We start from the raw sequence: 72,089 nt of genomic DNA on the forward strand, positions 1-72,089 counted from the left end.
AATTATATTAACCCAAGGTCTGGTGTTAAGATGGAATATATCGGTGCGCCTATTCTGGTACCTCCCCTACAAAAGGTTAAAATTTTCAAAAAAATATATTTTTTGCACAGAAAGAAAAACGATAATCTGATTTTTCTCCAACTTTGCAAAGCCTAATATGTGCGTCAGTGCTATTTCAGGTGTGAAAATGGACAATATCAGTCCACTCCATCGAGTACCTCCCCAAGGGTCAAAATTTTGAATAACTCTTATAAAATGTGATGTAAGAGTCCGATTGTCTTCAAATTTCACACGTTCCAATATTTTTATAAACCCAAGATTTGGTGATAAAATGGAATATATCGGTCTCCTCCTGCTAGTACCTTCCCTACAAAAGATCAAAATTTTTAATATCCATAAAGCTCATAAAACGCGAAATTAACATCAGATTCCACTTAGACTTGGCACGTCTGAGTATTTCTATCAACACATGATCTGTTATAAAGAAGGTACAGATCGTTCCATTCCTTCGGGTACTTTCTCATATTAATCATAACACAAGTAAAAATATATTTAAATAATCGAACATAGGCTGAGGGTATACATCCGTCGGCAAAGCCGACCGGTATTTTTTTTACTTGTTTTATGAAATAATCTACGCATTTCCCTTCCCTAGAGACCTATCTCGCTGGATCTTTATTGACAAATATTACCTTTTTTTTAGAAAAATTATTTTCAAAGCTTTTTCTTGAACTCTTTCCGATCACAGTATTTGACCACTTAAGAAATGTGTATACCCTCCACAATAGTATGGAAGGCATATAAAGATTGTCATTCCGTTTGTAACACCTCAAATAATACATTTTAGACTCCACAAAGTAAATATTTTATTGATCAGCATAATATTCTTTATCGATTTAGCGATGTCTGTCCGCCTGTCTGTCTTCGCCTGTGGAAAGCATTGTAGCTTCCCCACGAAATTAAGTAGGTTGACAAAATTCTACTCAAATGTTCAAAAATGCTTTAGTTCTGAATATGGTATAGAATATGGGCTATGAAGATCTTCGCTTTGGTATATCCCCCATATAACTATACCGACAGACAAAAGGTATTTTGGGTGTTTAGTATACAATTCAAACCGATTTTGCTGTAAGTTGGCAGAATATGTTCCCATTATCTAAGAAATATCCTTGCATAGAGTTGTCAATATTGGAAACAAATTTTAGTACAGTCCCATTATAACTGTACCTCCAGATATTTGGTATTTTGATGATTTTTTTGTCACACTTTTCACCAGACATAGCTAAAATTAGGAATTCAAAGTTTGTAATAGGTACTACATTCTAAGGCAGAAAATTGCTTAGGCAGGCCAACGTCTTTGTATAGCCCCCAAATAACGGTACCTCTCTTTATTCGTTATTTTGACGATTTTAGCCACATTATTCACGAAAATCGTTTCAAATTTCGTACCTGAAGATCCTAATGGGTACTACAGCTTATGACAGGATATTGCATAGGCAGGTCCAGGTCTTCGCAAAACCCCCATATAGTAAATCTTCCCTATATTCGGTATTTCAATGATTTTAGCGAAACGTTGGTTTTTTACTAGCTTTTGTTAAAAAAATGACTTCATAGGTTTTTATTCTTAAAATATATCCGATTTATAATTTGAACCACTTCGATCATAACTCTGAATGTTTGACCACATAAGTAATTTTTTTTTTATTTAATTGTTGCGTGTTTAATCACATAATGTGTAATAAATTTAAAAGTTTGAACCAAATAGTGAATTAGGTTCGCTTTATGCATGATTTATAATTATCAAAAGAAGTGAAATACTTACCCAATACTCATTCTGATTTCTATATTTATACGTGTGGAATTTGAAGAAAATCGTTAAATAAACTTAAATTTGATTATTATGGCATTTTTCTTTACTTTGGTCAAAACTTCCGGTGATAGGTCTTTACATTCTTGACGGATATTGTCTTTAAGAGCTGAAGGAATCTTAGTCTTTTCGACATAAATCCGCGACTTAAAAAAGTCCCACAAAAAAGTCTGGAGCGGTCAGATCTGGCGATCTTGCTGGCCAGTGCAATTGCCAAACGGGCGATTAGGTACCAGGGAAATGAATCCTTCAGCATAACGACTGTGGAACGTGCAGTGTGTGCTGTTGCACTTCATGTTGGAACCACACGTTTTCCAAGCCCAACTCATCAAGTTGCGGCTTTCATTTTTTTTCCACCAAATGGTTAATGCCAGCCTGAATGACTTGGATTTTGACACATACAACTGAATTCAACCAAGAAGCAAGTACTTTAAATTTGTTTGAAATCGGTTGAAGTATGGCTATAGCTCCCATACATATGTTACATCCGAGTTGGTGTTTATTATTATATTTGTGACCAGACATCAGATGCAGTTCAGAAATACCTTTGCCAAATTTTGTAAAAATCGGTTAAGATTTGTATATACAGGGTTGCCCATATTCGACGGACCCATCTGGCAACGCCATAACTTTTGACAGAGATGTCACATCGCTTAATGACATACCGCGTTTGAAGCGTCAGTCCAAGCAGATTCTTACCATGAACCAATACACGCCACGCGAGCGCTCTGAAATTTACATTCAACAGAAGAAGTCAATTGTGAAAACTCAACGTGCTTTTAAAACATTAAAAAATGTGAGAAGTGCGCCTTCTAAGAACACCATTAAGCGTTTATACGGAAAATTTTCGACTGGTAAGGCTCTTTCTAATCCGAAGAGGCCATATAAAAGTCGACCAAGGCGATCGGCCGAGAATATCGCTGCCGTACGAGCCAGTGTTGAGAGGTCCCCAAGAACATCCCAAAAACGCCGTTCTCAGCAGTTGGGCATGGCTCGGTCCACTTTACAACGGATTATTCGCATTGATTTGCATTTTTCCCGTACAAAATTCGATTGACGCAAAGAATGTTGCCTGCGGACAAGCCTCGTCGATTGGAATGGGCCCAAAGAGTCATCGAAATGGCCGAAAAAAAAACATGGGTCCGTCGAATATGGGCAACCCTGTAGCTTCCATATATATTTTTATGCGATCTCAGGGTTATTATGCACCAAATATATTATATCAACCCAAATAGGATGAATTTTTGCACATTCAATCGAATTTTTCCATTTGGAGAGGCTCGGTTCCCATATATCCATTGCTCGGATATATATTTTTTAGTACAATCCTTCTCGAAGTCATATGCTGCACTCTATAGCTATGTTAGTTGATACGAGAGGTACAAATGCCTTTGAAAATAAATTCAGAGTTGGATGTATCTCCCATATAAAAGTTCCCTCCAAATTCCTAATATAAACGTGTATTTGTTATGAGTAGCTCTAGTAAAAATGCATGTGGTTTAGAAAATCATATAGTCGACCTCACCCGATGATTGACCTTTTTCTACTGGTTTCTAAGCCGCTTGTTATAATTTGCATGCCGTCAAAATATGCTAATATTTTGATGATCATATTTTTGTTTTGTTTTTTGATTGGAAAGTCAAATTTTAGGTAAATGTGAGCATGCTGTATCCTTAGCATTCTTGCTGAAAAAATGTCGTCGGATGGAAGGAAGGACATAATGGACTGGGATTTGATTCTGGTCTGTGAAAGCATATTAGCATCTATTTAGTGTATGGATATCAAAAATGTACTCTCGGCTGAGTTTCCAGGCAAAAATTACAGATTTTGAAATTTGTAAAATAAGTGGAAATTAAAAGTTGCTCTTGACGAGATTCTTGATCTGTTCACAATGTGTTCTGAACGTTTTGTCTTCGGGGGAGTTTTTTGAATATTTTTTTTTTTAGTTTTATTAAATCGACTAATATAAGAATTTTCTTAAATTTTTGAGAGTTCGCTCTATAACGTGGTATAAACCTTATAATTGCATTTTAAGTAAAATTTGCTAGTAAATAAATAAAAAAAATAGTAAGGAAAGGTCAAAAGTCGGAAGGTATATCGTACCCAACACCGCTATGCGTATTTAGTAGAGCTTCCGTTACAAAAAAGTTCATATTGAGAATTCATGTGAATAAGATCATGCCAACTATGAACAAAATAACATTGTTGTATAGTGCATGCTATGACTTCGATAAGAATTAAATTTAAAAATATTTTTTGGAGCAATAGATATTCAGAACCGAGTTTCACAAGAGGGTAAAATTCGGTTGAATATAAAGAAATATATTCAATTTGAGCTGATTTTACATATGAGGTGAACAATAACCGTAAAATCGGATAAAGATGTATATCGAAGGTATATAAAGATATGAACCCATCTCGATAAAATACAACAGGGTATTTTCGAGCTGTATCTGATGTCCCGTATCAAATACCATTGTTGTGGAGTGCATATTACGCATGTGTGGAAATTTAACACCAAATCGGATGAAACATGTATTTGGGAGCTATAGCTATATCTAAACCGATTTCCACCAAATTTGAAGTACTTGTTTCCAGGATGATTTCATTCGGAATTGCCAAGATTCAGTTAGTTTGGGCTGATATTAGGTATTTAGTGAACAATAAACCTGATATTGGATAAGTATATGTATGGGGGCTATATCCAAATCAACATTTTAGACACTTATTTCTAAGCTGTATTTGATATCTGGTACAAAAAATCATTGTTGCGTTGTTCATATTACACATGTGAGGAACTTAAAACCCCAAACCGGTCGAAACATATATATGGGAGTTATAACTACATGGTTGCCCATATTCGACGGACCTTTGGGGCCTTTGGGCCCATTCCAATCGACGAGGCTTGTCCGCAGGCAACATTCTTTGCGTCAATTGAATTTTGTACGGGAACAAATGCAAATCAATGCGAATAATCCGTTGTAAGGTGGACCGAGCCATGCCCAACTGCTGAGAACGGCGTTTTTGGGATGTTCTTGGGGACCTCTCAACACTGGCTCTTACGGCAGCAATATTCTCGGCCGATCGCCTTGGTCGACTTTTATATGGCCTCTTGGGATTAGAAAGAGCCTTACCAGTCGAAAATTTTTCGTATAAACGCTTAATGGTGTTCTTAGAAGGCGCACTTCTCACATTTTTTAATGTTTTAAAAGCACGTTGAGTTTTCACAATTACTTCTTCTGTTGAATGTAAATTTCAACTATTTTAGAGCGCTCGCGTGGCGTGTATTGGTTCATGGTAAAAATCTGCTTGGACTGACGCTTCAAACGCGGTTTGTCATTAAGCGATGTAACATATCTGTCAAAAGTTATGGCGTTGCCAGATGGGTCCGTCGAATATGGGCAACCCTGTATATCTGAACCGATTTTCACCAAATTTGATGTAATTGTTTCAAAACTGTATTCCTTCGGATATTCCAAAATTCAGGTAACTTGGACCAATATTGGACACAATTAACCCGAAATCGGTCGAATATATGTATGGAAGCTATATCAAAATTTAAACAGATTCTTACCAGTTCCAAAAGGGTTCGTCCTTGGGCCAAACAATTATTGTTTGGAAAATTTCAATTTAATCGAATAGAAAACGCGGCCTCTATTTTTTTCACAAAATTACAACCGAAATCGGTTGAAGATATATTTGGGATCTATAGCTAAATATTATTATAAATATTTTTGAAAAACTCCATCTCAATCGGTTAATAAACGCGACCTGCATTTTGTTCACACAAATACATTGGCAGACGGATAGACATATATACATACATACGTCGACTCAGAAAGTAATTCCGTGAAGATCCTCAAAAATATCTAAGGATCTATCTCGCTTCCTTCTCAATGTTACACTATGTGGTGTAGAGTATAAACACTTTAAAAAAAATTCTGAAAAGTATATTTTTTATTTTTTGTCATGATTTCATAAAACTTTAAAGCATCTCTAAAAAATATTTAAAGTATATTATATTATTAATAACTTTGCTATGAACAAAACCTTAACAAATATGCTGCTTTCCTATTTCAATTTAGTAAAATACTTATTTTTATGATCCCCACAGGAATATTTATTTTAAAAATTGTCACATTATTACCATAAAATATTTTTATAAAGAACTTTAAAATACATAAAAAATAAAAATATTTATTTTCATCTTAAATTAAGTTTTTTTTTATTTTGATATTTTATTTCGAATAATGTGTCCATTGTTCCACCTTCTTTTGTCATTTTATTTCCGTCATATTGAGACATGAAAACATTATTGGCCACAGACCACCGGACACAAAAACTACATTTACACCCGAAATGTAAAACACTTTATTTTATATACCTTGGTAATGTCAACTCCATTTATTTTGAAACGAAAGAAAAACACATCATCTGATGTGACAGATGGTTCATTTATTTACTGCTCTCTTGAAAATGGATTTTCATTTCCAACAACACAGCCTATTATGCATAGCCTTTAGAAAGGACTTAATGACACTCATATATAATAACAACAAACATAACAACCTCCTCTTAAAAAAAGAAAATATTTTCATTTTACTTGATTGAAAAAGAAATTCAGTTTGTATGCCTAGTACTCGGTAGGTAGGACAGTGGAACATGAGTAAAACGAACACAGATATGATTCGAATTCAAGTCAAGTTTGCAATCACTTTTTTCAAAATTTAATACCTACACATTATCTAATGAAATCGCACATGACTACTGTCGTATTGATCTCCACTTATACTCCCTGTTGGTCTAGTAGTGTTTAACTGTAATTTTCTCCTTCCCTCTCCCTCAGCTTTTTTCTTCAATTCTCAAATCCCAAAAAGTGTTTTTGGTGTTTGTCCAAATAGCCTCGGTACACACACAAAGCCGACATCATTCAATAGAGACCATTAAAGGCAATAAAACATTTTGTTTATTCGGACATTTAGCTGCCAAGTTTGTCAAAGACCCTAAGATGTTAAGTTTTTTTTCTTCTTTTTTGTGTCAATGTTTTTCGTTTGCTATTCATTTCATTTCATTCATTCATGTGTCAGAAAATAACATTTCAATTGCCTTCATTGGGCGCCCTTGATATCCATAATCTTATATAATGCCAATTGGAGTTTTTTTCTTCTATTCGTTCGAAAAGTTTTTTAGATGTCACAAACACTAAGTGTTTATGTTGCGAAAAATATCAAAGACATAGATATTTTTCCAAGAAAAGAGAAGCAATAAACTCCTAAGTAATTTTCAAAAGGAATATTTTTGAAACGGTTTATTTTTGATAGACACTAAAATAGTAGACTTCCGCATCAATGGGATTACCCTTAGGAGAGAGAGAGAGAGAGAGAGAGAAAAAGAAATTCAGAGCTCAGATCCAGTGCTCACCTATCAGCCTCAGTCCTTAGGCCTTGCAGAGCCTAAAGTAGAGTATATGTTTTATCACCTCCTCTATAGAACTTCATCCTGCTATGAACTGTTGTAACGACAACCAAATTACTTCCAAGAATTCATAATTGGAGAGTACGAATTTATTATATTCCGACCCCTATGATTCGAAATCTGACCTAGGACCTTTAGATGTAGTCCTCCCTGTCCGACTCTCTCACTGGCGAACGATCCAAACGAAGTATATCAAATGTACAAAATTGCAAAAATCCATCAAATATGGGTTGTTATTACATATATACTACCCAATAAAACCTCAAAATAGGGTCAAGATATAGGATGTAAGCTATATCCGATCTCTGAACCGATCTCAATAGAATTTGGCAGAGGTTTTTCTGAGCTATATGAGACATCTTGTACCAAATATCATTTTTTGGAGTGCATATTGCGTATGTGAAGGACTGAAACACGAAATCGGAAACATATATAAGGAAAACATATATATGAGAGTTATAGGTATATCGGCTTCTAGGCCGAATTCGGTCGGAGATGCCAAAATCCACTCCATTTGGGATGATATTAAACATTTGCTGCTCAAAACCCTGAAATCGGATTAAGGTTATATATGTGAGTTATATACAAATCTGAATCGATCTTGATAAAATTTGGTAAATATATTTCCGAGCTCTTTAAGATATCTGGTACCAAATATCATTGTTGTCGAATGCATGTTACGAATGTGAGGAACTTAAACACCAAATCGGATGAAACATATATATGGGAGCTATAGTTATATCTAAGCAGATTTTTACCAATTTAATGTACTTGCTGACTGAATTCGTACGGATATGCCAAAATTCAAGTCATTTGGATTGATATTGGCTATTTGGTGCACAATTAACACGAAATCGGTTGACGGTATATGTGGGAGCTATATCGAAACCGATCTTGACAAAATTTGACACACTTATTTCAAATCTGTATCTGATAGCTGGTACCAAAGATCATTGTTGTGGAATACATATTACGCTTCTGAGGGACTTTAAACCCCAAATCGGATAAAACATATATGTGGGAGCGAGCTATGGGTATATCTGAACCGATTTTCACCAAATTTAATGTACTTGCTTCTAGGCGGAATTCAGTCGGAGGTCCCAAAATACACTCCATTTAGGCTGATATTATCCCATTTGGAAAGAATTTGCACATTTTCAAAAAAAAAAAATCTGCTAAAAGACGAAGACGTGGACCTACACAGGCAACTTTGTCATAAGCTATTAAAATATTCAAATACGTACCGTGGAAAAAAAATCTGTTTCTAATGTAGCTAATATCATCAAATATAGGGAAGTACCATGGGGGTTATAAAACGTGGACATGCACAGATAATTTTCTGTCATAGGCTGTAGTATCCATTGCAAATTTCAAATACAAAATTTGAAATAATTTCGGTAAATAATATCGCTAAAATACCGAATATCGAGGGGTACCGTTATATAGGGGCTATACGAAGACGTGGACCTACACAGACAATTTTCTGTCATAGGATGTAGCATCTATTACGAACTTCAAATGCCAAATTTGAAACAATTCCGGTAAATAATGTCGTTAAAAACATCAAAATACCGAATATCGGGAGGTACCGTTGCATGGGGGCTATACGAAGACGTGGACCTACATGGCCCATTTTCAATACCAAAAGTCCTGCAGACATAATACACATTTGAGTAAAATTTTATCAACCTACTTTATTTCGTTCGCAAGCTAGAGTGATTTCCACAGACGGACATACAGACGGACTTTTATAAATCGACATAGAATTTTATGCTGATCAAGAATATATATATACTTTGTGGGGTCTAAAATGTATATTTCAAGGTGTTACAAACGGAATGACAAACATAATGTACCCTCCATGCTATGTTGGAGGGTAGAAAAAATAACAAAAATATATTGAAATATCATCATATCGATGCTATACCAAGACCTGAACCTGCATGGTCACATTACCTATTACGAACTTCAAATACAAAATTTCAAACAATTTTATGGAATATTGCACCTAAAATCGTCAAAATACCAATTATGTGGAGGTACTGATATATGGGGCCAGTGCGAAGACCAGGACCTGCATAGACAATTTCCTGTTATCAAAATACTGAGTATTAGGATTTCTGTTATATGGAGGCTATACGAAGATTTGGACCTGTACAGACATTTCTCTTCCTGGGAGTAAAGTGCTTGAAAAGAACTTCTAGTATGAATTTTTAAACAATTCCATTGAAAAATGTAGCTAAAATCATAAAAATATCGAATATATATGGGGGACATACGATATCGTAGACCTATATAGACAATACTCTTCCAGGTGGTAAAGTACTCAGAACGAACTCCTTTTGTGTATTTTCCGACAATTTCATTGAAAAATTGGCTACAATCATTAAAATACCGAATATCGGGGGTACCGTTATATGGAGGCAAAACTATATCGCGGACCGATATAGCCCATGTTCGGACTTGACCTGCCTGCAGACAAAATATTGATATGGGCAAAATTTTAGCTTCCTATCTTTATTCGTATGATTGCAACAGACGGACGGATGGACACGGCTATATTGTCTTAGAAGTATATTTTTTATGTCTAAACTTATTATTTCGATGAGATGAAAACTGTCCATATAGACCCAAGTTAAGCTATAGCCCCCTATGACAGTACCTGCGATATTCGGTGTTTCGAAAATATGTGTTACATTTTTTCATCGGAATTGTATCCAATTTGGTATTTGGAGCTGTAAAGAATACTCTGACTTTAAAATGTCCACGACTTCGTGATATAGAATAATAATAGGGTCAGTTATAATAAAAACGATTCTGAATAAATGTATGCTGGCTTGGCGTGCCAAATGGAGTGAAGAATTGAACTTAACCTCCATGGTATAGTGGTCTACTTCTTATACTCTACCCCACAGTGTGGTCAGGGTATCATGTTTTGTGCATTTGTTAGTAACATAGAGAAGGAAGTGAGGAAGGATTGATGATCTGCATAGAATCATATTCTGAGTCGATTTATGAATTTTTCTGAGTAGAATGAAGGTCGCATTTATTATCTGATTGAGAATGAAATTTTCAAACAATATTTGTTAGGCACAAGGACAAACTCTTTGGTGAGAATCGGTTATAGTTCCCATATATATCAGTATCCGACTTTAGGTTTATTGTGCACCAAATGGCTAATATCAGCCCAAATGGACTGAATTTGGCACTTCCGAAGAAATTCTTCCCACAAGCAAGTACTTCGAATTTTGGTGAAAACCGATTCAGATATAGCTAGACCTCCCACACATATATTTCATCCGACTTGCTGTTAAAATCCCTCACTTGCGTAATATGCACTCCACAACAAGGACATTTAATAACGGTCATCAGATACTGCTCCAAAATACCTCTGCCATATTTTATCGAAATAGCTTCAGATTTTTATATACCTTCGATCCGATTTTAAGGTCATCGTCCACCAAATATGTAGTATCAGCCCAAATTGGAGGGAGAGGTTTTCATATGCAACCAAATTTTTCCATTTGGTACAACTCGGTCCGATAAATCTATTGCCCCAAAAAATAGTTTTTAATTAGTTATTAATATAATCTTTATCGAAGTCAAGTCAGTCAGTGCATGATGCGCTATACAGCAATATCTCTGTTAATTTTGTTGAAAATCTATTTGGAATTGGAAATGGTTCTCAAATTGTGACTACTCTAAAGTCATGGTACGCATTTAAATAAGGGTCATATTGGTATGATCTACTTCAAATAAATTCCCAATATAATTATTTTGTTATGGAAGCTTTATTGAAAAGGGTAGGGTATCATATAGTCGGCCCCATGCCACTTCTGATCTTCTTACTTACTGTTTTTAAGCTGTGACTTTTTCTGCCCATTCAGCCCATTGATGATTTTAGTGTGTAAAACGAAATAAAATATTTTGCATCGAAGTAAATGAGAATTTTTTCCATACCTATTTGAACATAGCCATTCTTTAGTGTATAAATATATGTATGGAAGTTTGTGGAGGAAAAAGTAAAGTTTACCACGTTCAACTAACTTCTTTACTATAAAGTTAATATTTCAACTTCCTCGAAGAGACGACCATTGCTTCCCATAGAGTAACTATTATTGCGAGATGGCAGCAGCAATAGTTTGCACATATCTTAATATTCCTTAAGAGGGCGTTAACAAGCTGTATTCCTTCTTCTTGGAAATATTTTATGTTCTGCTTTCAAGAATAAGTTTTTGGTTTTGGTCGCTGTTCTTACGTTTCATGATTTATAGTTTTAATTTTATGTAAACACGAGCTTTAAATTGCGTTTTGTTTCTCAGGCGCTCTCTCGCTGGTCGGTAAACGTCGTTTCTATAGCAAGCGATTGGGCAAAAAGTTACAAGTGTGCCGTAAATAATTAAAGAGCAATATAATGCAATGGACACTTAAATGCCAACACTATAACTATGATGATGGTGGTTGTGGTGGTGGTAATCTTTAAATATATAAGTTGGAGAAGAAGAATTTTTTGCAGTTTGACTTTAAAAAAAAGAAGCCTTAATAATTGTTTTTATGGTAACAGCTTGAAAATATGCAATTGTGACCGATACTTCTTTCTATACCCTCAGCCATATGGGTACAGAGGGCATATATCATTTGATACGGCCAAAACTTGCCTCATCAAAATGACGAGCTTCGACCCTAGGTCTCTTTGGACCAAATTGGTTTCAGGATATTTGGAGTCGATCTAGCGATATCCGTCCGTCCGACCATCTGTCTGTCTGGCTTGTGTCTGGAGTTTTCGATTTGGTTCAAACTTGGTTCATCGTAATACTTTTGTCAAACTTATATCGAGTTCGGAGATGGGCAATATCGGTCCTCTACTTCTGGCACCTCCCCCAGAAAAGGTAGACATTTTCAAAAATATATTTTCTGCACAGAAATAGAAAGTATAATCCGATTTTGCTCCAACTTTGCAAATCTTAATATTTGAGTTTCATTCCATCAAGTACCTCCCCCACAAAGAGTCAAAATTTTGAATAATTGTAGCTCTTATAAAATGTGATGTAAGCGTCTAATTTTTTTTAAAATATCACTCCTTCTGGTACCTCTCCCACTAAGGGTCAACATATTGCATAACCAAAACGATCATAAAATCTGAAATATGCATCCGGTTCTGGTATAGATCGGACCATTCTTCTGGCCCCCACAAAGTGTCCAAATTTTGAATAACCAAAGCGATAATAAAATCCGAAATAAGCATCGGGTTCTCTTCAAATAGAACGCAACCCATTATTTCTACTAACAAAAGATCTACTGTAAAGATAGGATACATCGGCGCACTCCTTTTGGTACCTTCCCCACAAACGGTCAAAATTTTGAATATTCAAGAAACTTAAAAAAGGCGAAATTAATATCCGATTCCATTCAAACTAACCACATCCCAATATTTCTTTCAAGACAAGATCTGTTATTAAGACACACATTGGTAAGGGTATTATGTCTTTGTGCATTTTTTGTAACATGGAGAAGGAAGCGAAATAGACCCATAGTTACTCTTGAAGATCTTCATAGAATCACTTTCTGAGTCGATTTATGCATGCCAGTCCATCCGTCTGTCCATGTATTTTTGTGAACAAACGGAAAGTCGCATATTTTATCCTGTTGAGATGACATTTTCCAAACAATATTTGCTTGGCCCCAGGACGAATTCTATTGAAATTGGTAAGAGTCTGTTCAAATTTAGATATAGCTCCCATATATATCTTCAACCGATTTCGGATTAATTGTGCACCAAATGGCCAATATAAGTCCAAATTACCTGTATCTTGGCACATCCAACCAAATTCAGTTTAGAAGCAAGTATATAAAGTTTGGAGAAAATCGGTTCAGATATAGCTACAGCTCCCATATATATGATTTGGGGTTTTAAGTCCATCACATGCGTAATATGCATTCGAAAACAATTAAATTTTTGGTACCGGACATCAGATACCGCTCGAACATACCTCTGTCAAAGGATATAGCTCCCATGAATATCTTTGTCCGATATTATTATTATTGTGCATCAAATGGCTAATATCTACCCAAATGGATTGAATTTTGGAATTTACGGCTGAATTCTTCCTATAAACCAGTACTTCAACTTGGTGTAAATCTGTTCAGATAAAGCTATAGCTCCCATATATATGTTTTATTCGATTGGGGGTTAAAGTCCCTCACATGCATGATATGCATCCGACAACAATGATATTTGGTACCAGCTTATAAAACTCGAAAATATCGAGAACGGCTAAGATTTGGATACAGCTCCTATATATATCCCTATTCGGATTTCAGGTTTATTGAGCAAATAATGGCTAATATCTGCCCAAATGGAGACGTATGTTTCCATTTTGTGGAACTTGCCTTCGCGAAGTGATATCATGCACTCTATAGCAATGTTATTTGGTATAAAAGATTAAAATGTCTCCGTAAAATTTAGTGAAAATCGATTCAGAATTGGATATGCCTCCACCATATTAGTTACCTTTGAAACCAAACTATAACTGCACTAAATCCAAATGTTGATAGTTGGTATGATCTACTTCAAATAAATTCATTTGTTACGGAAGCTCTACTAAATATGCATATTGTTGTAGGGTATCATATAGTCGGTCCCGCCCGACTTTTGACTTTTCCTTACTGGTTTTATCTGTATTAGATTAAATGATCCGCTCTCCACATGTTCCAAAATTTGTAGATATCTCATATAAACTTTAGGAAGTAGAAGATATAGTCAAAATATGGCACGTTGTAATACTTATATCAGACTTAGGTCAAACACGAATTGGACAATATTGGCCAACTGCTTCGGAATCTTCCCCGTAAAGGGTCAAAAGTTAGAATAATCATAACTCAACGATCGGGGTATACACCTGTCGGAAAAATCGACTGATGCTATTTAACTTGTTCTTAAATAATATACTTGTATTTAATGAAAACTCTCTGATATTAAAATTTCTTGGTCAACATAATTTTTTAAATCTATGTACAAAACAAAAATTCGCAATATTTTGTTTTGTTGTTGAAATTTATTCGGCAGCCAAATAAAGAAGAAAATAATTAATAACAAAACAGAACTGCCTCAAGACTACCATCAACAAAGGCCAGCTAACAAAGAAGTGGCAGTTGTAGTAGTTGATAACAAATTCATTTTTCTCTCGAGTCACATTTTGAACAGGTGGTTACGTCTAACTTTTTTTGTTTCACTCCTCCCCAAAACAAAACAAAACAAAACAACAACAACAACAAAATATTGTGGTTTTGCTTTGGGGAAAACGCATAATTTCCATGACTGACATCTGTTTTTGAAAACAGTTGGCAAAGACAGGACTGCCTTGGCCAGTATTAAAATTTGTTAGCTTGCAATGCTAGATATGGGGGAGGAGGTAGGGGGAAGTAGTTGAGGGGCGGGAATTGTTATTGGTGTTGTTTGTTTATATCCTAAGGATGAAATAAATTTCAATTTTGTGACAATGGGCGTGCGTGCCAAAGATGAAGTGCTGCAAGTCCTGTCCACCAGAGTATTTCTATGGAAAATGAATATTTTTATACATTTGTGTGTGTGTGTGAGTGTGAGCGCGTGTGCGTGCGTGCGTGTGTTTAACTTGGCTACCGGACGAATGTTCATTTGTCATACTAAAAGAAAGTTAATCAACGTGTCACGAAACACTTAAAATGTCAACTGATGTGTTGTTGTTGTTGTTGCTGCTGCTGCTGCTGCTTCTGCTTTTGTTATGGCCATTGTTAGTGGGGGGAAATATAAATTTCCGCATAAAGTAGTAGTATTTACTGTTATTATGCGTGGGTATGTAGGCAATTTATTGATAAGTAAAGAACAAATACCGTAAAAACTAGTTAAACACTTCAACCCTCCTCATATGAATTCCTTAGAGATGGGAAGAGGTTTATCTATCGAAAACATTTTTTTTTTATCAAAAAGTGCAAGTTTCGATATTTTTATTTGGGATCGAGGTTTATTTTTATAAGTTTGATTTGATTTATTTTTATAAGTTTGATTTGGCCAACAATTATGTAACACCTCGAAATATTGGTCCCCGACATAGGAAACTCTATATAGGGTCAGAATAGCAGCCTATTGTTTTTGGGGTTAAAATTGACCAAAAACTTAAAAATTTCCTTCTGTTGCTCTACAGAAGTCTACCACATTGGAAGGTCAACAAAAAAATTTTACGGGTAAAAAAACTATAACTTGTATGTCAAAAAATTTCCACTAAATCGCGAATATTTTTTAACCCGAACTAAATCACAAATCAGTCGGATTTCTCAAGCAAAAATAGATTTGTGTTAACCGATGGGACTGGAATCCTGAATTTTGGAATTATTTTTAACAAGTAAGAAAAGGCTATAGTCGTGCGGGGCCGACTACGTTATACCCTACAACACTACAATATGTTAGAAGCCCCCTTATGTCCAAATCCATTTTGGAAGATTTCGCTTTTGAAATTAGGATTTTGACCAACATTTATGCATGCCGTCGGGCTGCTAGTTGTTGTAGTCCATTTTACAGATAAATATAATCCAATGGTCATCCAAAATGCTAGAATTCTACCCTGTCCTTAACTCTCTTCACAGGCGTGTCGATTGGCTTCAATTGTGTGATCGGAAAAACATTTCTGTTTTTGGTTGATTTGAACCCCTAAATATTTTGCAATCATCTCAAAAAACAAGAAGCCCCTCTGTATCTCCAAATTTAGACTCATCTATATGATTTGCTTGTGTACGATATTTGGCCATATTCGTCAACGAAATCAGCATAAAAAGCCAGAAATTCGCCTTTTGAGTATTCCGGATATCGCCTGTAAGTAATTCTTTTATATTTTTCACACAAAATTAGTCGTCCATTCTATAACGCTGTCCTAAACTCTAACTTCATGCGAGATTTCGTGTCCTTTGGTTTCTATTTGTGACCTTTATAACGGCTGCAAAATCAGGAAAATTTTTTGTTGTTGGTCCATTTCAACCCCCTAATATATTGCGGACATCTTTGAAAACAATAGGCCTAGCCCTTCGCTATATATGTCCGATATATTTACTATCGGCATCTACGTAACGGTCAGAATTGACCTGTTCGTCTATTTGTAATTTCGCCGGGATTAAAAATATTCGCGGTTTGATGGAAAACTTTACTTTTATTTAGCACAAATGTTGTGGCTTAAGCTCTAGCCGCATGCTAACTTCCGCTTTGATTGGTCCATAATTGCGACCTGTAGAGCAACTGCAAAATCAGGATTTTTTCAGTTGTTGGTCCATTTCAACCCCTAAATATTATGCGATCATCTCCAAAAAAGGAGGGTTCTATTCTGACCCTATCCCCACCTCCATTCTAAATTTCGTGAAGATCGGGCCATAATTGCGACCTGTAGAGTGATTACAAATTAACATGGACAGACGGACGGACGGACATACATAGCTAGATTGACTTAGCTCGGCGAAATAGGAAGATCCATATATACTTTCCTATGTGGGAAACCAATATTTCAAGGTGTTACATAAATTTTGGCCCAATCAAACTTATAATACCCCCAACACATAGTGTTGTAGGGTATAAAAATAAGTATAAGAATACAAAAGGTTACAAATAGAAAACATTTCAATTCAATTCAAGACGATACGACTGAAGCTTGAATTTCAAATTTTACACGAGGGTCAGTCTTTGCATGTAGGCGTGTAATAAGGCTGCGTTCTTGGAAATGCGCACTAAGTGGGTACGCAAACTACTTAAATGTAGTAAAAATGTAATAATCTGTATTGGACAAACAGCTAGAGTTCTGAAAATTGGGATAAGAATCACCGATGGAGTGCAGGAGAGGTGTACGGAAAGTTCTAAAATGGTACTAAACTTCTTAAGTGGCACCATTTGATATTATGTGAACGGATAAAGCTTAAATTTTGAAAATTGGTATGAGAATCAATGTTGTAAAGGTAGTTTGATATAAGAGCGCGGTTTTGGAAATACGTACGAAGTATGCCAAAAAGTTTACGTTAGGATGAACGTGTGAAGCTGGAATTTTGAAATTTTGGTATTGGGTTCCCCGTAGCTGGTAGGCTTGCGAAAAGAAGTCGTTTTGGACATGTGTAGCACAAGTTCACGAAAAATATTAAATAGTACTATATTTGGTACAATTTGGTATTGAGTGAACATGTAGGCCTTGCATGTTCAAATGTTGTATTAAAGTCGCTGTTCTTGTGTAGCCTTTAATTGTACGAAAAATACTAAATGGTACTGAATATGGTCTTGGTTGAAGGAATAGAAATAAAATTCTGAAATTTGATATTTAGATAACTCGTGGTATCTCTGTTTAAAATTTGGAGGTGGTTTTAAAAATTTGTACTATAATTGTATGAAAAGAACTAAGTAAATATCCTTTAAAAAACATTTAAAACATCCACGTTTATAGTCCTTTAAAAATTCTTTAAAAAATCTTTAAAAAATCCGCGTTTATAGTCCTATAAAAATCCTTTAAAAAACATTTAAAAAATCCACGTTTATAGTCCTTTTAAAAAATTCTTTAAAAAATCTTTAAAAAATCAACGTTTATAGTCCTTTAAATATCCTTTAAAAAAATCCACGTTTATAGTCCTTTAAATATCCTTTAAAAAAATCCACGTTTATAGTCCTTTAAATATCCTTTAAAAAATCCACGTTTATAGTCCTTTAAATATCCTTTAAAAAAATTCCACGTTTATAGTCCTTTAAATATCCTTTAAAAAATCTTTAAAAAATTCCACGTTTATAGTCCTTTAAATATCCTTTAAAAAATCTTTAAAAAAATTCCACGTTTATAGTCCTTTAAATATCCTTTAAAAAATCTTTAAAAAAATTCCACGTTTATAGACCTTTAAATATCCTTTAAAAAATCTTTAAAAAAATTCCACGTTTATGTCCTTTAAATATCCTTTAAAAAATCTTTAAAAAAATCCACGTTTATAGTCCATTATATATCCTTTAAAAAATCTTTAAAAAATTCACGTTTATAGTCCTTTAAGTATCATTTAACAAATGTTTAAAAAATCCACGTTTATAGTCCTGTAAGTATTCTTTAAAAAATCTTTAAAAAATCCACGTTTATAGTCCTATAAATATCCTTTAAAAATTCTTTAAAAAATCCACGTTTATAGTCCTTTAAAAATTCGTTAAAAATTCTTTAAAAAAAAATCCACGTTTATAGTCCTTTAAAAATTCGTTAAAAATTCTTTAAAAAAAAATCCACGTTTATAGTCCTTTAAAAATTCTTTAAAAAATCCACGTTTATAGTCCTTTAAAAATTCGTTAAAATTCTTTAAAAAAACAACGTTTATAGTCCTTTAAAAATTCTTTAAAAAAATCCACGTTTATGGTCCTTTAAATATTCGTTAAAAATTCTTTAAAAAAACAACGTTTATAGTCCTTTAAAAATTCTTTAAAAAATCCACGTTTATGGTCCTTTAAATATTTTTTAAAAATTCTTTAAAAAAATCCACGTTTATAGTCCTTTAAAAATTCTTTAAAAAAATCCACGTTTATAGTCCTTTAAAAATTCTTTAAAAAAATCCAAGTTTATAGTCCTTTAAAAATTCTTTAAAAAATCCACGTTTATAGTCCTTTAAAATTTCTTTAAAAAAATCCACGTTTATAGTCCTTTAAAAATTCTTTAAAAAATCCACGTTTATAGTCCTTTAAAAATTCTTTAAAAAAATCCACATTTATAGTCCTTTAAAAATTCTTTAAAAAAATCCACGTTTATAGCCCTTTAAAAATTCTTTAAAAATATCCACGTTTATAGTCCTTTAAAAATTCTTTAAAAAATCCACGTTTATAGTCCTTTAAAAATTCGTTAAAAATTCTTTAAAAAAACAACGTTTATAGTCCTTTAAAAATTCTTTAAAAAATCCACGTTTATGGTCCTTTAAATATTCGTTAAAAATTCTTTAAAAACAACGTTTATAGTCTTTAAAAATTCTTAAAAAAATCCACGTTTATGGTCCTTTAAATATTTTTTAAAAATTCTTTAAAAAAATCCACGTTTATAGTCCTTTAAAAATTCTTTAAAAAAATCCAAGTTTATAGTCCTTTAAAAATTCTTTAAAAAATCCACGTTTATAGTCCTTTAAAAATTCTTTAAAAAAATCCACGTTTATAGTCCTTTAAAAATTCTTTAAAAAAATCCACGTTTATAGTCCTTTAAAAATTCTTTAAAAAAATCCACGTTTATAGTCCTTTAAAAATTCTTTAAAAAAATCCACGTTTATGGTCCTTTAAATATCTTTTAAAAATTCTTTAAAAAAATCCACGTTTATGGTCCTTTAAATATCTTTTAAAAATTCTTTAAAAAAATCCACGTTTATGGTCCTTTAAATATTTTTTAAAAATTCTTTAAAAAATCCACGTTTATGGTCCTTCAAATATTTTTTAAAAATTCTTTAAAAAAATCCACATTTATAGTCCTTTAAAAATTCTTTAAAAAATCCATGTTTATGGTCCTTTAAATATTTTTTAAAAATTCTTTAAAAAATCCATGTTTATGGTCCTTTAAATATTTTTTAAAAATTCTTTAAAAAATCCACGTTTATGGTCCTTTAAATATTTTTTTAAAATTCTTTAAAAAATCCACGTTTATAGTAATTTAAGAATTCTTTAAAAAATCCAAGTTTCTATTCCTTTAAAAATTGTTTAAAAAAACCACATTTTTAATCCTTTGAATATCCTTTAAAAATTGTTTAAAAAATCCAAATTTTTAGTCCTTTGAATTTCCTTTAAAAATTGTTTAAAAAATCCAAAGCAAATGAAAAGTGACAGCTCTAAGCAACTTGGTTTATTTCCAATAACATTGGCTTCTATGACAACCAAAACCGATAAAATTCTAATTCGAAAATAAAACCGATAACATTGATTTTCATGACACCAAATCATTTTTTCTTGTCGTTTTTAAAACCAATAGTCACAAAATTGGTTTCTATGACAGCCCTGTATATCTTAATTTGTACCGATTTTCAACAACTTCAAAAGGATTCGTCCTTGACCCAAACAGATATTGTTAGAAAAGTTTCATTTCAATCGGATGATAAATGCGACCTGCATTTTGTTCACAAAAATACAGGGACAGACGGACTGACATGCATAAATCGACACAGAAATTGAATCTATGAGGATCTTCAAAAACGACTATCTCGCTTCCTCTCCCATGTTACAAACAAATGGACAAAGACATAATACCCTTACCACTTTACGGTGTAGGGTAAAAACAGCATTGATAATAATGGAGCAATAGTCCGGAACAAAAATGTCTAAGCTTGTATTTTTACAAGATAACATTTGGCCAGCAGTTGTAGCATTTTTGCTGTATTTATATAATTTTCAGGTTATATAATTTTTAGTTTTCAACCTATAATATTGAATCAATATATGATATAACCTCCCCATAACTTTTGACCACACCCACGTTGCCGTAATACAAATTACCACAATTTTATGGTCGTACAATACAAACGACCATTATTAATGTTGGAAAATAAAGACATTTCATTTTTTAAACTACGAAACAAGGCTCACACAACACACAAAGTTTCCTATACAACAAAAGGAGAAACAACACCAACAAAAAACATATGACCCCCATGTCCTTACATTCATCACTCACTCACTCGCTCTCACGCCATTGAAGACATGAAAAAGCAACCAGAGGCCCAAACACGTTTCAGTGTTGCTTTTAATTTGTAAATCAAAGTGACTTCAAATCAAATACGTGTCATTTTATTGAACAGCCTGAAGCTGTGCGGCAATTTACGAAGGCATTGCATTGATTGGGAAGCTAGGACGGTTGGTTCGGATTGGCCAGAAGGTTTTCACCAAATTTAGCTGCCAATAACATTCAACATTGTAACATCATTAATTTGTGACAAAACGTTCGGCATCGTTCTCGTTTTATTTTTGCGGCTTTGCTTTATTAACATTTTTGTAATATTCTCCATTCATCTTCTCACTCCCCTCCTTGGTGGGCCTGGGGATAAAAGAAAACTCTGTTCCCTTATCTGCTCTATTTTTAGAGAGCATCCAAATCCTGAAGTAGAATTGACGATGGTTATCTTCTTGGTCATGTTTTGAGATTTGACAAACGTGTCGTATGTCTTGCACTAATTCGTCCATTTAATCAGAGGGTATGACGTAGCCAAGGGAGTAGGGGGTGGCTATGTATGCGAGCTTCTGACACACACACCACCACAACAGATGAACAATGCAAAGAAAAAGTGAACAAAATATGAATGCAAAAGACAAGATTCATCCATTCCCAATGCACGCTGGACCGTCGGTCGGTCACTCATGCACATTTCATATCTTTGATGGACATTTGCATGCATGAATCTAGTTTATGATGGAAGCGGCGACTACGTCAAAAAATGAACACGCATGTAAAACAACAAGAACCAGAACATCCACAACAACAACAATGTAATGTGGAAATCTACGTAAAAAGGGGGGATATGCATATCTAACGCTACATTAATTTTCATCTGCAGATTAGATATGGGCCTCCCAAAAGCGGAAAACAACCGCGTTGGTGATTAATGTGCGCGTGTATGAGTGTGAGCGCTGGTGTGTGGGTGTGCTGCATGTGTTACAACATAATCGCCAAACGACAACAACAACATCATCATCATCATCGTTGAGCTGAAATATGACTAGTGCGAGCAGCGGAACAACGTTTTGAATTTCTGTTTCCCTTTCCTGTTTTTTGTGTTTGACAATATCGCGCACGCTTAGGCGGATACCTTGCTGAAGTTTTCAAATGCGAGATAAGAGGATAGTCGGAAATTCCTTTCCAAAAATTTGGAACATTGCCCGATTTTGAAAATAACTATATTTGGCGATATAAAGAAGACACTGTCTTCTTATGGTAGTCAAGAAGGTCCTCTTACAGACGACAAGGAAGTCATATTAAAAGAATACCAGAAGATCTTCTTCTAGAATTCGAGAAGGTTTTCTTCTAGAAGACCACAAGGCATTCCTCTAGAAGACCAGAAGGTCTTCTTTTTAGAGAAGTCCTAGAAGTTCTTCTCATAGTCGACCAGAAGCGAAGATCTTCTCATAGAAGGCCAGACGGTATTCTTCTCATAGAAAAGCAGAATGTCTTAATTTAAGAGAGTAGCAGAAACTCTTCTTTTAAGAGAAAGGCAGAAACTCTTCCTTACGAGAAGAGAAAAAGATCTTCTTCTCAGAGAAGAACAGAAGGTCTTCTTCTCAGAGAAGAGCAGAAGACTTCCCCTCAGAGAAGACCAGAAGGTCTTCTTCTCAGAGAAGAGCAAAAGGTTTTCTTCTCACAGAAGAGTAGAAGGTATTTTTTTCTGAGAAGACCGGAAGGTCCTCTTCTTCTTTATCCTTTTTTTCTGAGAAGACTGGAAAGTCTTTTTCTTCTCTGAAAACAACGGAAGGTCCCCTTCTTCTCTGAGAAGAAAGGTCTTCTTATAGAAGACCGAATGGTCTTGTCATAAAAACCAGAGGGTCTTCTCATAGAAGATCAGAGGGTCTTCTCATAGACGACCAGAGGATCTTTTCATAGAAGACCAGGGGGTCTTCTCATAGAAGACCAGAGGGTCTTCTCATAGAAAACCAGAGGGTCTTCTCATAGAAGACCAGAGGGTCTTCTCATAGAAGACAAGAGCGTCTTCTTCATAGAAGACAAGAGCGTCTTCTTCATAGAAGACCAGAAGAGGTCTTCTCATCGAAGACCAGAAGAGGTCTTCTCATCGAAGACCAGAAGAGGTCTTCTCATCGAAGACCAGAAGAGGTCTTCTCATAGAAGACCAGAGGATCTTCTCATAGCAGACCAGAGGATCTTCTCATAGAAGACCAGAGGGTCTTCTCATAGAAGACTAGAGGGTCTTGTCATAGAAGACCAGAGGGTGTTCTCATAGAACACCAGAGGGACTTTTCATAGAAGACCAGAAGGTCTTCTTATAGAAGACCAGAGGGTCTTCTCATAGAAGACCTGAGGGTCTTCTCATAGAAGACCAGAAGGTCTTCGTCATAGAAGACCAGAAGGTCTTCGTCATAGAAGACCAGAAGGTCTTCGTCATAGAAGACCAGAAGGTCTTCGTCATAGAAGACCAGAAGGTCTTCGTCATAGAAGACCAGAAGGTCTTCGTCATAGAAGACCAGAAGGTCTTCGTCATAGAAGACCAGAAGGTCTTCGTCATAGAAGACCAGAAGGTCTTCGTCATAGAAGACCAGAAGGTCTTCGTCATAGAAGACCAGAAGGTCTTCGTCATAGAAGACCAGAAGGTCTTCGTCATAGAAGACCAGAAGGTCTTCGTCATAGAAGACCAGAAGGTCTTCGTCATAGAAGACCAGAAGGTCTTCGTCATGCAGACCAGAAGGTCTTCTTCATAGAAGACCAGAAGGTCTTCTTCACAGAAGACCAGAAGGTCTTCTTCATAGAAGACCAGAAGGTCTTCTTCACAGAAGACCAGAAGGTCTTCTTCACAGAAGACCAGAAGGTCTTCTTCACAGAAGACCAGAAGGTCTTCTTCACAGAAGACCAGAAGGTCTTCTTCACAGAAGACCAGAAGGTCTCTTCACAGAAGACCAGAAGGTCTTCTTCACAGAAGACCAGAAGGTCTTCTTCACAGAAGACCAGAAGGTCTTCTCACAGAAGACCAGAAGGTCTTCTTCATAGAAGACCAGAAGGTCTTCTTCGTAGAAGACCGGAAGTTCTTCTTCATAGAAGACCGGAAGTTCTTCTTCATAGAAGACCGGAAGTTCTTCTTCATAGAAGACCAGAGGGTCCTCTTATAGAAGACCAGAGGGTCCTCTTATAGAAGACCAGAGGGTCTTCTTATAGAAGACCAGAGGATCTTCTCATAGAAGACCAGAGGGTCTTCTCATAGAAGACCAGAGGATCTTCTCATAGAAGACCAGAGGATCTTCTCATAGAAGACCAGAGGATCTTCTCATAGAAGACCAGAAGGTCTTCTCATATAAGACCAGAGGGTTTTCTCAAAGAAGACAAGATGGTCTTCTCTTCTTTCTACTTGCTTCCATAATCCCCACCTTTTGTAATTTTTCCAAATGACGAAACACTTCCGTCAACCACCTCGTTCCATTCATTATAAATTAAACATCAGCGTGAGCGAGGAGTGAGTGTTCGAATGTTTGTGTCGGATGGCAAACAAGTTTTGGCGGATAAGACGAGTATGATTTGTTACTGACAGCATCTCTGCGGCAAGTGTGATTTATTTCTTTGTTTAACAATTTGGCCAAAGATAAAAGAAACGAACCATCGGAGAACAACAAATGTATCTATCTACAAAATCGTGTGTGGAAAGAAATCTTTTCATTGCCAACCATTCACCAGTGGTACAACACTAACGCAGTAATCCTTCAGTGTAAATAATCCTTCTTGGCCTCTAAGGAAACTATTTTTGGCAATGAAGTGTTATGATTATCGTCAAACATTCAATGGGTTACTGATATCCGGCAGAAAAAGCAAAAAACGGAAAATAGAAACAAAGTAATATTTATGCTTATCGTTACTGTTCTTGACAAGCATAAGCCTATTAAGAAGATATATGTGTGTGTATGTATGTATATGTATGTAAGACTTGTTGTTGTTGACGTTATGGACCAATCCTGCAGTAAACGTTTTATGTATTCCAAATATGGAATACATAAATAAGGATTATACTGGGGTTATACATATTGTAACCATGTCTTGTTGTTGTTGCCATTGCATAATTTATATTACCCCAACCCGCAGTTCATTCTACGTGACCTTAGACACATTATAAATTATTTTGATGTCTGTGTTTCGCTTGGGTTACAAGGACTCTTTGCTCGTTGGAGATTACTCAGCGTAACCGTTATGATAATCAATCAATTTTTGGACATTTAATGATTTTGTCATAGATGCCATTTAAATACTAATGGTTGCTTCCTAGAATTGGAATCGTAGGTGGAAAAGTTGCCACATGGCATTGAACGGGAGTAATTAGTTCTGGTAATCATATTTTAACGATTGCTGGAATTTGATATATCAGCACCTTAAAGGTGTTTTCTATTTGATATTTGCAGTATAAGTCTTTAAGAACAAAGGAAACATTTTTAATACTCATTGAGCAAGTAAAAAAGACTTTCGATTTAGTAATGTCCTACAACAGTTCATCTATCAAAAATATCCTACATAATGAAAGATTGAACCAAATAGGGAACGTATTACCCAATTTTGGAGCATTTTGGATTTTTGCGAATAAAATCAGATTCACACCTGTTTCCTATTTACAAAAAAAAAAATGTTTTAATATTTCAGGGAAGTTTTAAAAAAATTCAATATTATTGTCCTAAGAAACCTTTAAATATCCAAAAAAATTGGAAATTTAAACAGATAATCCCTTACATTTTTTCTTGAAAAAAACTGGATTTGTTCTAAAAAAAAATAAGTCGGACAGGACCGACTATATGATACCCTACACCACTATGCATATTTAGTAGAGCTCTCATGAAAGAAACATTTATATTGGGCATTTCTGAGCACTATGAGATATCTGGTACAAAATATGATTATGGTAGAGTGCATATTCCGAAAGTTGGAGATTTAAACACCAAATCGGGTGAAGCATATACATGGGAGCTATAGCTATATCTGAACCGATTTCCACCAAATTTTGGTCGAAAGTACCAAAATTCACACCATTTGGACTATTAGCCATTTAGTGCACATGAAACCTAAAATCGGATGAAGATATATATGGAGTTATATCCAAATCTGAACCGAACTTTAAAAATTTGATCTATGAATTGCTAGGCTGTATCTGATATCTGGTGCTAAATATCAGTCATGTGGAGTGCATATAACGAATGTAAGGGACTTATTCACCAAAATCGTATGAAACAAATATATGGGAGCTATAGCTATAACAGAACCGATTTTCACCAAATTTGAAACACATGCTTATACGGACGGACATGCATAAATCGACTCAAACTGTGATTCTATGCTGATCACCAAAAGGAACTATGGGTCTATCTCGTTTCCTTCTCCATGTTACAAACAAATGCACAAAGAAATAATACCCTTACCACTATGTTGTGTAGGGTATAAAAACAACAACAAAAAGTTTCGACTACATCCACTAAATGTGTGTGTAACTGAAATGTGTGTCAGATTCCGTTTCACAAGAGATCTTGCATTACTAAAAATATTGGTATGTGTGAAGCTTGAAGATAATCGGATGTTTATTTCGCCCTTTTTGGCAGTTTTGTTCTCTAAAATTATCACCCTTTTTATGGTGGAGGTACCAGATGGAGTTGACTGATTTAAATTAATAAAAATATTTGTTTGGAAAGTTTGAAAGAAATCAGAGGATTATTTTGCATTTCATTAACCTTTATGGGAGAGGTATCGGCAGGAGTGCTCCGATATATTCAACAGTTATTGTATTGATAAAAACATTAGGATATGACAAGTTTCAATGGAATCGGGTGTTCATTTCGCATTTGTATTAGCTTCTTACCTATTCAAAATGTTGACCCGTTGTGGGGGAGGTACTTGATGAAGTGACCTAGCATTGATGCTAATATTGGGATTTATAAGGTTCAAACGAAACAGGATAATCCTTTCTTGTTCTATGGGGTAAAAAATTCTTTTTGAAAGGAGGAACCAGAATGACCAGAACTTGATCTAAGTTTGACAATAACATTACGATGTACCAAGTTTGGACCGAAACGAATACTCCTTCCAGAGTTATTGTGCGTACCGGCCAGGCCGACGGACTGACGGACGAATACCTCTAGATCGACTCCAACTGTTCTGAAACATATTTTGGTCCGAAAAGACCTAGGTTCTAAGGGCGTTATTTCGATGAGACGCATCATGGTCATGTCAAATGATACAAACCCTCTGCAGCCTGACTGAGGGCATAACAAATTTAAAAAGTGGCCGATGTAATCAAATTACCAAATATTGAACTCAATAATTATATGAGAATTTAGCTTATAAGTAAGTATGTTAAATTTGATGAAATTCTATCTATAGCTTCCCCCACTTTCGTAATATACAGGGTTGCCCATATTCGACGGACCCATCTGGCAACGCCATAACTTTTGACAGAGATGTCACATCGCTTAATGACATATCGCGTTTGAAGCGTCAGTCCAAGCAGATTTTTAACATGAACCAATACACGCCACGCGAGCGCTCAGAAATAGTTGAAATTTACATTCAACAGAAGAAGTCAATTGTGAAAAAAATGTGAGAAGTGCGCCTTCTAAGAACACCATTAGGCGTTTATACGAAAAATTTTCGACTGGTAAGGCTCTTTCTAATCCGAAGAGGCCATATAAAAGTCGACCAAGGCGATCGGCCGAGAATATCGCTGCAGTACGAGCCAGTGTTGAGAGGTCTACAAGAACATCCCAAAAACGCCTTTCTCAGCAGTTGGGCATGGCTCGGTCCACTTTACAACGGATTATTCGCATTGATTTGCATTTGTTCCCATACAAAATTCAATTGATGCAAAGAATGTTGCCTGCGGACAAGCCTCGCCAATTGGAATGGGCCCAAAGGGCCCAAAGATCCGTCGAATATGGGCAACCCTGTACACACCACTCCAATGATATTTTTGGCACCAGATATCAGACACAGCTCAGAAATACCTCTTCCAAATTTTACCGAGATCGGTTCAGATTTCTATATACCTTCGACATACAGGGTGAGATAAAAAACTGCAACAAATTCAAACGCCATAATTTTTACATTATTTTTAAATTTTATTGAATGAAAGCAAAACATATCTGAAATAGCATCAAATTTTAGAATAAGTTTGGATTTGTTCAAATTGGCCACCTTTGGCAAGAATTATGGCCCTCAAACGGGCAAAGAAAACATCTCACGCTGCCCGAATATTGCTCTACGGTATTTTAGCCCATTCCCGGCGAAGAGTTTGCTTGACATGATCGATACTTTGGTATTTTTAGTGCCAACTTTGCTTTCCGAAAAATACTCCAAACACAATAGTCCAACGGATTGGTATCCGGAAATTTTGGTGGCCATTGTGCTCTGGAAATGAAACAAGGAACCTCATTTTGTAATTTTCGCGATAATATTCTGCATTTATTCTGATGCCACGGTCGATTAATACGAGCAGAGAGCGATCATCGGCTGTTATGGCGGCCCAAACCATCATTATGGCCGGCGCTTGAGTTCTGGTGGCCAACCGAAGATGCACATTTTCAGCTGGCCTCTTTGGCAAGTGACCACGATCATGTTGTTTGTTTACAAACTGCTGGACAACGAATGTTTTCTCATCGGAGAAAACCATATTCGGTAGTTCACCACTTTCGGCCAAGCGAAGCAATATTTAGCTTTCTGTTGCGGTGTAAGTTCTTGCACTTTTTGGAATTTCAATGGCTTTACCCCGAGCTCATTTTTTAATATTTGCCGAAGGGAATATTGCGATATGTTCAGCTCACGAGCCATTTTCGACGCGGTTTCCGAGCAAGTCATTTCTTATTTTTGTGTTTGATCTCATCCTTCAAAAATTATATTTTTTGGAGATTTTTACACAAAACTCACAAAAAGTACGACTTAAAACCTAAAATGTCTGTTTAATATATATGAATTCCTGGTGTTTAGATAAGATTTAGACTTTTGACGTCCTTTAGTAGAATTTTATGACAAATAATTTTGTAGACTATTTTGACTTGATACGATTTCGTTGAAAGTAATTTTTTAAGCATATCTTTTAGAAAAGGACCAAAAAGACCCCTTTGTCATAGAATTAAAATCTTCTTACGAAATATTTCTCGTATTTATATCTGCAACATTGCCGAAGACACTATATACCTTAAATGCACGGATTCCGCAGAATCTTAATCGGAAATTTTCCAAAAGTGTTGAAAAAAGGGGAACTTGAACTGTTACATGTGGGTTGCGTTTCGATATAAAAAAAAAACCCGAAACACTTAGTTCTACATGCATAATCTATGGAGTTTCTCAGTAATTATTAAAAAAAAAGTAAAAAGCTGTAAGTTCAGCCGGGCCGAATTTTGAATGCCCTCCACTATTTGGCAATTCTCAAAAACAATCAAATCCGTTAAAAATTCTGTTAAAATCTTGGAAATACCGAACGTAGCTGTTATATTTGGGTCAATACGACGACATAGATCTGCTTAGGTAACTTTTGTCATAAGACATTACAATATTCAAATGAGAGACTTAGGAAAAAATCGGTGAATAAGGCAGCTAAAGTCATCAAAGTACCGAATATCGGTAGGAATACCTGCACAGACCATTTTCTGTCATAGTCTTCAAATACTTCAAATTCTAAAGTTGAAACAATTCCGGTGTATAATGTCGCTAAAATCATAAAAATACCAAATATCGGTAGGTATCCTTATATGGGGGCTATACGAAGACGTGTATCTGCACAGAAAATTTTCAGTCTTATCTGAGGCATCTGTTTATTAATATTAATTAAAGCAGATATACACAACACTTGAATTGTGTAACCTTGGTATGTTTACAATTTCTTGTAATCTACCAAGAATATTTATTTTTGCTTTCTATTTATACATTTTTGAATTCATTAAAACTAGCATTTAAAGTTAACTAAGCAATAAATTACTTCAGCCAATAACCCATGCAATGTGAAACCAATCGAGGTGTTTCTTTATTTAGGCTATTGGCCTGCATAAGGCAAACAATAATTATATAGGTCAGTTATATGCTGACATAGAATAAAATAATAATAAAAACAAAATTAAAAAATGTGTTAGTAAAATATGTTCTTTTGAACATTCTCCCCCACGTTGAACGAGGAACGTTCAAGAAACTGTCTGGTCAATGACGTATGATGATGAGACTGACTGCCGAGGGGTAGGTGTTGGGTTCATGTTATTGTTGGAAGTTCTGTGGTGGCGAAACTTGACAATGACGTATATGGCTACTCCAATTCCAATGCAAAGAGCTAGATAGCTGATGGTATGATGGTGAATGGCCGTCGATTTCATTAATTGTGGAAGGCGTCCGATTTCAATAGTTTTTAGCTGTTGGTGTAAGGTGACGAGTTCAGCAGCATGTGTTTCATAGGTGCTGTTTAATGTTTTGTTGAGCAAGACAAGCTTACTGCTTGAGATTATGGAATCCAGTGGCTTAAGTCTCAGATATGATGTGTGCACTGTTGTTTTGTTTTCGTAGTGACCGTATATTGTAAATGTGTTGTCTTTGAAAATGCAGCCTGGCCCAATTTCTAAAGTTCCAGCTCCTTGCACCTCCAGGTGTGTCATTTTTGTACCACAAACAAAGGACAATTCTGTTACATTGGCTAGAGTAAACATCCATTTATTCTTTTGTTCCATTTGTCTCCAAGTTTGGTGGTGCATGGTCGATTGCAAGTCGCACGCTTCTGACGATTTGTTCAATAAGAAAATCACCTCGCATAAATGTGATCGATCGCCTTTGCTAAATTTCGCTTGGTTGTCGCAAATAAAAACGTCATTTGTGGTATGTATGCAGCTGTTCATTTCTTCTGCGGTTAGCGATATGAACTCATCCCGATGGACGTTAGCTGCCAATAATGTTGATTTCAAAGCTATTGAAATAAATCGACCGGATCGTAGCATAGGTACGGGGATCATTTTGAATAAATCATACTGCTGGAGATCCACTAATGGAAGGCGAATCTCGAATATGATATGGTTCTTAATAACCCTTCCCTTACTCTTCATTAATTTGAAGAAATCCGAAACATTATCTTCGCGAACGGGTAGAGCACGAGATGGAGGAATGTGAGCCTTGATGGTTTGGAGCTCTTGTAGCAATTGATGTGGCGTAAGTAGCAACGGACTTATCCGACCATGATGAGCATCCGTTAAAACGTCGATTAAGTTATCTTCTATATGTTTCAACCTTGATGAAAGTAGCATGAGCTGTGAAGTGAGAAACATAATTGATTGTGTTGTTTTTACAACATCTTCTTTCTTTCTTCACCTTATTTGCCAAAAGGTTCATCTCCACTTGCATGTTGCCGAAGTTCCTTTGGCTCGTATCTTCGTCCTTTCTAATTATGTTGATTGTTGAATCAATAATAGATGTCTGATTTTTTAGAAGATCCAACAAATGTTGCTTATCTTCATTTGCCTTCTCAATTGTCACAGTCATTTGCTCCGCATATTCCGAATCCAAGACACCAAATAACGAGTGTGCGAGGTTCCCGACTATGTTTAGAGCTCCTCTCCTGATGCGCCTGGGGAATATGTTCAGTGTATTTGATTCCAACTGCCTTTGTACTTGAATAAGATTTTCTGAAAGTATCTCACAGCTTCTGTTCTCAACTGCTATCTTACACAACCTTTGAAGGGTTCCTATCCCGGTAGAAAAGCCATCCATATCTGCCCAAAATGGGGAAAGATCATAATAAGTGATCAGTTTCCACTCTGCTGTTACTACTTTTGTGATTCCAATTCCTTCAAAATAGATGCCGGGCTTATTCTCAAACTTGTGTATGTTGAACGAATGACACAAGCATAGAGGTAAAAATAGTAAAGCCACAAGCATCATCGATACTAGCATGCTGCTTGACGTCTTCAATCGCTTTGGAGATGGCTCTTCACTCCTACTCTTGGTCTCTATAGGCGGAAGAGGTTCCTTTTCCTTTTTCCATAAAGGAGCTAATCTGGTTATAGCTCTTTTAATTTCGCCGTTTTGTGTCTTTACGTCGACTACACGAACGGCTCCATCGTTGCCCTTATATGTTCGGGTTATTCTGCCTAGCGGCCACTGCATTACAGGCATGTTATCTTCCTTAATAATGACCAATTGACCAGGTTCCACGTTTGGAGATGGTGTACTCCATTTCCTTCTTTCTTGCAGAGTATTTAAGTACTCCGTGGACCAACGTTTCCAGAACTCATGCCTAATTTGAGATACGACCTTCCATCTGCTTGTCAATGATGTTGACCATTGGTTCGCTGATGGGTCAACCTGTGCCGTTAACGGTTCTCCCACAAGAAAATGACCAGGTGTTAATGCAGCTAGATCATTTGGATCGTCAGAAATAGGAGTCAACGGTCTGGAATTCAGGATTGCTTCTATTTCAATAACAACTGTTTCCAACTCTTCGTGGGTTAATGATGCACTATTAGTGGTGCGAAGCAACAGTTGCTTGGCTGACTTCACCGCGGCTTCCCATAAGCCACCAAAATGTGGTGCTCTTGGGGGAATAAACTGGAAATCGATCCCTTCTCTTGAACACGTCTCCGCTATTATTTTTTTGCCTTTCTCCCCAAAGACAGCCTTATTGAATTCATCGAGCTGATTTTTAGCACCTACAAAGTTAGTCGCGTTGTCTGAATATAGGGTTTGACATTTTCCTCGCCGAGAGATAAATCTCTTCAATGCTCCAATGAATGCTTCCGTTGTTAGGTCTGTAACTACTTCCAAATGTACAGCCTTTGTTGCGAAGCAGACAAAGACAGCGATGTAAACCTTGTGTGGTCTCTTGCCTCGTATTTTGTAGTGGACCCATAACGGTCCGCAATAGTCAACGCCGGAGACAATAAACGGCCTTGCTGGTGTGACTCTGCTCGGTGGGAGATTTCCCATGATTTGGTTGTATAACCTTGGCTTCGCCCGGGTGCACCTTACGCAATTTTGCACAATGTTGCGAGCCATAGCCTTCCCCTTGATTATCCAATATTTTTGTCTTGATGTTGCCAGTAATAGTTGTGAGCCACAGTGGCTATTCTCTAAATGGATCATGCTAAGAATGAGTTTCACAATTGGATCGTTGTATGGTAACAACATCGGGTGTTTTGTGTCGTATGCTAAGGTTGCCTCTTCCAACCTGCCACCGACTCTAAGTATTCCTCTGTCATCAAGAAACGGAGTTAAACTATGTATGGAGCTTGATTTGTCCAATGCTCCATGTTTCCTCAATTGCTGAATTTCTTTCGCAAAATCTGCCACCTGTACGGTCTTGACTATTAGTTGCATCGCCTGATTCAACTCCATAGGTGTCAATACATCTGTCGAACTTCCATGCTTGCGTCCCTTTATCCTTTCTGAAAATCGCAGGACATAACCGACAATACGTTGTAATCGTGTAAATGAACCCTTGTGGTTGATTCCATAGATCATATCCTGTAACCCACTCTGTGAGGCAATTGCTGATACTGTAGATTTTGTCTTGAATTCAAGATCGGATTGATTTTCTCTATTCTTTGAGAAGGGCCCCGGCCAGAGAGATTCATTTCCATGTAGATACGTGGGTCCATAAAACCACATCAGACATCCCGACAGACGATCTGGTTTCATACCTCTGGATATATAATCGGCAGGATTATCCTTCGTCCCCACATGTCGCCATTGAGTGTTTATCGATCTGCCTTGTATATTTTTTACTTTGTTGGCAACGAACGTCTTTAGAGCTGATGGTTCTGAATTGATCCAGTACAATGTAATCTCTGAGTCTGACCAATAAATAGTCCTTAGATCTTCGTAACCCAATTCGGCTTTGACCTTAGCAGTAAGTTTTGTTCCCAATTCAGCGGCACAAAGCTCTAACCGTGGCAGCGTGATCTCCTTTATTGGTGCTATTTTTGATTTTGAACAAAGAAGTCTGACTATATGCCTGCCGTCTGGCAGCATAGCTCGAAGATACACCACAGCACCATATGCCTTTTCTGACGCGTCCACGAAAGTATGTATCTCAATTTTTGTTGGTTTCTCTCCATCAAACATGTGTCTGGGTAACCTGAAATCATTTAACATCTTCAGACCTTCTCGGAACGATAGCCAATATGCTGCCCTTTCTGCTGGCAGTTCCTCGTCCCAGCCAAGTTTATTCTTCCACAGTTGCTGAATAAAGATCTTAGCTGCTGACACCACAGGACCCGCAATTCCTAAGGGGTCAAACAATCTTGCCAAATCAGATGTGACCTTCCGCTTGGTGACCTTGGTGCATTCGTTCACATCACTCTTCAAACAAAATCGGTCTGCTTGAGGAATCCATGTTAATCCCAAAACCTTGGTTGATGATTTGTCAAAATTGAGATCTACTTCTCTATCTTCTGGAGGAATTCCATGCAGCAGTTTTAAGTGGTTAGCACACCATTTTCGTAGTCTAAATCCAGCTTCCAGTAGTAACATATTAACTTGTTTCTGCATCTCAATTGCCGTTGTTAAACTGTCAGACCCGCACATGCAATCGTCAACGTAAAAATTCTTTTGCAATACCATCGCCCCCAATGGATATCTTTGTATGTTCGTATCTGCTAGCCTTTTCAGACATCTTGTAGCAAGATATGGGGCACACGTCGTACCATATGTTAACGTATTCAACATGTAATGTTCGAGTTCCTTGTCTGGAGTGTTTCTCCATACGATTAGTTGATATTTGCGATCTCTTTTGTCGACTAGCACTTGTCTGTACATCTTTTCAATGTCTGTTGTAAACACAAATCTCGGCAGTCTAAATCGCAACAGCATTCCGAACAGATCTCCTTGAACCCTGGGACCTGAATGCAAAATATCATTGAGTGACCATCCAGATGATGACTTGCAAGACGCATCGAACACAACCCTCAGTTTTGTTGTGCTGCTATTTGGGCGTAGGACACAATGATGCGGGATATAGTAATGATTACCACGCACCTCTCTTGATTGTATTTTCGTCATATGTCCCAGATCCTCATACTCCTTCATAAATTTAGCATACTGCTCGTGAAGACTTGCATCCTTAGATAAGCGACGTTCCAACGCAAAGAATCTTGATGCTGCAATATTCAAGGATTCAGAAATTTTCTCAGGGCCGTCTGCAAACGGTAATCGCACCACAAACCGACCATTCTCATTCACTGTTGTATTTTGGTTGAAGTGATTTTCACACTGTTCCTCTGCTATTGTCAACTTCTGGTCTTCACAAACATCGTCTTGTTCCCAGAACATCTTTAATAACTCTTCTAAAGCATGTTCATCTTCTCCGAAAACGGCGCATGTCACAGTTTCTGATTCAGCCTGAACTCTTCCACTAGCAATCCATCCTAGTTTTGAGTTCTTCAACATAGGAAGCTCTTTGGACATTCGAAGTTCTTGTGAGAGAATCAGGTTGAAGTAGAACTCTGCTCCAAGTAGTACGTCAATCCTGGTCGTTTGATAAAAATAGGGATCTGCTAGTTTTATGTTTTCTGGAATAGGCCATGATGTGATGTCGATCTCAGTGCTTGGTTGGGGTGGCACTATATTTGGTAACACAAAGGCTTCTAGGCGTGTTCTGAATTTGCTGGTGAGTGACTTAAGCTCCACGTTGACCCTGTGGTTTGCGGTTCTTGATCTACCTCCAACACCTTCGATACAGAGAGATGTTTGAATGGGTTCGATACCCAACCTCTGCACTAGTCGCTCTGACACCAGATTAATTTGTGAACCGGAATCCAGAATCGCCTTAAACTCATAGCTTCTTCCATTATTTGCCTTGATCGCAACACGTGCGGTTGCAAGAAGTACGTATGATTGGGATCTATTCGCCGATGCTACTGTTGGCGGCTGTTGAACCGACAAATCTGCTGACTTGTTCTCTACTTGTGGCCTCGTTGAAAAATGCAAAAGTGTATTGTGGTTTTGTTGACACTTCCTGCACTTCCCACTTGTACACGTTTTTGCCTGATGGTCATCCTTGAAGCAATTTAGACACATCTTGTGTCTAGCAACCCATTTCTGTCTTTCGGGCACTGTCATTGCCAAGAACTGTTTGCAGTAATATAGGGGGTGGTCACCTTTGCACATGTGACATCTACGGATCGTGGTGGAAGCAGTCGTTGCTGACGGTTTGCTCTTCTGAATCCCATTGACAGCTTCTAATGATTCGAAACGACTCCTCAAACATTTCATGAAATGATCCATCGTTTGGAGTTCTTTCGAATCTACAATCGACTGCTCATACAACACATGAGTAGTCTTGTCCATCCTCTTTGTTAGGATGTGGATTAAGAGTGGATCCCATTCCTTTGGCCTTACTCCAAGACCCTCCAATGCCAATAACGATTCATGAAGACTATCATGAAAGTCCTTCACTGATCTGCTATCGCCAGACATGTTGGGCAGGTTTAGCATTCTCTCAAGTATAGTTGACACTTGAGCTCTCTTGTTATTGTACCTGTCTTGGAGTGTCTTCCAGGCAATGTCGTAATTCGCCTCGGTCAACTCGAGGTGCCTTATGAGTTTCTCGGCTTCCCCAGTCACGTTGGCCTTGAGATACCACATTTTTTGCACTTGTGGCAAGGCTTGCTCGTTGATCATTTTCCCAAAAATGTCAGCAAACGTCTGCCACTTCGAATAATCCCCATTAAATTGAGGGATTGTAATTTTTGGCAGATTAACTTGATTTGCCAAGTTCCGCCTGATCTCTGCTGAGACGACGAATGATCGACCTGTGTTAGCGTCGATATTTTTTCTTTGAACTTTAACGTCTCTTCCTCTAAGAGAACGTAGGCTGATGCATCGTACCCCACCAACGTTGGGTCATCAAAGTCCTCGAACATTTTGAAGTGGATATCTTCCACGTGTGTCCACAGTTTTTCAATTGCAGCCACTGTCTGACAGGGAGCAGCTTGGCCTGAATTGCCCCTTATTAACGTTTGTATGGACTGCATTAGAGCCCTCTGACGTCTCACTAATGCAGTCACGCTGCTGGTTGCAGTAAACTGGCCTGATTGTTTTTGCACCCCCTCCCTTGTTGCGGGAAGCGGTTTCTGAGGCATTTGTTCTTTGCCCCTTTTGATGTCTGCCTCTATGTTGTCGATTGCAGCTCTGTACTCTTCACCAATGACTTGGTATTCGTTATTGGTGATATGGAGATGTGACTCTGCCGCAGGATCTGCACGAATTTTGTTTTCATTGCGATCGATCTCTGCCCAGAGTGCTTCCATTTCCTTGAGCTTTTTGCTGTAGAACTCCACCGTTCTTCTTTCCAATGGAGCCTTTTTTACGTTCGCAATTGCCTTCCTCAACTCGGCAATTGCTGCTTGTTGTTGCTCGATTACTGTAGCTAGATCCATACTGTATCCGCCTTACGGTGATTAGCTATCAGTTGATTCAGATTCTTGACGTAGGTACTGGCTTCTTCTCCAGATGTTTCTGGCTCTTAGATGGTGCTACTAGTTGTACGTAACTAGCTCCTTTCACAAATAAATATTTCAAATTCCTTACCACTGGTGGGGGGAAATTCGAAATTTATGAGTGAATCAAGTAATCCTTGTCAGGATCACGTCGGGGTCACCAAAAAATGTTTATTAATATTAATTAAAGCAGATATACACAACACTTGAATTGTGTAACCTTGGTATGTTTACAATTTCTTGTAATCTACCAAGAATATTTATTTTTGCTTTCTATTTATACATTTTTGAATTCATTAAAACTAGCATTTAAAGTTAACTAAGCAATAAATTACTTCAGCCAATAACCCATGCAATGTGAAACCAATCGAGGTGTTTCTTTATTTAGGCTATTGGCCTGCATAAGGCAAACAATAATTATATAGGTCAGTTATATGCTGACATAGAATAAAATAATAATAAAAACAAAATTAAAAAATGTGTTAGTAAAATATGTTCTTTTGAACAGCATCCATTACGAACTTCAAATACCAAATTTGAAACAATTCGGTTGAATAATGTCGCTGAAATGAATTTCAAATACCAAATTTGAAACAATTCCTGTATCTAATGTCGCTAAAATCATAAAAATACCGAATATCGGGAGGTACCGTTATATAGGGGATAAACGAAGACGTTGAGCTGCACAGACAATCTCCTGTCATAGGCTGTAGCGTCCATTACGAACATCAAATACCAAATTTGAAAGATTTCTGATGAATATTGTCGCTAAAATCATAAAAATACCGAATATCAGGAGGTACCGTTACATGGGGGCTATACAAAGCCGTGGACCATTGTCAATACAAAAAGTCCTACAGACATAATATACATTTGAGTAAAATGTTATTAACCTACTTCATATCGTTCGGAAGCTAGAGTGATTTCCACTGATAGATAGACGGACAGACGGACGGATATCTCTAAATCGTTGAAAAAGTATATGTACACTTTGTGGGGTATAAAATGTAAATTCTGGGGGTATTACAAACGGAATGACAGACTTAAAATACTCTCCATACTATAGTGGAGGGTATAAAAATAATATAGAATTTTCAATTGCTACATGTGGTATGTTAGCGTTAGATTACGGTATGTAATGTTTACTCAGACTGATAAGCATGTCCGTCAGTCCGTCTGTCCATGTATTTTTGTAAACAAAGTACAGTTCGCATTTATTGCCCTATCCAGATGAAGTTTTGCACAAATCAAGGACGAACCCTATTGAAATTGGAGATAATCGGTCAAAATTTAGATATAGCTACCATATATATCTTCGTCCGATTTGCCTTTTATTATGCACCAAACGTGTAATATCAGTCCGAATAATATGGAATTTTGCACACACTTTTGTTCATCCGATTTGTTGTATTTGTTACCCAAAGACGTAATATGCACTCCGTAACAACGATATTCAAGGAAATATATCAAATAAAGCTCAGAAATATCTTTGCCAAATTTTATCGAGATCGGTTCCGATTAGGATATAGCTCCCATATATATCTTTATCCGATTTCAAATTAGTTGTGCACCAAATGGGTAATACAAGTCCGAATTTAAAAGATACAAATGCTTCGGCATATTTAGTTCTTTGAACTTTAAATTATAATTATAATCATAGCGTGTATGATTGAATTCTCCCATAAAAACTTTTAATTGTTATGCGGAGCTCTACTAAATTAGCAAAGTGGTGTAGGGTATCATTAAGTCGGCCCCGACCGACTTTAAGACTTTCTTTACTGGTTTTTTTGTGGGCTTCAGCGTGATTCAACAGGTAGACGGGCGGATATCGTTAAATCGACTTAGAATTTTATGCTCATCATGAATATATGTACTTTGCAGGGTCTACAACGATTATTTGGAGATGCTACAATTTTTTTTTAAATTTTCGAGGTGGAGGGTATCAAAATCGTTATATCTGTTTAGTTTGCTCTATTCCGCTTTATACCTGTTGGCGGATACTTTTGTTGCTATTAGTCATTATTCACAAAAATATTATGTGGTCACCTGTGAACAACAGCACCACCCTACTAATCTTTTAAACGTGATTAGTTGGTGTTAGTGACAAAAAGTCCTTCCACAGGAATGTTACAAGTCAGTAAAGAAGTTCAATGACTGCAGTAAAACAGAAATTGTGAAAAAAAAAATATATATAATTAAAATGTCTGGGGAGTCGTGTAACAATAATTTCTCAATATATTAAATTATTGTTGAATATTGAGATAAGAATCTATTTCTTAAAACCAAAATATATTTGCCATAGACGGTATAACCAGCGAATTGCTATTAAATTGCTGAGATTTTGAGTTTAAATTTTGCACGCTGTAATTTATATTAAAATTAGTTTGGAATTTTAATTTGGTCATAAAAATAGTGAAGGGTACCTACAATTTCCACCCTACCAAACCTAACACCACTTTAAAATATTTTCATTTTATATTTTCATGTTTATAAATCTCATTATACAAAGTACACATGGAGGCAGGCATTGGCAAACAATTTTTGCAATTCGTATGACACAACAAAAACAATGTGCATATTTAAATGAAGGATAGTGAAAAAAATTAACAAGCCACTGAATGAGTAAAAATCTTTTTTGAATTTAAATAGAATATTTCATTAGCGATCATTTGTCACAATCAATTAGTCGGAATATATCATGAACTTTTTATTTTCGCTTGCCGTCATCACTCTGCTTCTCAAATGTCAAAGTACGAATGAGTGAATATTGTCGGCTATTGACATATTAAACAGATGCAAATGTTTCTACGGTTGCATTGAAATCAGTAATCAGATTATTCAATATTGTGATATATTAAATTTCATACATGCATACTTATTTGCTTCGCTTCTATTTTTATAATTCTTTAGGAATTTTAATGTGTTTACCGTAGCTTTTTTTGTCTGTGTTTGCGTGTGTTTGATGTGCGAGACGTGAATGTACGAATGTGAATTGAAACGTATGTCAGTAGAATGAAATATAATATTATTTTTTAAATTTAAATAAATTAAATTTGAATTTGAAAAAAAGTGTGTACACTGAAGCTACGTTAAAACATTTACAAATGATTTGAAAAAAGTTTAAATTTGTATAGCAATGTGCGATATGGGAGGAAAAAAGATGGTAGTAATTCTTCATATATGTAGTATAAAGCAATTGACTGACTGGATGATTCACCGATTAATCAACGCCCAGAGAAAACGGCTGAAATGGAACCTTGAAATTTTGGGTAAGACTCACTCTTAGTTCAAAGGGGTCAGATAAGGTTGCGTTTTTGGAAATTCATACTAGAAATGTACAAAACATATTAAAATGTACTAAATATTGTACCCTTTGCATTTGACGAACCAGTAGAGCTAGGACTCTTAAATTTGGAATGAGGGATACTGGTGAAGGAAATTATAGATGTTCCAAAGGCTTTTTGAAAACTAGCATCAAAGGCGTACGAAAATTACAAAAATTTACTATACAGTGTGAAATGAAACAAGTAAAAAAACATTAAGTTTGGCCGAGCCCTCCACTACCCTCCACCTTAGGGCAATGGAAACACTAGAACCAATTATGACCCACAAATACCAATTATTAGACATATCCGTGGGAAAATGTGGCAAAAATCATCAAAATACCGAATATCGGGAGGTACCATTATATAGGGCTATACAAAAACGTGGACCTATAGATACAATGTTTCGACAACGGAGCTAGAACCTACTATGACCAACTAATTCCAATTTTAGACAACTCCGTGAACAAATATAACAAAAATCATCAAAATACCGAATACCGGGAGATACCGTAATATGGGGGCTATACCAAAACGTGGATCTATACATGCAATGTTTCGCCACCGGAGCTAGAATCAATTATGACCAACAAATACTAATTTTTAGACAAATCCATGAAAAAAATGTGGCAAAAAGCACCAAAATACCGAATATCGGGAGGTATCGTTATACGGGGACTATACCAAAACGTGGACCGATATATCTCATTTTCAATACCAACCATCCTGGACACAATACAAATAATTCTGCTAAATTTTGACGCTCTACGTCAAATAATGTGGCCTGTACCGTGATTTCAACAGACAGACAGACAGACAGACATCGTTAAATCGACTTAGAATTTTATGCTGATTATGAGTATATATATACATTATGGGGTCTACGACGAATATTTAATAGGGTATATTACCACCTTTCCAAAGTGGAGGGTATAAAAACTGCAGCCAATTTCAGACTGCTGTCATTTCTAAGCCACTCGTCCGACAGCTATTAAAATTTTTCTAGTAACAGCTCAATACATTGTATACAAGCGTAAAAGCACTTTGGTGAGAATTTTCCAGAAAAAAAGTTAGTCGTGATGGAATTCAAGCGTGATAGTGTGATTTCTTTATATTTGGCTGGAAAACCACAAGTGGCTATCGTTAGAGCTCTCCAGCATTTAAATGTGAATAATTCTTTTGTTTCTCGTACCATCGGTCGTTACCGTGATACTGGTAGCGTAGCCAAGTGGACGGAAGAATGCAGCAACATCTGCAGAAATGGTTCGAAAAGTAAAAAGCGACTTGGTCGAAACTCGCGTCGCAGTGACTCGCCGGAAAATGGCTCGTGAGCTGAACATAACGCATTATTTAATTCGGCAAATATTGAAAATTGAGCTCGGGGTAAAGCCATTAAAATTTCAAAAAGTGCAAGAACTTACACCCCAACAGAAAGAAAATAGACTCAAAAGTACTAAAGAGTTGCTTCGCTTGGCCGAGATTGGTGAAATGCCGAAATGATCGTGTTTACTTCCCACTTTCGGTTGGCCACCAGAACTCCGCTGGTTTAAAATGCCGAATATTATCACAAAAATATTCTGGAGGGTGTATTAAAGCCTTGGGCACCCAAACACTTGGCCGCAGACCTTGCACATTCCAAGAGGAATCAGCACGCGCCACCCAAAAATGATTACAAAATTAGGTTCCTCGCTTCATTTCCAGCGCACAATGGCCACCAAAGTCTCCGGATACAAATCTGTTGGACTATTGTGTCTGGAGTATTTTGGAAAGTAAGGTTGGCACTACCAAATACCAAAGTGTCGATCACCTCAAGCAAGCGCTTCTCCGGGAATGGGAATGGGCCAAAATACCGCAAAGCAACATTCGGGCAGCATGTGACGGTTTCATTGGCCGTTTGAAGACCATAACTCGTGCCAAAGGTGACCAATTCAAACAAATCTAAAGTTATTCAAAAGTTTGGTGCTATTTCCAACATTTTCAATAACATTAAAAAAAAAAATAAAAATTATGGCGTTTGAGTTTGTTGCACTTTTTTCTTTTTATCTCACCCTGTATGTAAGGCTGAGATTTTCAACGTGGCTTTGGAAACACGTAGTAAAAAGTAGCAAATGGTACTAAACTTAAATTTTGGGTAGGAGATTGACTTATAAGTCTACAATTTGGCATTAGGATCACTTTTGTACTGAAATTTGTAGTGAGAATCTTTAATGTTGTGTGGGATAGACAAACTAAAGGGTTTTTCGAAATTTAAAAACCGATGTACCAAATGTACCAAAATGCACCAAGTACCCTTAGTACCCTTAATGTAAATATCTGAACAGATAGTATTAATATCTTGAAATTCAGTAAGGGAATTAATTCTTGGAAATGGAATTGATATAAGGAAGTGATTTTGAATATGTGTAATCCATTTTTAAGTGAACGGAAGAAGCGGAATTGATGGTTGTTGTTAGTGGTGGGTTGGTGATAAAGGGGCAATTTGGGAAATGTATACAACAAGTGCACAAAAGGTGCTAAATAGGACTATGTTTGGTGCAATTTGATATTGGGTGAACAAATGCTAGAAATCTGAAATGTGGTATTATGATCGCTGTTCATGCTTAGCCCAGACAAATGGAGGTGGTTTCTGAAATGTGAACGATAATTGCACAAAAGTACTGAATATTTGGTGGTTGGTTGAAGGGAAAGAGATAAAATTGTGAAATTTGATATTTAGATAATTGTTAGTATTTGACGTTTAGATTTGGAGGTGGATTCAGATTTTAGGAAATATTATTATTTTTGGGATATGTACTAAATGGTTCTAAGTTTTGGTATTGGGTGAAGGGAAAGAGCTGGAATCCCGAAATTTGATATTGAGGTCTCTGTTGTTATCTGCGATTGAAATATGGAGAAGGTTTGAGAAAAGTGTACTATAATTATTCGAAATGTACTAAGTGGTACTGTATTGGATATTGAGTGAAGGGATATAACTGGAATCCCGAAATTTGATATTCAGGTCTCTGTTGGTATCTGAAGTGGAGATATGGAGGTGTATTTGGAAATTTCGAATTGTACGAAAAGTACTTAATTTGGTATTGAGAGAATATCTAAAACTGGAATTCAAAAATTTGACATTGAAGTCTCTGTTGCTATCTGGAATTGAGATATGGAGGTGGTTTCGGAAATGTGTACTATAATTATTCGAAAAGTACTAAATGGCACTATATATGGGTTGGGTGAAGGGCTAGAGATAAAATGTTGATATGGATGTCACTGTTGGTGTCTGTGGCTAAATTTGGTAATGAGTGAAACTACATAGCTGAAATCCTGAAATCGGTCTTCGTTAGTATCGGGAATTGAAATAGGGAGGTGGTTTTGGAAATATGTATTTTAATTGTACGAAAAGTACAAGCTGAGGGAACGTTCAGAGCTGGTATCCCGAAATTTTATATTGAGATCACTGCTGGTGTCTGGTGTTAATATACGGAGGTGGTTTCGGAAACATGTGCTACAATCGTTTGAAAAGTATAACGGATTGAGAAACGGGAAGATAATTGATGTTGAGAATAGAAACACGACCGTTTCGTCTGTGTGTTATTTAAATTCTAGTTTTATTTCAAAAATATTTTCCTTACGTACTACTGAAACTAATCTAACTTAACCTAGTCGCAGCCACACAATTGTTCTTATCTATTCTAATATTGAATGGAGAACATTGCAGGGCTGCTTGACATTTCATTCAAGTGGTCTTGTGCATCTACTGAGCGCATCGATATCTGTGCGTGTGGGTCATAACCTTTATTATCTGACACATTATCGTATGCGTCAGCGCACAAGATCACCGAATTGTTCACATGTGATATTTTATGGCGGCTGGAAAATATTTAATTTTAGAACATTTATATTTTATTGCTACATTTTCCCAGCGCCTCAATCGCACTCAAAAGTATGTACAAAGTATTTTGTACAATTGAGGACATTAAAGAGCAGAAAGATTTGGAGGTGATTTTGGAAATATGTACTATAACTGTACCAAAAGTATTAAATAGTACAAAATTTAGTATTGGTTGAATGAATAGAGCTCAAAACACTGAAATTTGATATGAATGTGACTGTAAATTTCTGTGTTTGAGATTAGCTGGTTTTGGATATTCGTACTACAATTGTACTGAATTTGGTAATTGAGGACACTAAAGAGTTAAAATCTGAGGTTGATATATTGAATAAGTGTATAGAGCTGGAATTCCGAAATTTGATAAATATTTTGTGGGGTCTTAAATGTATATTTCGAGGTGTTACAAACGGAATGGCAAACTTAATATACCCTTCATATTATGGTGGTGGGTATAAGAAGGCCTGAGGAAGTAGTGGGCACTTGCTAATATATTATATATTGCTTAAATATTTATATTAAAATAAAACAAAGGAACTTGTTATACCCTTCAACACTATGTGTTGGGGGTATTATAAGTTTGATTAGGTCAACAATTATGTAACACCTCGAAATATTGGTTTCCCCATAGGAAAGTATATATGGATCTTCCTATCTCGCCGAGCTGAGTCGATCTAGCTATGTATGTCCGTCCGTCCATGTTAATTTGTAATCACTCTACAGGTCGCAATTATGGCCCGATCTTCACGAAATTTAGAATGGAGGTAGGGAAAGTGCCAGAATAGAACCCTATTGCTTTTGGAGATGATCGCATAATATTTAGGGGTTGAAATGGACCAAAAACTGAAAAATTTCCTGATTTTGCAGTTGCTCTACAGGACGCAATTATGGACAATCGACGCGGAAGTTAGTATGGTGCTAGAGCTTCGGGCTGGGCAGAAGCCTTCCAATTTTGGTGGTCATCGGGTAATATTAAGTGGGTGAAATACACCATAACATTTCTGTTAAATAAAAGTCAAATTTTATATTAAACCGTGAATATTTTTAATCACAGCGAAATCACAAATAGGCGAACAGGTTAATTCTGACCGTAACGTAGATGCCGATAGTAAATATATCGGATATATATAGCGAAATATATACAATGTGTATAGAAAAAAGGAGGGGATGTTAGCTAGAATGCTTATATTTCAAGAATGGCTGGACCGATTTTGACAAATTTTGTCAATTCTGAATGCCCTCTTGGCATAAAACTATATAATCGCATAAAAAGATGCTAATAATGATGCTAATATAGATTTTGTATTATTTTGTGACATATTTTTATTAATTTTTATACCCTACAACACTATGTGTTGGGGGTATTATAAGTTTGATTGGGCCAGAATTTATGTAACACCTCGAAATATTGGTTTCCCATATAGGAAAGTATATATGGATCTTCCTAGCTCGCCGAGCTGAGTCGATCTAGCTATGTATGTCCGTCCGTCCGTCTGTCCGTCTGTCCGTCTGTCCATGTTAATTTGTAATCACTCTACAGGTCGCAATTATGGCCCGATCCTTACGAAATTTTGCACGATGGTGGGGTTAGGGTCAGAATAGAAGCCTATTTCTTTTGGAGATGATCGCCAAATGTTTAGGGGTTCAAATGGACCAAATACTGAAAAAATGTCGGATTTTGCAGTAGCTATGCAGGTCGCAATTATAGACCAATTGACGCGGTATTTCGCATGTAGCTAGAGTTTAGGGCGGGGAAGAAGCCTACCAATTTGGGTGGTCATCGGATAATATTTAGCGGGTAAAATAGACCATATCATTTGTGTTGAAAAAATTCAAAATTTTTCATTAAACCGCGAATATTTTAAATCCCGGCGAAATCACAAAGCCATGACAAGGTTACTTCTGATCTTTACATTGATGTTAACATCCAACAAAACGGATATATAGCAAAATATGTGCGATATATATGTTTATCAAAGACAATATGCTTGAAAAATCTCTTATATGTCGAAAACGGCTGAACTGATTTCGACATATCTCATTAATTCAGAATGGCCTCTTGGCAGGAAAGAAAAAACGTCTAAAAAAATTGCATAAAAATATCTCTCTAAAGATGAAAATATTGATATTGATATTGATTTTGTAAAATTTTCTCATATTTTTTCAATTTTGTCATATTTTTGGCATATTTTCATTTTGAATTAAACATTTGGTAATATTTCTACAGCTAACAAAACTAAGTAGTTAGGATATCAGGATATCATATACAGATCGCATTTATGGCCCGATCCTTACGAAATTTTGCATGGAGATAAGATGAGTGTCAGAATAGAAGCCTACTTTTTTTGAAGATGATCGGCATATATTTAGGGGTTGAAATGGACCAAAAAACGACAAAATTGTCAGCAGGTCGTAATTATCGCCCGATCCTAACGCACATTTGAATAAGGGTTACGGGACATTGCAAAAGCCAAGCAGTTTTGGATGGCCATCCAAAAATATTCAATGTGTGAAATAGTTTGCCATCTTTTGTAGACAAAATACGAAAATGTCCATTCCAGAGATTTTTTGGAGAATTCACAAATACAGCAAAGACGCACTTCTGACTATTTCGTTAACGCTGATTCCGTTGAAGAATATAGTCAAATGTCTGTATCTCATATAGATGCGATTCAGTCAAAAACCAACAATAAATGTTAATCTTTGGCCACTTCTGAGAGATTATAGGTCTTTGGGAAATATTGGTTCCAGATCTAGGAAGACCATTTAAGTGCAACATCTACCAATAAATTGGAAATAAGCAAATTAGTTTAAGTTGCTATTATTCGAAAATTAGAGAACGAAACCTGATGGTTTTCTTTTATTATTTGTCACAATATCTTGTGGAATTCTTTCGGGTATCTCGCCTATATAAACTGCATCGTTTATTATAGTGTTGTAGGGTATTCAACGGTCGACCCCGCTCGACTGTAGCCTTTGCTTACTTGTTTTTTCATATTTTTTATTGCATGCGATTTTTTTAATTTGACTTAAAATGTTGAAGTGTATATTTTGTATTATTTTTTACCTTACAATACAGGTTGGGCTTATTATATACAGATAGCAATTATCGTCCGATCCTCCCGAAAATTTTCGTAAGGGTAGGGTTAGACTCAGAAGGGCTAGGCCTATTGTTTTCGAAGTTGTCCGCAATATATTTAGAGGTTAAAATGGACCAAGAACTAAAAATGTTTCTGATTTTGCTACCGTTATAAAGGTCACAAATAGAAACTAATGGACACGAAATATCGCATGAAGTTAAAGTTAAGGACAGCGGGTAGAATGGACCACTACTTTTGTGTGGAAAATTAACAACATTACTTACAGGCAATATCCGAAATATACAAAAAGGCGAAATTCTATTTTTTTTGTGATTTCGTTGACGAATATGGCCAAATATAGTAGATAAGCATATCATATAGATTAGTCTAAATTTGGAGATACAGAGGCCCTCTCACTTTCGCAAAATATTTCGGGGTTCAAATGAACCAAAAGCAGAAACAAATTCCTGATTACATGACCATTGGTTTATATTTACCTGTAAAATGAGCCACACAACTAAAAGCACGACGGTGTGCGTAAATATTGGGCAAATGTCCCTGGTGATATAATTTCAAAAGCGAAATCTTTCAAAATAGATTTGGACATAAGGGGGCTTCTAACATATTGCAGTGTTGTAGGGTATCACTTGGTCGGCCCCGCACATCTATAGCCTTTGCTTACTTGTTTTGGCTTATCGTTAATAGGAAATTTAGAGTTTTAAGTACTTAAAATGTAAGACTTTAAATATCGAATTACTCAGACGCAACTGCATTCCAAGATCTTCGAATTTGCGGTCCAAAACACATTATTTAAATTACGATATCGTATTTTTTTTTTTGTCATAAAAAAATTAATTCAACATCACATGTTTTCCCTAGATAATTAAGTAGATAATTAAAAAAAATCAAACTTGCTGAGTAATTAAGGCTGCAGTGTTATCCCTCAATTCTTCCCTCACAAGATGCTTTTGAGGGTTTTTTGAAACCTTTTCCACAATCTCACCTGGAAATTAACACCACTTTAACTTTTTCCTTTAATATCCATTTGCATAAAAATAACGTGTGTGTAAAAAAGAAACTAGAAAGACCACACATTAATACAACCAAATCAATGAAAAAATCCATGCCCATATGCCACATATATATATATGTATACATAAGCATGTAACTTCTGTGTGTGTATTGAATTTGTCACGTTCGCCGTTAACCTTTTTTTAGTCAGATATGACACTCCATATCTTTATTTACAAACATGCGGACACTAGGGGATTTTCAAATGAATTAATACCGAGCATTACTATCGCATTAGCATATCATTTGTAGGCAGGATGTCCACTGGGAATTTTTTCATGGATATTGAATATTTAACAAATCAATTTGCATATTGACAAATGCCGGGGTATATTAATTACATAATTAATCATTATACAGGTGGAAATTATACAGATTGTTTTTTTTTTTTCTATTCTGACAGACGTGGTAGGGATTAAGTGGTATTTGTAGGTAATATGTGATTAATGGTGCATAACAAAACCACACAGTTAAGTTGGGGATTTATTCGAGACAATAACTTCGAGTGAAGTTATAAAACAATACGGAGGTTCAGGCAACATTTTTGAGCCTAAGTGGAGTTTTTTGTGTCTTTTGTGCCTTTTCAAAAAGATATAACATTAGTCCTCGTCTTTGGGATACCTCCATAAAAGAGAATGGCTGAATAAAAATGTCTTAAAAAGGGACTAAAAATTAGGTCAACAAATTTAGGACACTGTGCTGCCAGATATGATGTTTAGCATGCAAAATTATGAATTTAGGGACATTTGGAGTTGCTGATCTTCGTGTTGTGTTGAGGTTCGCCAAAAGGCGAACTAATATAAGGTAGTTTTGTTTTATTAGCGAAAGGAAGTGTATTTAAAAAAAAATATGTTTAATAAGAAATCGGGCTTTTTTATAAAAGGATTGGATATGATTTCTTGCCACAAAATCCATAAAAATATTGCTTTCAAAATCCAAGTCACGAACAAATGTTCCTACAAATAGCACATATTTTTTTTTTTATCCCAAAAACCCTGGTAAAAAGTATTCTTGGGAAATTTTACAATTCTTGGGAGTAGTTTTTGATAGATATTCATACCTTACACCACATAGTATCAAGTGTATTATGTCTTTGTACATTTGTTTGTAACATGGGGGAGGAAAAGAGACAGATCCATAGATAATTTTGAGGTTCATCAAAGAATCACTTTCTGAGTTGATTATTACATGTCAGTCCGTCCGTTTGTCCATGCATTTTTGTGAACAAAATGCAGGTCGCATTTATTATCCGACTGAGATGAAATTTTTCAGACAACCTTTGTTTGGCCCAAGGTTCAAATTTAGAAATAGCTCCCATATACAGGGTGAGATGAAAAAAAAAAACTGCAAACAACTTCAGACTGCTATCATTTTTCGTCGTCACTCGTTCGACAGCTGCTAAAATTATTCCAGTGACTGCTCATTATATTGTTTACAATCGTAAAAAAGCATTTTCGTGAGAATTGTCCAGAAAAAATGATAGTGTGATTTCTTATATTTGGCTAGAAAGCCACAGTTGGCTATCGTTAGAGCACTCCAGCATTTAAATGTGAAAAAATGTTTGTTTCTCGTTCCATTACTCGTTACCATGGTACTGGTAGCGTAGCCCGACGCCAAGGTAGTGGACGGAAGAAAACAGCAGCAGAAATGATTCGGAAAGCGAAAAGAAGCGATTTGATCGAATCCCGCGTCGCAGTTTCCGAAAAATGGCTCGTGAGCTGAACATATCGCAATATTCCATTCGGCAAATATTGAAAAATGAGCTCGGGGTAAAGCCGTTGCAATTCCAAAAAGTGCAAGAACTTACACCTCAGCAGAAACAACAGAAAATAGAATCAAAAGAGCTAAAGAGTTACTTCGCTTGGCCGAAAGTGGTGAACTGCTGAATTTGGTTTTCTCCGATGAGAAAACATTTGTTGTCCAGCAGTTTGTAAACAAACAAAATGATCGTGTTTACTTGCCAAAGAGATCAGCTGAAAATGTGCACTTTCGGTTGCCCACTAGAACTTAAGCCCCGGCCATGGTGATGGTGTGGGCTGCCATAACAGTCGCTCTACGCTCGCATTAATCGACCGTGACATCAGAATAAATGCCGAATATTTAAGCCTTGGACACGCAAACATTTCGGCCGCAGACCTTGGACATTCAAACAGGACTCAGCACCATCGCTCTCAGCATGCGCCACCCAATAATGGTTACAAAATGCGATTCCTCGCTTAATTTCCAGCGTACAATGGCCACCAAAATCTCCGGATACCAATCCGTTAGACTATCGTGTCTGGAGTGTTTTGGAAAGCAAAGTTGGCACTAAAAAAGTACCAAAGTGTCGATCACCTCAAGCAAGCGCTTCGCCAGTAATGGGCCAAAATACCGCAGAGCAACATTCGGGCAGCGTGTGACGGTTTCATTGGCCGTTTGAAGGCCATAATTCGTGCCAAAGGTGACCAATTCGAACAAATCTAAATTTATTCTAACATTTGATTCTATTTCCGACATTGTCTGCTTTCATTCAAAGAGCCACCAACCCTCATCAGTTCCCTTGTGTTTGCTTTTTTTTAGTCCCACGGTTGTTTGTAAGGAGTGCATCATTTTTGCATGAGATCTTTTGATTTGCAATTGTTGACAATAAGTTTTTGGGAAATATTTTCATAGCTGTAGCTCCCTCATATGTTTAGACCGATTTAATATTTAAGTCTCTAACAGCCGTTATATGTACTCAATAACCACGATATTACGGACCACCTGTCAAATACAGCCAAAAAAAATCCTCTGGCAAATTTTATGAAAATGGATTCAGATTAGCATATAGCTTCGATTTCATGTTGTGCACCGAATGTGTAATATCAGACCAAATAGGATGGATATTGGCACATGCGAGCAAATTCAGCCTCCCCATATAGTATTCGCTTTCCGTTTCAAATTTTAAATGCTCTAACCCCAACCATTTGAAAAAGTTGAAGATGGGAATATAGAAAAACGTTGACCAATAAAGAAATTGATCTTTACGAAATTGAAATATCCTATAGAAAATGTTGCTAAAATCGGAAAATATGGACTTATATATAAGTTATTCTGCACAAGGGAGATGGTACCCATTATAAACTGTAAAACTAAACTTAAGTCCATATGATGAACTTTTGCGTTAGAAAATGTGGGTAAAATCTTAAAAATTCCAAAATGGGGAGGTGCGGTTATATGGGGCTATTGGAAAAATGTGGCCTCGATAGACAATATTCTGTCAATCGGTTATGAACTCTAACCACTGATTTTTGAATTATTGCGTTAGAAACTGTTGCAAATATTGTCAAAACAGTCAATATCAGGAGCAACAATTATATGGATTTCAGATTAAATGAAACCTTTTGCAATTCAAATGAAACTTTTTGCAGCGGAAATGAAACCTTTTGCAGCGGAAATGAAACCTTTTGCAACCGAAATGAAACCATTTGCAACCGAAATGAAACTTTTTGGAAATCAAATGAAACTTTTAAATTTATAGAAGGAAAAAAAAACAAAACATATTTATGTTTAGTACTTTTTAAATTGAATTAATTGATTATAACTAATATATAACTAATATATATATATATATATATATATTGGCCTTTATAGGTATGGCCAGGACTGAAATGCTAAATTAAGCTTTACGACAATTTTTTATAGTTATAGTATTTATTAATCGTACCTAATAAAGGATTCCCGCTTTGCAGCTTTATTGATTATGGAGATAGAGCAGTCTTGCTATGTGGACTGTTGAATGGTTCGCTCTATCGCGTACACAATGTAATGTCTTATTGAAACATCACACAATTCAATGTGGTGCTAAATTTCAAAGCTCTAAATTAAATTTCATATCAATATCGTGATTTCAATAGACAGATAAGTGAAAATCAGTAAATAAACTTTGATCATGATTGTATATACTTTATGGGGTCTACGACGAATATTTAGAGGTGCTACAAACCGAATGACCTAATTCGGGTCCTTTGGAAAAAATACCTTGAAAAACTTTTTTCAATCTTTCTAAAAAGTATAAGTCTTCGCCATGAGACTTTTCCACAGGTTTCGAGTATTATATTAGGTTCATTTGCAAGCCGGGAAAAGTCTTTGACCAATTACCAGCCTTCTTGCTGCTGACATGATAAATAATTACAGTTTTTACCAACCCATCAATCTTCTTATTGACCGATTGAGAATTTCGTCGACTCTGAGTCATTACTTCGAATGTGATTGTGGCCGAGACCTAACTAAATCTAGTGAAACCGAGCATATTAAAATATTACTCTCTCTCTCTCTCTATGAAATCTGGAATATTGAATACCAGATCAAACAACATTGGTACATCACACAATTCTTCAAATTAGGAAAGCTAACTGTAAAAACATTAAATATTGTTGTGGGGTATAACTTACTTACTCTTTTCTTATTGATTTAAATTCGATTTTGATTCGAACTCATAATTCACCAAGCTAAGCTCTGGACAAGTCAAAAAACAGTAAATTCGGCCGAGCCGAATTTTGAATACTCTCCACCATTTGGAACGAATTTTGAAATTTTCAAAAAATAAAATCCGTTAAAAATTCTGTTAAAATCTTAAAAATACCGAATATAGCCGTTATATTGGGGTCTATACGACATGGACCTACATAGGCATTATTTGTCATAAACTATTACCATATTCAAATTCGAAACATGAAGTAAGTTAAAATCATCAAAATACCGTATATAGGGAGGTTCCGTTATATCGGAGCTATACGAAGACCTGGACCTTGCATAGACAATTTTCTGCCACAGACTGTAGCATCCATTACGAACTTCAAATACGACATTTCAAAAATTTCGGTGAGTATTGTACTTAAAATCGTCAAAATACCAAATATGGGCAGGTACTGATATATGGAGCCTATACGAAGACATGGACCTACACAGACAATTTTCTGTCACAGACTGTAGTTCCCATTACGAACTCTAAATACGTAATTTGAAACTACTCCGGTGAATAATGACGCTAAAATCATAAAAATACAGAATATAGGCAGGTACTGATATATGGAGCCTATACGAAGACGTGGACCTGCACAGACTATTTTCTGTCTTAGGCTGTAGTATCCATTACTTCAAATACGAACTTCAAATACCAAATTTGTAACAATTCCGATGAATAATGTCGCTAAAATCGTCAAAATACCGAATATGGGGCTATTTGAGAACATGGACCCATTTACGAACTTAACCAGCCTAATGGCAAAGAAAATGTGTGCAAAATCTCAATTCGTTCGAAAGATAGCGTGATTACAACAGACAGACACGGACATCGCTAAATCGACTTAGAATTTTACACTGATCAAGAATATATATACTTTTTGGGTCTGACATGAGTATTTCGAGAAATTACAAACGGAATGACAAAGTTATGGTGGAGGGTATAACAAGCCATAGTACTCTTTTGCCTTCTTTTCCAATGGGATTTAAAATTTTATTTTTGAATGAAAAATCTCTCAGATTGATATGGGCTTTTGTGATGGCCTCCATTCACATTTAATTTTTCATTCACATTAAAAGGTGCATCATTTCAGATTTGTGCCACTGGCGTAGCAAATCTCAATTCTTGATATTATCCAAATCTCCCTAAGACACCATGAATTATTCGACTGGGAATTATGATAAAACCCCTAAAGTGCAATTACCAGAGTTTTCGTTTGCGATTAGGAATCCACCCACACCTCCACGTCCATCGCGCCCCATTCACCTCCTTTGAACCGCAATTTAAGCGATTGATTGAATCAACACATATTATTTTTATTTTATTTCCATGCTTTGCACAAATGCACACATACATACATACATACGTGCATATATATTTGTGGAAAACATTATTGATAAGTTTTTAATGAAATGAAATTGCAAAATGGCAAACGGGAAATTGCTGGGCGTAAAATTATTGGAATTTACGAAAATTGCATCATATCTAAAATTTGGACAATACAATGGCATAGCATGCCATAGCATAGCACGGGCATGACGAAACAAAAATTATAATGATTGAAATATGGTTTATTGGCTTTCATGGTGCATAGCTCAAATCCAATTAGGGAGAAATTCATTCATTCATTCATCATTGTGAACGGATCTAATTAATATTTGTTTTCTCAAAAAATCAACATTTTAAATGTACAGCGAAGCGAAATATCGAAATGATAATGGGAATCATACGGTTCGAATGGAATTATAAATCCTCTTTTATATTATTTTTAATGATGATGAAAATGCGTATAGAGAATTGTGAGCGGGCAGGGTTCCCTGTGGGATGTTTTTTTTTTTTTTTTTTTTTTTTTTTTTTTTGAAAGAAGATTTTTAACTTAATCAAGGATCACATAAGCCTTGATTCAAAATTTTTGCTATTTTTTTCAAAATTCGGCTCCGGTAAACATGATTATCATTCTACTTATTGTACATACCCAGTGCCTGTTTTATCTCCTGCTTCGATCAATTACAACCAGATTTTATAAATTAGTTTGAATGGTGATTGGATTTATTTGTGTGTGATGGTCCAAATAAATAAACAAAAAATTTTCTTAGGAACAAGTAGAAAACAGTAAGTTCGGGTTTAGAACCATGAACATGGAAGGAATTTGAAAATTGTAAAAAACCGTTTAAAAATACTGTTAAAGTCAAAATTACAAAATGGAGATGTACCATTACCATTATATTGGGTATATTCAAGGACCTGGACCTTAATGAGCAATTTTCTGTAATAGGACGTAGTACCCAATAGGAACTTAGAATTCCAAATTTGCAACATTTCCGTTGAAAAGTTTAACACAAATCATCAAAATATTGAATAGCTGGAAGAACGTTAAGTGTGGATTATTCCAAAACTTAAACCTACTGGGCGAGATAAAAAAACTGCAAAAAAAAGTCAAAAGCCATAATTTTTTCATTTTTTTAATTTTATTTAATGAAAGCAAAAAATGTCGGAGATAGCATCAAATGTTAGAATAAGTTTAGATTTGTTCGAATTGGTCACCTTTGGCACGAAGTATGGCCTTCAAACGGTCAATGAAACCGTCACACGCTGCCCGAATGTTGCTCTGCGATATTTTGGCCCATTCCCGGCGAAGCGCTTGCTTGAGGTGATCGACACATTGGTATTTTTCAGTGCCAACCTTGCTTTCCAAAATACCTCAAACACAATAGACCAACGGATTGGTATCCGGTGATTTTGGTGGCCTTTGTGTGCTCTTTGCCAAGTAAATACGATCATTTTGTTTGTTTACAAACTGCCGGACAACGAATGTTTTCTCATTTCTTTCGGCCAAGCGAAGCAACTCTATAGCTCTTTCGAGTCTAATTTCTTTCTGTTGCGGTGTAAGTTCTTGCATTTTTTGAAATTTCAATGGCTTCACGCTGAGCTCATTTTTCAATATTTGCCGAATGGAATATTGCGATATGTTCAGCTCACGAACCAATTTTCTGGAAAATTCTCACCAAAATGCTTTTGTACGCTTGTAAATAATTTAATGAGCTGTCACTGGAAGAATTTTAACAGCTGTCAGACGAGGGGTTTAGAAATGACAGCAGTCTGAAGTTGTATGCAGTTTTTTTATTTCACCCTTTTGATTTGGTGTAAGGTGCGGTGTATTCACCGCATCGAATTGCACAAGGGCGGTTTATTGGCGAGCGGTGGTCTAGGACCAACATGCCCTCTCAACGGAGGGCATATAACCTGACCTTTTTATACCCTCTACCATAGCATGGAGGGTATATTAAGTTTGTCATTCTGTTTATAACACCTAGAAATACACATTTCTGTGGAAATCGCTCTAGCTTCCGAACGAAATGAAGTAAGTTGATAAAAATTTATTCAACTGTGTATTATATCTGCAGGACTTTTGGTATTGTAAATGGGCCTTGTAGGTCCCCCTCTTCGTATAGGCCCCATATAACGGTACCTCCCGATATTCCGTATATTAATGATTTTAGCGACATTATTTACCGGAATTGTTTCATATTTGGTATTTGAAGTTCGAAATGGATACTACAGCCTAAGACAGAAAATAAGCCATGTATGTCCATGTCTTCGTATGGGGGCTATACGAACGGTTCCTCTCTATTGGGTATTTTGATGATTTAAGAGACATTAATTACAGGAACTATTTCAAATTTGGTATTTGAAGTCCGTAATGAATACTACAGCCTTTGACAGAAAATTGTCTGTTGAGGTCCACGTCTTCGTATAGCCCCCATATAACGGTACCTACCGATATTCGGTATTTTGATGATTTAAGAGACATTAATTACAGGAACTATTTCAAATTTGGTATTTGAAGTTCGTAATGAATACTACAGCCTATGACAGAAAATTGTCTGTACAGGTCCATGTCTTCGTAAAGCCCCCATATAACGGTACCCCCGAATATTCGGTATTTTGATGATTTTAGCGACACTATTTACTGGAACTATTTCAAAATTGGTAGTTGAAGTTCGTAATGAATACTACAGCATAGGACAGAAAATGGGTTATGTAGGTCCACGTCTTCGTATAGCCCCCATATAGCGGTAACCCCCCGATATTCGGTATTTTGATAATTTTACCGACATTATTTACATTTAATATTTCCAATTTCGCATTTGAAGTTCATAATGGATACTACAGCCTATGGCAGAAAATTGTCAGTGCAGGTCCTCGTTTTATAACCCCCATGGTACCTCCCTTTACTCGGTATTTTAATGATTTTAGCTACATTATAAAAATATTTTTTTCAAGTTTCGCATTTGAATTTTGTAATATCTCATGACAAACGTTGCCTATGCAGGTAATCGTAGTCGTATAGACCCTAATATATGGCTACTTGCCAAATTTGTACCAAATGGTGGAGGGTATTCAAAGTTCGGCCCGGCCGAACATACAGCTTTTTTTCTTGTTTTATTTTCAGTGAATTCAATAAAGTTTCCCTATGGCAGTGTGCATCCGAATCACATGAAATTCTTGCCGAATGTTCTGTTCATGACCTCTGGTTATCAGTATAGTCCGAATAATATTGTATAGTTCAAATATTTCGTAATGGGCTTTGTTGAGACTCTCGAGCAAGATGAAAGAAAATTATACTTCACTTATTTATACTGAATTCCATAGATTTGTTTTGTTAGAAATTATTTCAATTGATATCTTCAATACGTAATGCTACGGGAGTCCTTGAAGCCTTCACAGCTATGCAGTAATAAAACCATATGACATATTTATATAACAAAACATACCTGTCTCTTTATGCTCTTAATATTCCCATAATAAAGAAAATATACTCTGCCATTGATATGAAATCACTTCCCCTCTCTCTCTCACTCTGTCTCTCCATCACCCTATGATTATATTTATCATAATCTATTACATATCAGTATATTGCACATAAATACCAATGATAGCAATCTATGATAAATAACCAACCAACCAACATACATCGAGTATCTGCTCGAATGAATAAGTATGTGGTCCTATGCATCTCTATTGGAAGCCATAGACGATGGGTCTCCCACTTAACTATAAATCTTCTGCAATGATTGTCCTTTGCATCGGTCCATTGTTTATAAATTTACTCGTCGTTGCAGGCAAGCTCAGCCAGCCAACACTCCAAAGTGTGAATAGTCAGTTGTTTGCTTCTGGTGAACCTTTTGGACAATTGAATTAGAAAGGACAATTTCTAAGGATATTGAGTGGTACTGAGAGTTGGAAATGGAGATGCCGAGATAAATGGAGCACATAAAACAACTGAAATTTATGGCATCTTTTCTGTCAACACATGCAAATTAATGTTGGCATGTAAACAAATTAATATGCAACCCGCAAGACTCTGCACCCTCCGCCGCAGGGGGAACAGAAGTCATATATAGACTCTCATCCGAAGCCATGTGATATACGAAAGTGTTAAGGGCAGGTCATTGGAAAATGATGATATATGATAATTGTATTGTATTGTAAAATAATAATTCGAATGGAACTTCATCATGTCGACAAATCATTGCCCAGAATTTTGAGAGAGTTCACACTAAATAGGTGTTAATAGATATTTCGACAAAAATATGTGGATGTCAGATGTCAAATATATGTCAGTTTATTAAATATCACAGGGATTGTGAGTGTGCATGTGTGTGTGTGGAAGAACTAACGTATCCTTTTGTACTTATACCTGATGGCTTGGAATGGAATAGTGTCACACGAATACCATAGAACTTCTTGTGGAATTTTATTTCCCAGTTACTTTGTGATGTCAGCAATAAATAGAATCTATGTTGCTGTAAGGATGAAATAGCATAAATGTGAATCCTGGTATCCAAGGGGTTTCATTGAAATTCACAACGTAAGCAAAATTCCAACTTCCCACTTCTTAGAAAAAAATGTGATAAGTGACACGTGAAGATTTAAGAATATGTGTTCGATAGAATTTGACGTATTCGGTGGGAATGAAAGCTTCTGTATAAGGTAGGCCCAAATATCTTTATGAGGAACTATTTTTATACCCTCCACCTTGGAAAGGACAATATGTAAATTTTGTCATTCCGTATAAGTATATACATATATATTAATAAACAGCATAAAATTATAAGTGGAATGTCTGTTGAAATCACGACACAGCCCACATTATTTGACGTAGAGCGTCAAAATTTAGCAGAACAATATGTAATATGTCTAGGATGGTTGGTAATGAAAATATATCGGTCCACGCTTTTGTATAGACCCCACATAACGGTACCTCCCTATATTCCGCATTTTGGTGATTCTTGCTACATTTTTTTTCTCGGATTTGTCTAATAATTGGTATTTGTAGGGCACAATGGATTCTAGCTCGTGTGTCGAAACATTGTAAGTATGGGTCAACGTTTTGGTATAGCCGCCATATAACAGTACCTCCCGATTTTCGGTATTTTGATGCTTTTTGCTAATTTTTTTCTCGGATTTGTCTAAAAATTGATATTTGTAGTTCTTAATGGGTTTTCGCTCCAGTGTCAGAACATTAAATATCTAGGTTCAGGCCTCCAATAATAATGATACCCACTGATATTCGGTATTTGGATAATCCTTCTCACATTTACCCACGGATTTTTTTCAAATTTCAAAAGTCTTCTTTATCCAATGGTGGAGGGTATTAAAAGTTACGCACGGCCGAACTTTATGTATTTTTATTTATTTTTTTTAATACGTGGCTAGACAGAATTATTGAAGGCCTAAGTTAATTTGATTTGAATTAACTTATATGCTTTACTTTATAATCCATTACTATTAGCCCCAGCCGATGTTTGTTTATTATACCCCCAGCCACATGGCTAAAGTGGGTATATACCCTCATCGAAATAGCGGTTTTGGAATCTATATTTTTTTGAACCAATTTCGTTTCAGCAAATTTGGAGTCGATCTAGCGATGTCCATCCATACATCCGTCAGTATGTCTGTTTGGTGCGCACGATAACTCTCGAAGGGAGTGTCCGATATGATCCAAACTATGTACATGGCAATATTATTGTCAAACATAAATCGAATTCAGAGATGGGCAACCCACTCCACACAAGTTAAAAAGTATTATTCGGTTTTCCGACAGATGTATACCTTCAGCCAATGTTCGTTTATTTAAATATATTTTGACTTCTGTTATATTTTGTTGACCTTCTATGACTTAGGTTCTGAAGGAATGGGCCACTAATGTCCATTTCGTATGGGACCTAAATAAATATGATATAAATAATGCGACGTGCCAGGTTTGGTGCTATATTGGTTATTATACCCTACAACACTATGTGTTGGGGGTATTATAAGTTTGATTGGGCCAAAAATTATGTAACACCTCGAAATATTGGTTTCCCACATAGGAAAGTATTTATGGATCTTCCTATCTCGCCGAGCTGAGTCGATCTATCTATGTATGTCCGTCCGTCCGTCTGTCCGTCTGTCTATGTTAATTTGTAATCACTCTACAGGTCGCAATTATGAACCAATCGACGCGGAAATTAGCATGGGGCTAAAGCTTCGGGCTGGGCAGAAGCCTTCCGATTTTGATGGTCATCGGGTAATATTTAGTGGGTGAACAAGACTATAACATTTGTGTTAAATAAAAGTCAAATTTCCATTATACCGCGAATATTTTTAGTCCCGGCGAAATCATAAATAGACGAACAGGTCAATTCTGACCGTTACGTAGATGCCGATAGTAAATATATCGGATATATATAGCGAAATATATACAATGTGTATATACAAAGGAAAGGAATGCTAGATGGAATGCTTATATCTCAAGAATGGTTGGACCGGTTTTGAAAAATTTTGTCAATTCAGAATGCCCTCTTGACATTAAAGTATAAAATCTAAAAAATAAGTCAAAAATGATGCTAATATAGATTTTGTTGTATTCTGTGACATTTTTTTTTTTTTTTTTTCATATTTTTTATCGCATGCGATTTTTTCAATTTGACTTATAATATTAAGGTGTACATTTTGTAATATTTTTCCGCCTTACAACACAGCTTTGGGATATTATATACAGATTGCAATTATCGTCCGATCCTTACGAAAAGGGTAGGGTTAGGCTCAGAAGGGCTAGGCCTATTGTTTTCAAAGATGTACGCAATATATTTAGGGGTCGAAATGGGCCAACAACTAAAAATGTTCCTGATTTTGCAGCCGTTATAAAGGTCATAAATAGAAACCAAAGGACACGAAATTTCGCATGAAGTTAGAGTTTAGGACAGCGGGTAGAATGGACCACTTCTTTTGTCTGAAAAATACCAACATTACTTACAAGTGATAGCCGAAATACACAAAATGCGAACTTCTGCCTTTTTTGCTGATTTCGTTGACGAATATACCCAAATATCGTAGACAAGAAGATCGTATAAAAGAGTCTAAATTTGGAGATACAGATAGGCCTCTTGCTTTTGGAGATGATCGCAAAATATATAATATATAATATATGAAAAATAATATAATATATAATATATAATATAATATATAATATAATATATAATATATGAAAAATTAAATGAAAAAATACCCTTTATTTTTCGAATGATATTTATACCCTACAACACTTTGTGTTGGGGGTATTATAAGTTTCATAGGGCCAAAAATTATGTAACACCTCGAAATATTGATTTCCCACATAGGAAAGTATATATGGATCTTCCTATCTCGCCGAGCTGGGTCGATCTAGCTATGTATGTCCGTCCGTCCGTCTGTCCGTCTGTCCGTCTGTCCGTCTGTCCGTATGTCCATGTTAATTTGTAATCACTCTACAGGTCGCAATTATGGCCCGATCTTCACGAAATTTAGAATGAAGGTGGGGATAAGGTCAGAATAGAACCCTATTTCTTTTGGAGATGATCGCACAATATTTAGGACTCGAAATGGACAAAAAACTGAATTTGCAGTAGCTCTACAGGTCGCAATTATGGACCAATCGACGCGGAAATTAACATGGGGCTAAAGCTTCGGGCTGGGCAGAAGCCTTCCGATTTTGATGGTCATCGGGTAATATTTAGTGGGTAAAATAGGCCACAACATTTGTGATAAATAAAAGTCAAATTTTGCATTAAACCGCGAATATTTTTAGTTCCGGCGAAATCATGAATAGACGAACAGGTCAATTCTGACCGTTACGTAGATGCCGATAGTAAATATATCGGATATATATAGCGAAATATATACAATGTGTATATACAAAGGAAAGGAATGTTAGATGGAATGCTTATATCTCAAGAATGGCTAGACCGATTTTGACAAATTTTGTCAATTCAGAATGCCCTCTTTACATAAAAGTATAAAATCTAAAAAAAATCGCATAAAAATAAGTCAAAAATGATGCTAATATAGATTTTGTTGTATTCTGTGACATTTTTTTTTTATTTTTTCATATTTTTTATCGCATGCGATTTTTTCAATTTGACTTATAATATTAAGGTGTACATTTTGTAATATTTTTCCGCCTTACAACACAGCTTTGGGATATTATATACAGATTGCAATTATAGCCCGATCCTCACGAAAAGGGTAGGGTTAGGCTCAGAAGGGCTAGGCCTATTGTTTTCAAAGAGGTCCGCAATATGAAATGGAGTTGAAATGGACCAACAACTAAAAATGTACCTGATTTTGCAGCCGTTATAATGGTCATAAATAGAAACCAAAGGACACGAAATCTCGCATGAAGTGGTCAAAATGCTAAGTGCTCCTGGGCTCACATAATTTCAAAAGCGAAATCTTCCAAAATGGATTTGGACATAAGGGGGCTTCTAACATATTGTAGTACAACAGGTAGGTATCACAGGGTCGGCCCCGCACGACTATAGCCTTTGCTTATTTGTTTTTTTTTTTATTTTATATGAAATATGTCATAGTTTTTAAAAAAATTAAAAATAAGCTTGAGGTATCAGATATTATTAACCGAAGTATTCCATTTTCATAGTTTATCTAACACAGATAAAAATATTGAAATGGGCAAAATTACAAGAAAATGGAACATTTTTATCGAATTTTATGCGAAATCATTAAATCCATATTCATCTCAGGTTTCCTGTTGAGAAAAAAATATTTAGATATACCAAGTTGTAAAAAATCGCCGACTTGTTTCGCATGTTATGATAGATAAAAACGTTGGAAATTGTGAACCTTTTGTGGGTGAGGTACCAGAAGGGGTTGGCAGATGTATGTCATCTTCACAACAGATCTTGCGTAAGCAAAAATATATGGATGTGTGAACTTTGAACAGAGTTGGATGCTTACATCGCTTTCTTTGACAGTTGTTTTCAAAATCTTGAACCCTATGTGGGGAAGGTACCAGAAGAAATAATCCGATCCCTACCATATTTATAACATATCTTGTGTTGATGGAAATATTGAAATGTGACAAATCTAAATGGAATCGGCTGTTAATATCGCGTTTTATGAGCATAATAGATATTCAAAATTTTGACCCATTGAAAAAGTTAACCGATATTATCTATTTTCGCACCAGACCTTGAGATATTAAAAATATTATGATGATGATAATTTGAGGACGGAAGCTTACATCACATTTTATAAGAGTTGTTATTAAAATGTTTACCCTTTGTGGGGGAGGTACTTGATGGAGTGAACCAATAATGTTCGTTTTCGCACCTGACCTGGCACTGATGTAAATATTTCAATTTGCAAAGTTGGAGCAAAATGGGGTCATCCTTTCTCTCTCTGTGCAGTAAAATATTTGAGCTTTAAAAATATCGACCTTTTGTGGGGGAAGTACCAGAAGGAGTGGACAGATATATTCCATCTTAACACCATTCCTTGGGTTTATAAAAATATTGGGATGTGCGAAATTTGAAGACATCTTACATCACCTTTTATAAGGGTTGCAATTATTCAAAATGTTGACCCTTTGTGGGGGGAGGTACTTGATGGAGTGAACCGATATTGTTAATTTTTGCACCTGACCTAGAACTTGCGCAAATGTTAGGAGTTGTAAAGTTGAAGCAAAATCGGGTCATCCTTTCTCTTTCTGTGCAGTAAAATATTCAAGCTTTAAAAATGTGGGGGAAGTACCAGAAGGAGTGGACAGATATTATCCATCAATCTAAGTTTGATAATAATATTACGATGTACCAAGTATGGACCAAATCGGATACTCGCTTCGAGAGTTATCGTGCGCACCAACCAGACAGACAGACGGACGAACGGACATCGCTAGATCGACTCTTAATGTCCTGAAATAGATTTGGTCCAAAGAGATCGAGGGTCTAAATACATTACATTAATGAAAGACGTTTTGGCCGCATCAAATTATATATACCCGATTTTTTATATTTTTTTTAATTATTTTTCTAGTTGCAAGCGCATAAATTTTAGAAACGCGTTTAGTTCGACCGGTTTGGAATTTAAATACCTTTAGAAAACTTTAAAAAATAAATTTATCGGGATTGAACATCGGGTCCACTTTCATTTTTGCTACTGAAATGGATTTTTAAGAAGTACCGTAAAGTCGATAGGACCGGTTTCCGGCTACAGTGGCTGTTATCTGTTGCGAGTTTAAAATACCAAATTCGAAAAAGAAAAATCTATTAAAAATGTGACCACCAAAATTTCAAATATTCTGAGATACGGTTTTATGAGGCAGGTAAGAAATAATGGGCAAATTTAAAACTCTAAATACCGAACTTTAAATGGTTTCAGAACCGAATATCAGAAGTTAAGGTTATATAGGGCTATAGGAAACCCTAGATCTATATATACGAACTCTAAGTACCGAAATTTATACAATTCAGTTAGAAAATGTAGCTAAAATTATTAGAATACGGAATATCGGGAGATACCATTTTATGCGGCTATAGTTGTAGGTTAGACCCTACGTATGTGTAAGCGGAAGGACAAAGTTAATAAACCCTCCATAGCATGGTGGAGGGTATAAATATTGATTCAGCCGAGCCTGCTTGTGGGATTTGACGGCGGACCTCGGTGTGCAGGCAACTAGAAGTGGTCGTCTCAACGTTCAGAGCCATTAACCCGTCTTCCTAAGCAGCACTATAAGAAGTGTATGCGTTGGAAGCAAAGTAGTTGATGTGGACTAAAAATCTATTAAAACAAAAACAAACTTTGCTGTAAAAAAGATCTGCTAATAGTACTAGAGTCGAACTTGGATGTTTTCTGGTGTTTAATTCGCATATGCTTAATAGCAATAAGTTCGAAATAAATACTAATTTCCAGAGAACGGCCCTTGTAAGCCATCATCCACACAAAATATGCCTGAAGAGCCGCTTAACCAACGGCGAAACGCGTCGCATAGTGGTGGGTGTGTGATAGTGGCTATCTGCCTTTCCTTTTCACTGCAAATTTCAGATCTTTAAGCTCGTCTCGACAATTTCTCAACAATTTATTACAAAACAAACGGGAAGTTATTTTTTTAATACTGGTCTCCAGCAATGTCAAATTTTACCAACATCGAATGAGAGATTTTAATTAATCCCAACAAATGAGTTATTTATAAAATACGATCCGGTATGTTGCCAACAAATGGACAGTATGAGAATTTATGTTCCTTACATAATCATTTGTATCTGAAATGAATTAAAGGCGATTATTACCTCCACACACATTCAAAACGCCATTCCATAAAGATTTTTTTACACAATTTCAATTGAGCTTTTTAATTGTTTAATAATGTATTTATATCTGTTTCTCACGAAAAATTATTCAATTCGCCATACCATAATTACCACCAGTTAAAATCAAAAATTCAAAAAAAAAAAAATCTGTTGCTTTTATCTCTACCTCAGTTGCTGGGCGAATATTTATTGGCAATGATAACAGCAATTAAGAGTAATTAAAATTCGCCACATTAACTGCGTGCAGGCCATTAAAGGTAACAATTAAATGCAAATTAAATAACAAACGAACGAAACGAAGGAAAGAAAAAAGACACAACTTCACAAAAGCAAAGTCACAATTTATTATCAGATATAACCTGAGGAAGATTTCTTCTATGGCGACCAAGACTTACGTTGGAAATTACAAAGCCAAGAATACAATGGCCTCTTTGTTCCTAGGGGTGCCACAGCATAAAACGCCAGACTAATTATTTGGTCTATGGAATCCAAAAAATATGAGGTCTACAAAGACAGTGTTGTCTGTCCGGAGAAGCAGCAGCAGAAGATAAACTATGACATTAAATGTGGCAATAAACGCAGAAAATGTGAATGGAATACGAAATGATAATACGACTTAAAACGCTTAACACTGCAGGAAACATAAAACCGGTAGCAATTATCCAAAAAAAAAAAGAAGTACATCACATTAAAGAATTACAAGGGGATACGGGATTTTTCAGCAAGGAAAGGAAGGACCCTTCCAAGAAACACATCGCCAAAAATGCGAAACATACATTAAAGCCATTAAGCGGAACACGTATTTAAATGATTTTGCTTAGGTTTGTAGTACAAGGAGATGGCAATTACACAGTGTTTTGTTACATGTGCAATACCTAATTTTTATGCCCTCCACCTTGGAAAGGAGGGTATATTAACGTTTGTAACATCCCTAAATATTTGTCGTAGACCCCATAAAGTATATATATTCATAATCAGCATAATATTCTAAGTCGATATAATGATGTCCGTCTGTCCGGCTGTTGAAGTATCGTAATTTCAACAGACGGACAGACAGACAGACAGACTGACATCATTAAATGGACTCAGAATTTTATGCTGTTTATGAATATATATACTTTATGGGGTCTACGAGGCCCACATTATTCGACGTAGAGCGTCAAAATTAAGCAGAACAATTTGTATTGTGTCTATGATGGTTGGTATAGAAAATGAGATATATCGGCCCACGTTTTGGTATAGTCCCCATATAACGGTATTTCCTGATGTTCGGCATTTTGATGATTTTTACCACATTTTCGCGGATTTGTGTAAAAATTGACAGTTTGTGTAGGAAACAGACAGAATGCAGGTAACATCCAGAATACTGTACATAGGTCCAGTATGTGTTCCCAGAAGAGGTCCAAGTTTTGGTATAGATCCCTTATAGCTTTGCCGCCAGATATTCGTTTTTTTTAATGATTTGTGTAACAGGTTTCTTCGGAATTATATTAAATTTTGTATTTGGGGTTCGAAACTTCGAAGTAGGTACTACTTCTAATGACAGAAAATTTTCTGTACAGATACACGCCTTCGTATCGCCCCATTTAAGCTTGACTGCCTATATTTTTTATTTTAATGATTTTACCTACATTTCTCAAACTTGGTATTTGGAGTTCGTAATAGGCACCACTTTCTCTGGCCCATAATTGACTTATATGCCCCACATAACTTTACCTCCAGATATTCGAATTTATGATGATTGCGTCACTATTTTCACCAGCCTCACTGCCTCAAATTTGGTTTTGGGCTTTGGTAATGGGTACTACCTCCCATGACAGAAAATTGCCTATATAGGCTCATATCTTCGTATAGCCTCCATGTAACTGTACATCTAGATATACGATATTAGCCGCACCAATATTATATATTTATAAAATTCTTAACAGGCACCACCTTCTCTGGCAGATAATTTTCAGTAAAGATCCACGTATACATATAGTCCCATGCAACTGTAGCACCTGATATTTGAGACTTTTAAAATGACAATTCCGTCCAAATGGTGGAGGCTATTAAAAGTACGGTTCCGCCGAACTTCGCGTCTTTTTTTTTTATTTTTACTTTTTAATCCCTACACCACATAGTGGTAAGGGTATTATGTCGTTGTGCATTTATTTGTAACACGAAGATGGAAGCGAGATAGACCAATGGTTACTTTTGAAGATCTTCATAGAATCACATTCTGAGTCTATTTATGAATCTCCGTCCCGTCACACGTCTGTCCATGTATTTTTATCAACAAAATGCAGGTCTTATTTTTGAATAAGTTTAGATTTGTTCGAATTGGTTACCTTTGGCACGAATTATGGCCTTCAAACGGCCAATGAAACCGTCACACTTTGCCATAATGTTGCTCTGCGGTATTTTGAATGTCCAATGTCTGCCGCCAAAAGGTTTGCGTGCCCAAGACTTTAATTGACTCTCCAAAATATTTTCGCGGCATTCATTCTGATTCCACGGTCGATTAATACGAGCGGAGAGCGACCATCTGCTGTTATGGACGGCGCTTGAGTTCTGGTGGACACCGAAGGTGCACATTTTCAGCTGAACAAAAAATAAAAAAAAATGCCGCCCTGAGAACTGCAACAGGGTGCCTCCTCATGATTCCTGTGGACCATTTACATGAGGAGACGAAGGTTCTTCCCTTATGTCAGCATAATCATATGCTTTCGTTGCAGTACCTGCATGGGTGTTATCGTGGGAGTTACCCTAACCACCATATGGTGGATAGAACTCCCCCACCCAGGCGTGTCAGGAAGGACCTGCATGATCTAGAGGAGAGGTCCAGTGATATAAGAGAGAGCCCCTATATCATGAAGCCTATCAAGCGGGTCTGAATAGAATTCATGAATGAATACCATCCTCGGAGTCCACCCCCCATCCATTGCAGCTGAAGAACGTCGGTTGCCTAGGCAAATCAGGGTAGTTTTGGCCGTCTTAATTCATATTGGGCACGAAGATGTGCTGAACGCCAACCCAGCGTGCGATTCAGGCCCGCATAACACGCTGCATCTGTTTAATTATCCAGCCAAACCTACCCAACTCCGTCCAGAGGATCTCTGGCTACAGCCCATAAATGTAGCAGAATTCCTAAACCTAGACATTGAGGAAGAACCGGATTAGTCAGAATACAAACAACGGAGCATGTTAAAACTGCTACAACAACAACAACAACAGAACAAACTGCTGGACAACGAATGTTTTCTCATCGGGGACAACCAGATTCCGCAGTTTACCACTTTCGGCCAAGCGAAGCAACTCTTTAACTCATTTGAGTCTATTTTCTTTACGTTGCGTTCAATCAAGTCGCTTCTTTACAGGGTTGCCTATATTCGACGGACCTTTGGGCCCTTTGGGCCCATTCCAATCGACGAGGCTTGTCCGCAGGCAACATTCTTTGCGTCAATTGAATTTTGTACGGGAACAAATGCAAATCATGCCCAACTGCTGAGAACGGCGTTTTTGGGATGTTCTTGGGGACCTCTCAACACTGGCTCGTACGGCAGCGATATTCTCGGCCGATCGCCTTGGTCGACTTTTATATGGCCTCTTCGGATTAGAAAGAGCCTTACCAGTCGAAAATTTTTCGTATAAACGCTCAATGGGTTCTTAGAAGGCGCACATTTTTTTCACAATTGACTTCTTCTGTTGAATGTAAATTTCAACTATTTCAGAGGGCTCGCGTGGCGTGTATTGGTTCATGGTAAAAATCTGCTTGGACTGACACTTCAAACGCGGTATGTCATTAAGCGATGTGACATCTCTGTCAAAAGTTATGGCGTTGCCAGATGGGCCCGTCGAATATGGGCAACCCTGTACTTTTCGAACGTCCACTTCCAGTATCACGGTAACGAGGGATGGTACAAGACACAAAATATTTATTCACATTTAAATGTTGGGGTGTTCTAACGATAGCCACTTGTGGTTTTCCAGACAAATATAAAGGAATCACACTATCACGCTTGAATTCCGTCACGATTAACTTTTTTTTCTGGTAAATTCTTACCAAAATGCTTTTGTACGCTTGTAAACAATATAATGAGCTGTCATTGGAATAATTTTAACAGCTGTCAGACGAGTGGTTTAGAAATGACTGCAGTCTGAAATTTGTTGCAGTTTTTTCATCTCACCCGGTATGTACAATATCAGCCCTTCCATTTGGTGAAACGCGGTTCGGTAGATCTATTGTTGCAATAAACAGTTTTTTATATAATCCTCATCGACGTCATATCATGCACTATACATCAATGTTATTTGGTACTAAAGTTACAAAAGGCTTCGTTCAATTTTTTGAAAATCGTTTCAGAGTTGGATTTCGTTCCAAAATTGTGACTTCTCTGAAACCATGATGCGCATTCAAATAAGGTTCATAGTTGATATACTTCACATAAATTCCCAAAATAAATATTTTTTGTGTTACGGAAGCTGTACTAAATACAGATAGTGGTAGGGTATCATATAGTCGACCCCGACCGACTTTTTTGTTTTTATATTTTGATGATTCTTAGCGCCTTTTTTTCTATCTTACTTTCAGTTCTCCATGTATGTTTATATTTCTTTATGTTACATAAGTAATGTAATATTTCGCACCACTGTTTAACACTTACATAATAAATTGCTAACTTGTTACATTAAATTTACACTAATTGCAACAATTTACTGTTTAATGTGCTTAACGCAGTCTTATTTCGACGTTTGAAATGTTCCCTCAGAAGTTGTTGTTTGTTCAGCTGCTCTCAGCAAGAAAAAAAAAAGAGAGAGGGAGAGAGAGAGAAATACTTACTTACTTACTTTCCTGTATACTTACGTTTCTTAGGGTTTTTAGTTCCCCTCTGGGGCAGTTTGCAAAAAAGCCGTGTTAAATGAAGCCAAACCAAGTTAAGCCAACGACAGTTTCCGGCAAGTTTGAAAGCGGAATGATGGCGTGGATGGCGGATGTGAAAATAGAAACTAACTAAAAACTCATAGACTTTGTTTACTTTTATTTTTTTTTCTTAACATTTCTCTCTTTATTTTTGTTTTGTTTTCTTCGTTCTTTACTTTTCTTTTTAATTTGTTCCATTTTTTATGAATTTAAATTAGATTTAAATTATTTTTTTTTCCATATTATCCTTAGCTGTCACTGGTTCTTCTTCTTCTTCTTCATCTGGTTGTTGTTAATTTTTTTTTAATTTATTGTTGCCTTTTTTTGCATTTATTTATTTATTTTTTGCCTTCTTTATTTTGCTTAATTTCATTATTATTAATTTTCTTGTTGTTGCTGTTATTTATTTTTTGTCATTTCTCTTTATTTTGTATTATTCTTAGTTTACATTTACATATTTGTTGGTGTGTGTGTGTGTGAGTGAGTGTTTATATGTGTCTGCCTGTGTGTGTTTTTCTTATTATCTCTAATTCTATTTCTAGTTTATTTTTGTTTTTTTCTTTTCGTATTTTTTTCTTCTTTTTTATTATTTATTTACCTAAAAAGACAAGTACAAAAATACTTAAACGCTAAGACATAAACGACATTGTGATGATGATGATGTTAGCACGAGGATGATGATGAGAGAAGAAGAAAAAGGGATACGTTACATTGTAGGACGAAAGACAGTTGGAAATAAAAGGAACGTATGCATGTCTGCAGCAAATAATTCAATTTGGAGATACAGAAAAGGAATTCCAACAAAGAGATTAAAAGTACATATTTACAATTAACACGTTAACTATTTACATCATAATGTTGTATACAAATAAGTGTATTCAATTATTACACAGAGATATGAACATAAACACAAATACAAACACAAAGTCAAGTGGTTGGAGTGATTGGAGGTTTATATGTTTGCTTGGTACGGCTCTGGAGTACACAGAGGTCGTAACCTTTACATCATTGCCTAACAATTATTAAGTGGATGGATGGACGGGTGGATGGAAAACCTGGGACTATAGCTGATAACTCTATAACTCTGCTATGTGACGTATTCTAGATTTTCAACTTTTTGACACAGGAAATCGTCGTATGGGCCATTCCTGACTAGAGTTCTGTTAATCTCGTCCACAGATCAGTACATCAGATCCTAAGCGTATGAGTGATTTAATCTCCTACTTATAACAAGTAAGCAAAGGCTTTACATAG

At 36.1% G+C, this 72,089-nt stretch overlaps 1 protein-coding gene across 1 annotated transcript; it reads right to left on the reverse strand.

Annotated features, from left to right (window-relative positions):
* Nucleotides 1-30,182: 30,182 nt before the first annotated feature.
* LOC131801809 (uncharacterized) lies at nt 30,183-36,654 on the reverse strand. Its single transcript, XM_059120775.1, has 2 exons — nt 33,004-36,654; nt 30,183-31,286 (listed from the first exon to the last, which is right to left on the reverse strand). Exons 1-2 carry the CDS (start codon nt 36,652-36,654, stop codon nt 30,183-30,185), a joined length of 4,755 nt encoding a protein of 1,584 aa, XP_058976758.1.
* Between the last annotated feature and the right edge of the window lie 35,435 nt (nt 36,655-72,089).

This window comes from Musca domestica, unplaced genomic scaffold (genome assembly GCF_030504385.1).
Source record: "Musca domestica strain aabys unplaced genomic scaffold, Musca_domestica.polishedcontigs.V.1.1 176, whole genome shotgun sequence".
In the NCBI taxonomy this organism is placed as follows: Eukaryota; Metazoa; Arthropoda; class Insecta; order Diptera; family Muscidae; genus Musca; species Musca domestica.

Bases quoted from the DNA above. Each gene is read 5' to 3' on its own strand.
- LOC131801809 (XM_059120775.1), bottom strand. From the start codon at position 36,654: ATGATCAACGAGCAAGCCTTGCCACAAGTGCAAAAAATGTGGTATCTC. The intron at 31,287-33,003 runs GTAAGGTGCACC...CTCACTTCACAG, and splicing joins GCAACATTGTGCAAAATTGC to CTCATGCTACTTTCATCAAG.